This window comes from Bombina bombina, chromosome 11, assembly GCF_027579735.1.
Source record: "Bombina bombina isolate aBomBom1 chromosome 11, aBomBom1.pri, whole genome shotgun sequence".
NCBI classification, from domain to species: domain Eukaryota; kingdom Metazoa; phylum Chordata; class Amphibia; order Anura; family Bombinatoridae; genus Bombina; species Bombina bombina.
In genome coordinates this window covers 15,235,976-15,308,064 of record NC_069509.1, presented here as the reverse complement: position 1 = coordinate 15,308,064, position 72,089 = coordinate 15,235,976, and the positions used below count along the sequence as shown (strand labels likewise).

At 39.5% G+C, this 72,089-nt stretch overlaps 1 protein-coding gene across 1 annotated transcript; it reads right to left on the bottom strand.

The window, feature by feature from the left end:
- Positions 1-25,648: 25,648 nt before the first annotated feature.
- On the bottom strand, positions 25,649-61,603 carry LOC128641580 (mas-related G-protein coupled receptor member H-like). Its single transcript, XM_053694118.1, has 2 exons — positions 61,494-61,603; positions 25,649-26,606 (listed from the first exon to the last, which is right to left on the bottom strand). Exons 1-2 carry the CDS (start codon positions 61,601-61,603, stop codon positions 25,649-25,651), a joined length of 1,068 nt encoding a protein of 355 aa, XP_053550093.1.
- Between the last annotated feature and the right edge of the window lie 10,486 nt (positions 61,604-72,089).

Sequence of the window (72,089 nt, the reverse complement as noted above, 5' to 3'; positions counted from 1 at the left end):
AGCCTGAGAGTGCATCATCTTTGCTTCTATATATATAAATACAAAAGGGAATGGCGAACGTCTGAGTCCAAACTGATAATTAATCCAGACTTATACGGACCTATCTATCAAGCTCCGAAAGGAGCTTGATGGCCCCTGATTCTGGCGAGTCTTCAGACTCGCCAGAAACAAAAGTTATGGAGCAGCGGTCACAAAGATCGCTGCTCCATAACCCTGTCCGTCTGCTCTGAGCAGGCGGACAGGAATCACAACAATTCAACCCGATCAAGTATGATCGGGTTGATTGACACCCCCTTCTGGTGGCCCATTGGCAGCCAGTCTGCAGGGGGCAGCGTTGCACCAGCAGCTCACAAGAGCTGCTGGTGCAATGCTGAATACGGAGAGCGTATTGCTCTCCGCATTTAGCGATGTCTTGCGGACCTGATCTGCGCTGTTGGATCAGGTCCGCAAGACATTTCTTAAATAGGCCTCCTTGTCTTAAATTACCCCAGCAGCTATTACCCAAAGATAAACTGCGTGTAGAGTGTAAAAGTTTGTAAATACACTAAGTGCATCTACACAATCTGTGCCTTTATATTTGAAGTGAGGACAAAACATTTGCAGGTATAATTGTCCTGCAAGCAATGATTCCCCTAGGGGATGGAATAATGATAATAAGACACTACCAGTATGGGTGCTAAACAGCATGTATATACACAACTTTAAAGTCGCTCTGTGACCTCACCCACTTACCGGTCCTGGTGTCCTGTGTTGTCATCCCTGCTGAATGTGATAAACAACATCTTGCCGCTGCCAACATCTTGCCGGGAACAACCTCTCCTTGATCCTCTGTGTGGTACTGCCGCGTCTATCCGGGCACTTTGTTTTGAGTGACCACATGATCCTATTGCCCAATCAGATGGTGGATCTTGCTCCAGCGGCTCCAACAAACTGTAGGCTTCCTCCGACCTCAATACACAGTATCTAGGCTGTCTAAAGCTGTACTGGGGTAAAGTAGCGATCCAAAAGGCTGTCTCTGATAATCCAGGATGCAAAAATATGAATATCGAAAAAAAGGGGGTACAGAAGCAGTCTTCAATTTAAAAGTCCCAAATTTATTATTACAAAGTAAAAGTAAAAACATGCGAGGGTACCAACTGTGAAAAGCAAAAAGTATCACAGCAATGAAATCGCTAACATGTTTCGGTTCTAGGCTGTAATCATAGCTAGAGAATATATCAGTCACATGATTTAAATACTCTACATTAACCTCTCATTGGTTAAAAATCAACACATGCTGCTAACATTTGATAAACACTATTTTAAAGGTATATAAACACTTTTGAAAAACTCAAAAACACCCCTGCCTCTATGTATTGAAGATCTCTATTCATAACATACATCTGATACTTAGTATGCGCTTAACGTCTAATACATACATATGGACATTTAGAATTTGCATACAGAATAATCTACTGCATGATAATTATCTTGAATCAAATCAGTATATTGGAAAGTCTCTTAATAATGTAAGTGCATATACACCCATGTGAAATAGAAAGTTAATATTTAATTATTATTTAGGCACTTATCTATATCGTGTGTAAGGTTATGGAGTAAGAGAAAAAAACATATTGTAAGATGTTAAAAGAAACAAAATAGGGGGCGGAGCCAGCCTGGGAACTGAACGGTCGCATCTCTCTTCAGCTCTGCTAAAATAGCCCATAATTTTGTTTAAATTGACCGTTCATCCCAGCTTTAATCTACACTATAGGCATTTTTGGATCTTTTAGAAGAACTAGAATTACTTGGGAAGGTGAACAGCGATCTTGCGGAGGAGATAGTGGCTGTTTTCCAAATCAGCTAATGATTAGACTGTTCAGGAGCGGCCATCTTTTCAGCGGCCATCTTTTCCCCCATGTGAAAGATCCGTAATGTAGTAACTAGCCTAGAGAAGATTTGAGCCGCTCATACTGGCTAAGAGTGAAACAATTTGTCCCTAAACTCGGCTGAAGATATAAAGAATATGGCCTTTGGTTGGGATGAAGATATTCGACATTTGCTGCGTTGTCACTTCCAGAGTCTGGAGGAAGTGTTAGCCCGGGCTTTTTCATCTACGAGCAGCAATATACCCCTCAAGGACACTCAGCCACACTCACAGCTTTGCAGGACTCCCATGTCAAATTAAATAGCGCTGTAAACAGGTCAGTGTTCTCGGCGAAATCCACTGCAATCTCTGGCTGGCCTCCTGAGGATACCCACAATTATATGGATGACTTAAGCTCTGTACAGAATGTTCCGGTCCCCCTTTCAACAGTGCAATGTGGAGCTAAGCTGGTACGATTCCAGTCTCCCTATTCTAAAAGACGCAAAGTCTTTGTCTGCTTACCTGACGATGGCAAAGTCACGGTCCTAAGTCTATCTGGAAAGCCGGCTATGTTGCTCTCATCTGATATGGTGGATGCGGCAGGTCGAACCCTGAGAAGGCGCCCTCGGGGTGAGACATCTTTAGTTCCTGGAAGCCTGGGGCATGAGCGGGCTGCTTCGCTAGTCACTGACAACGCAGCCTCTCAGGTTCAGCTGCAGCTTTTTGGATCCAGTATGTGTGTGCGGCAAATGAGCCCTAAGCGAGGCATAGGCTGAACTTATGATAGCATTGATCTCTTCCACCTTGTAGTAAGGTGGTCTGCTTGCTATCATACTTGGCGTTGGCATGAACATTTATCTCCTGGATTTATTTAGGTTTGTGGACGGCCCTGCATGTTTTTGTTTTTATATGTTTTTTGGACATGTCACTGATTCAAACTAACTATTAGGACATTGGCCGCTCTTCTTTTATTATTATTGTTTTATTGTTTTTTTTGTTTTGTTAAGTGCTTGCTTACAGTTTCATAGTTATGGACTTCTATATATATATATTTTTTTTTTTTTTCAACCCTTCAGAGAACCAGATATGTTGTGGGGACCAAACCTGCATTATTACCTCTGTCCATATGTTTTAGGCTCATTTTAATTGACAAGCCTTATTTCTTAGATTGCAGATTTCTTCCATGTGATTTTATTGCCACTTTGTCTGAGATTACTATTTATGTAAGGATAGGGGTGCATATCACCTTTATATACTACTCCATTCTATATTGGATATAAGACTGTTACTATGGGAGACTTCATATGTGTCATATATCTTAAAGGGACACTGTACCCAAAAATTTTCTTTCATGATTCAGATAGAGCATGCAATTTTAAGCAATTTTCTAATTTACTCCTATTATCAAATTGTCTTCATTCTCTTGGTATCTTTATTTGAAATGCAAGAATGTAAGTTTAAATGCCGGCCCATTTTTTGTGAACAACCTGGGTTGTCCTTGCTGATTGGTGGATAAATTCATCCACCAATAAAAAAGTGCTGTCCAGAGTACTGAAACCAAAAAAAAGCTTAGATGTCTTCTTTTTCAAATAATGATAGCAAGAGAACGAAGAAAAATTGATAATAGGAGTAAATTAGAAAGTTGCTTAAAATTTCATGCTCAATCTGAATCACGAAAGAAATATTTTGGGTACAGTGTCCCTTTAAGATTGCTTGCTCATATGGGATACACCTAACTACATATGTCACTAGATAAGGCGTTTTCCATAATACTATGTTAATGTGCCTCACTCTAATATTAATAACCTCTCACAGGATCTAAATTTCCTCTCTGACACAAACTACACTAACACATTGCTTATTATATGTGTATTTATGTGTATTATATCCAACAGGAGGTCCTATTATTTGTGTTCTGTTTATATCATAGCAGATTGATTGTGGATGCGACATTTTCAGTTGCAGCTTTAGGGGTAATTCAACCGCTAAAATATGATAATGTGGCTGGCGCAACACAATGTAGTCGCTCTCTGTTACTGGTCTATTAGGGTAAACTATGCGCGACCAGAAACCCAGCAAGGGGTTACATTATTTTAACCATAAATAGTATATTGGAAGTCTGCTGTGCATTACTTTCTACATAATGTAAACAACAAGTTGCTTGGGTATAGGGCCCATACCCAAGTGATAAGACCTGGTGACGACTTAATATTCATACCTGACGGGTTTCCCACAATTTAAATATACCCTATGTTTAATATTCAACACTGAGAATTTCTCTCAAAAGTTGTGTAATATATTTGGTGACAAAGTGTAGCTTTTTAGTTTCGCCACTAGAGGGGTAAACAAGTTTGGTTATGGCTAAACTTCTGCTGCAGAATTAATTTAACAATATGTACCTATAGGCTTTATACTTTGAGTTACCTCCTGTTCTCCCTGATTTATATACTGTTCAGGGTATAGGGGGTGACAGAATGAGAATACCTATGCACTTAGTAATAATAGACATATGCGCCAAGATAGTAGTTATATTAGTTACCTCTCTACCCAATAAACAGAGTTTATGGTGTTATCGACTCCCATAACATTTCTCAGCCGACTGTATCTCCCCTCACCCTTTCCCGCTTAGCATTTGTGAGCGGGTCATATCCACTTCCCTTTACCCGTCTGTGACCAGTGGTGACAATAACCTCTGAGGGGAGTTACTATAATACTATTATATAAGTCCTTTTACCAGATGGTTCCGATGGTGATGTATCCCCTTACCAATCCGATCTTAAACTTACATTCTTGATTTTTCAATACAGCCTCACTCTATCGGATTTCCTGCTTGCTCCGCCCCCCCCCTCCTACCCCCACCAATATTCCTAATAAACATTTATTTCTGATCATTTTCCACCCTTATTTTTTTATAACTCCCTCCTCCCCACCAATACACTCTGGCATCCGAAATTATGCCCGAGGTGTTTGAATGCGGTTTCCCTAGATAAACACCGCTAATGTAATCATATTTCATTATTATACTTCCTTTGCATACATATTTTTTCATATATTGAAGTCAGATCCTTATGTCCTTGTTTCATATTAAAATCCTGTGCATTTTCTAACACGGAATCTATGTTTATAAACTTTAAATCACATGGTAGTTCTACTTCTGCTTAATTATTTATTTTCCCCCATTATAATTGACTTATATGTTATTCTCCTTTTTCAATGCGGGAAGGTACTCTTTTACACAGTTTTGGTATGATATCACTTATATTCATTAAGTCAACAACCTGTTAAGCCATTCACAAATTGTGATATCCACGTGATGTTTCTTTATCCCTAAACTAACTGGTTGTTTATGTTCAGTCTTTAGTTTTCACTGTTGTTTACTTTGTTTTTGCATTTCCCTATGTTATGTTTATATAAAGAATTAGGCCCAAGAGGTCTCAAATGCTCGTTTAGGGAACTATTTCCAAGAAAAACGTGAAAATATGAGGTTCCTTCTTTGAATGTTTAAACATTTGTCTACAGCAGCAAAATAGATTGTAAACATATATTAGGATATTTGGTATGTTCCTGCACTACATGGTCAAGGTACCATTGGAACAGTTGCAGCTCTTATGTGTTTATTTTGGATACATATTGTAAAATGTTGTTGTGATATAATTTCTACCTTAATAATGATATCTGTCTGTATACCTATATGAGAACCTCAATAAAAATTATAAAAAAAAAAAAAAAAGAAACAAAATAATGATAAAATCGTAGTGGTTGACGTAATATAAAGCAATACAAATTACATCAATTAGCTCAAAGGCATATTGAGGCATTATTTAAATATATGCTCAAAAAATAGTTTGGTTTCTATGTATACTCAGTATATATTGAACAGTAACACTCAATGTCCTAAGTGAGGATTCTATCACTTACAATAATTGATGAGGTCATATTCTGAATTCATGCCATGCGGGACTCTTGTGCCAAGTATAAAAATCCAGAACATCTCCCTCTTGCCCAGCAGCTTGTCCCTATCTCCACCCCTAGATGGTGTAGTTACTTTCTCAATAGCTTGCCATCGAAAGCTAGCTAGAGATTTATTGTGTCTCCGGGCAAAATGCAGGACAAGAGGGGTAGTGGCCTCACCTGCTCCTATTGTTGACAAATAATTTCTAATACGGGTATTCGCATCATTAGTCGTCAACCCTACGTATTGAATTTTACAATCCAGACAAGTTATGATATAAATAATATATGTTGAGGTGCAATTCAAACATGATTCTATCTTGAATTTTTCTCCTGTAGTCATTGAGCAAACATGATCTGCTACTATGATATAGTCGCATGGTCTGCACCTTCTCCTACCACATTTATACATCCCTTTATGTTGAAGCCAAGAACTCTGTGTCTGACCAACAGGTTATATATATATTAGTCCTAAAGCCCGTGTACACGGGCCAATTTTTTAAGTACCGCGGTTCCAACCCTTGCTCCCTCTCTCTCCCCCTCTCTTTTGCACTCTCTCTCTCCCCCCTCTTTTGCTCTCTCTCCCGCATCTTTTGCTCTCTCTCTCCCCCCTCTTTTGTTCTATCTCTCCCCCCTCTTTTGCTCTCTCTCTCCCCCCCTCTTTTGTTCTCTCTCTCCCCCTCTTTTTTTCTCTCTCCCCTCTTTTGCTTACTTTCTCTCCCCTCCTTCTTCTGCTCTCTCCCCCCCACTTTTGCTCTCTCTCTCTTCCCCTCTTTTGCTCTCTCCCCCTCTTTTGCTCTCTCTCTCTCCCCTCTTTTGCTCTCTCTATCCCCTATTTTGTTCTCTCTATCCCCTCTTTTGCTCTCTCTCCCCCTCTTTTGCTCTCTCTCCCCCCTCTTTTGCTCTCTCTCTCCCCTCTTTTACTCTCTCTCTCCCCCCTCTTTTGCTCTCTCTCTCCCCCTCTTTTGCACTCTCCCCCTCTTTTGCTCTCTCTCTCTCCCCTCTTTTGCTCTCTCTATCCCTTATTTTGTTCTCTCTATCCCCTATTTTGCTCTCTCTCCCCCTCTTTTGCTCTCTCTCCCCCCTCTTTTGCTCTCTCTCTCCCCTCTTTTACTCTCTCTCTCCCCCCTCTTTTGCTCTCTCTCTCCCCCTCTTTTGCACTCTCTCTCTCCCCCCTCTTCTGCTCTCTCCCCCCTCTCTTTTGTGCTCTCTCCCTCTCTCCCCCCTCTCTTTTGATCTCTCTCTCTTTTGTGCTCTCTCTCTCCCCTCTCTTTTGAGCTCTCTCTCTCCCCCTCTCTTTCTCTCCCCTCCTTCTTCTGCTCTCTCCCCCCACTTTTGCTCTCTCTCTCTTCCCCTCTTTTGCTCTCTCCCCCTCTTTTGCTCTCTCTCTCTCCCCTCTTTTGCTCTCTCTATCCCCTATTTTGTTCTCTCTATCCCCTATTTTGCTCTCTCTCCCCCTCTTTTGCTCTCTCTCCCCCCTCTTTTGCTCTCTCTCTCCCCTCTTTTACTCTCTCTCTCCCCCCTCTTTTGCTCTCTCTCTCCCCCTCTTTTGCACTCTCTCTCTCCCCCCTCTTTTGCTCTCTCCCCCCTCTCTTTTGTGCTCTCTCCCTCTCTCTTTTGTGCTCTCTCTCTCTCCCCCCTCTCTTTTGAGCTCTCTCTCTCCCCACTCTCTTTTGAGCTCTCTCTCTCCCCCCTCTCTTTTGCGCTCTCTCTCTCCCCTCTCTTTTGAGCTCTCTCTCTCCCCCTCTTTTGTGCTCTCTCTCCCCCTCTTTTGCTCTCTCTCTCCCCCTCTTTTGCGCTCTCTCCCTCCCCCCTCTCTTTTGAGCGCTCTCTTCCCCCTCTCTTTTGAGCTCTCTCTCTCCCCCCTCTCTTTTGATCTCTCTTTCTTTTGTGCTCTCTCTCTCCCCTCTCTTTTGAGCTCTCTCTCTCCCCCTCTCTTTTGTGCTCTCTCTCCCTCTCTTTTGAGCTCTCTCTCTCCCTCTCTTTTGAGCTCTCTCTCCCTCTCTTTTGAGCTCATTTCCTCTCTTTTGCACACTCTCTCCCCCCCTCTATTTTGAGCTCTCTCTCCACCCTCTTTTGCTCTCTCTCTCCCCCTCTTTTGCACTCTCTCTCTCTCTCCCCCTCTTTTGCTCTCTCCCCCCTCTCTTTTGCGCTCTCTCCCTCTCTCTTTTGTGCTCTCTCCCTCCCTCTTTTGCGCTCTCTCTCCCCCTTCTCTTTTGTGCTCTCTCTCTCTCCCCCCTCTCTTTTGAGCTCTCTCTCTCTCACCCTTCTCTTTTAAGCTCTCTCTCTCCCCTCTCTTTTGAGATCTCTCTCTCCCCCTCTTTTGTGCTCTCTCTCCCCCTCTTTTGCGCTCTCTCACCCCCTCTTTTGCGCTCTTTCCCTCCCCCCTCTCTTTTGATCTCTCTCTCTCCTCCCTCTCTTTTGATTTCTCTCTCTCTCTTTTGTGCTCTCTCTCTCCCCTCTCTTTTGAGCTCCCTCTCTCCCCCTCTCTTTTGTGCTCTCTCTCTCCCTCTCTTTTGAGCTCTCTCTCTCCCTCTCTTTTGATCTCTCTCTCCCTCTCTTTTGAGCTCTCTCCCTCTCTTTTGCGCTCTCTTTCCCCCCCCTCTCTTTTGAGCTCTCTCCCTCTCTTTTGCGCTCTCTTTCCCCCCCTCTCTTTTGAGCTCTCTCCCCCCTCTATTTTGAGCTCTCTCCCCCTCTCTTTTGAGCTCTCTCCATCTCTTTTGTGCTCTCTCTCTCTCTCTCTCCCTCTCTTTTGTGCTCTCTCTCTTCCCCTCTATTTTGAGCTCTCTCCCCCTCTCTTTTGAGCTCTCTTTCTCCCCCCTCTCTTTTGAGCTCTCTCTCTCCCCCTCTCTTTTGAGCTCTCTCCCTCTCTTTTGTGCTCTCTCTCTCCCTCTCTTTTGAGCTCTCTCTCTCTCTCTCTCTCTCTCTCTCTCTCTCTCTCTCCCCCCTCTTTTTTGAGCTCACTCTCCCCCCTCTATTTTGAGCTCTCTCCCCCCTCATTTTTGAGCTCTCTCTCCCCCCTCTCTTTTGAGCTGTCTCTCTCCCCCCTCTCTTTTGATCTCTCTCTCTTTTGTGCTCTCTCTCTCCCCTCTCTTTTGAGCTCTCTCTCTCCCCCCTCTCTTTTGCACTCTCTCTCTCCCCCCTCTCTTTTGAGCTCTCTCCCCCTCTTTTGTGCTCTCTCTCCCCCTCTTTTGTGCACTCTCTCCCCCTCTTTTGTGCTCTCTCCCCCACTTTTGCGCTCTCTCTCTCTCTCCCTCTTTTGCGCTCTCTCTCCCCCTTCTCTTTTGAGCTCTCTCTCCCCCTCTCTGTTGAGCTCTCTCCCCCTCTCTTTTGAGCTCTCTCTCTCCCTCTCTTTTGTGCTCTCTCTCTCCCCCCTCTCTTTTGAGCTCTCTCTCTCCCTCTCTCTTTTTGCTCTCCCTCTCTTTTGAGCTCTCTCTCTCCCTCTCTTTTGAGCTCTCTCTCCCTCTCTTTTGAGCTCTCTCCCTCTCTTTTGCACTCTCTCCCCCCTCTCTTTTGAGCTCTCTTTCCCCCTCTTTTGCGCTCTCTCTCTCTCCACCTCTTTTGCACTCTCTCTCTCCTCCTCTTTTGCACTCTCTCTCTCCCCCTCTTTTGCGCTCTCTCTCCCCCTTTTTTGCGCTCTCCTCCCCCTTCTCTTTTGAGCTCTCTCTCTTTCCCCTCTCTTTTGAGCTCTCTCTCTCCCCCCTCTCTTTTGAACTATCTTCCTCTCTTTTGTGCTCTCTCTCTCCCTCTCTTTTGTACTCTCTCTCTCGCCCCTTCTATTTTGAGCTCTCTCTCCCCTTCTATTTTGAGATCTCTCTCTCCCCCTCTCTTTTGTGCTCTATCTCTCCCCCTCTTTTGCGCTCTCTCTCTCCCTCTCTTTTGCTCTCTCTCTTTCTCTCTCCCCCCTCTTTTGCTCTCTCTCTCCCCCCCCTCTCTTGCTCGCTCTCTCTCTCTTCCTACTCTTTTGCTCGCTTTCTATATTTCCCTCCTCTCTTTTGGTCTCTCTCACCTCTTTTGGCCTCTCCCACCTCTCTGCTGTTGACCACGCCCCTTCATGCCCGCTCCTGCGAGGCCACGCCCACGCCCCATGTCACACCCACAAAGTCATGCCCCTTGCCACTCCTGTGAGGCCACGCCCCTTGTCATGTCTGCCGGCCACGCCCCCACCAGGCAGCTTCCGCAGTGCTTACTCCTCTGCTGACCAGGTATGTTTGTCCTTCGGGTGGGTTTTAGAGTAGGGATGTGTGGGTGGTGGGTTGTAATGTTGGGGGGGTATTGTATTGCTTTTTTTTTACAGGTAAAAGAGCTGATTACTTTGGGGCCATGTCCCGCAAAAAGCCCTTTTAAGGGCTGGTAAAAGAGCTGATTACTTTTGTAATGTAGTTTAGGGTAGGGAATTTTATTTTTTGGGGGGGCTTTTTATTTTATTAGGGGGCTTAGATTAGGTGTAATTAGATTAAAATTCTTGTAATATTTTTTTATTTTTTGTAATTTAGTGTTTGTTTGTTTTTTGTAATATAGTTAGTTTATTTAATTGTATTTTATTTTAGATCATTGTAGTTTATTAATTTAATTAATTTATTGATAGTGTAGTGTTAGGTTTATTTGTAACTTAGGTTAGGATTTATTTTACAGGTAATTTTGTAATTATTTTAAATAGGTAGCTATTAAATAGTTATTAACTATTTAATAGCTATTGTACCTAGTTAAAATAAATACAAAGTTGCTTGTAAAATAAAAATAAACCCTAAAATAGCTACAATGTAATTGTAATATTTTTATAGATAAATTTAAATAATATTTAAGTTAGGGGGGGTGTTAGGGTTAGACTTAGGTTTTGGGGTTAATTCATTTAATATAGTAGCGGCGGTGTAGGGGGGTAGATTAGGAGTTAATAAATGTACTGTGGCGTTGGTGTAGGGGGGGGCAGGATAGGGGTTAATAAATGTAATGTAAGTGGCGGCGGGATCCAGGAGTGGCGGTTTAGGGGTTAAAATATTTATTATATTTGCGGCGGGGTCCGGGAGCGGAGGTTTAGGGGTTAATAAGTTTATTATAGTGGCGGCGGGGTCCGGGAGCGGCGGTTTAGGGGGTAATACATTTATTTAGGTGCGGCGGGGTCTGGGGGGCAGATTAGGGGTGTTTAGACTCGGGGTACATGTTAGGGTGTTAGGTGCAGACACTTCCCAGAGGAATCAATGGGATATCGGGCAGCAGCGAACATGAGCTTTCGCTGCTGTCAGACTCCCATTGATTCCTATGAGATCCCCCGCATCCAGGGCGGCGGATTGAAAACCAGGTGCGCTGGCCTGGAATAGTGGAGAGCGTACCTGGTAGGTATTTGATAACTACCAAAAGTAGTCAGAGACGTAACCATCGATCTGTGTCGGAGTCCGGCAGATCGTATGCTACGTCACTAGATTCTACTTTTGCCGGGCTGTAGGGCTTGATAACTATGGCGAATCAGCCTTGCCAAAAATACGCTGCGGAATTCCAGCCTACTACATATCTGTTTTGAGCTAAACCTACACATTTACAGAAAGATAGACAATTAAATGGTTAAACATTATTCTATATTTGCACATTTTGCACATAACACAATCACAACTGTTTGAGAACATTTCAGTGGCAATTGTCTAAACTATTAACCAAGGTAAGCATGCTGTGCACGAGTACTCACCAACGAGCCACTCGTGAGGAAACTGCCTGTCCTCAAACTGCTGCCAGACTGACGACTGCCTGAGAATATGGGAGTCATGAGTGGCGCCCCTGAAATTCGGACACACATTCATAATTTGTATCCGTGCATCACAAATGAACTGCACGTTCAAAGAATTCAAGTATTTGCGATTTTGGTAATGAACCTCTGCTGCTGGAGCCCTCAGAGCAACACGAGTGCAATCTATTGCTCCCAAAACATTATGCATTTCAGCTATATTATAGAACTCACTCTTGAGGTGTCTCCGATTGTACTCATTTTGAGGGAATCCTATAAAAAGCTGACAATTTCTTTTCATGGCATTCAAAAACTTGTTAAAAACCAAAGAGAAGGTGCCTTGAGCCAAGCCGGACAAGTAACCCTCTGTGGATTGAAAGTTTATGGAGGCCATAGCATGTATGCAGCAAAGCATCTTGAACATGCCAGGTATTGCAGTGTGCATACGCTTCCGTGGCTCCAAATAAGGTTTTAGTACATCATAAATACTCAATAGCTGCTGCCTATTGAGCCGATACATGTCATAAACCTGGGCATCGCTCATGTTGTCCAATGTGAGCCTTACCCTAATCCTCAGATGTTCCACATGCCCCTCTTCGAAACGCCGGGCCCGCCTGAGTCTGTTGTACATAAGTTGTCTAACAGCACCAACACAATCTAATTGAGGGTTGTCCATATTTGCAAGCCAAGTAGCACTAGCCAAATAGCAAAGCAAACACACAATGATAAACAATGTAATCAAACACACAAGAGCAAGCTTATACATTGTCGGTCATAAGGGACGTATTGGCTATGGTGTTTGCACCAATGGTAGCGTTTCAGTAATGATTGCTGAGTGTATACACCTGATTTGGTCTGTTTGTTGAAATTATGTATTTCAGAAATAAATCATAATGTGAAAGTGTTAAAGTCTAACATATGAAATATACATTGTATCTTCCTAATGTTTCTTCATACGCATAACAAATGCTTTTTAAACGTGATTTTCTATTAAATAACACCAGTTCGTACTCAAATGATTGAAAGTGCATACTTGTCTATAATGTGTGCATAGACATGGCATAGAATCTGTGAGGGTGCCGGCTCTACAGCTGATCCTTTCTTTTTTTTGTTAGATGAATCAGGAAATTGAACTTTAAACAGGCAGGATATTCTAAATAAGCAGAATGGCAAGGGATTACCTTAGAGAGCTTAGAGTTCAATTTCCTGATTCATCTAACAAAAAAAAGAAAGGATCAGCTGTAGAGCCGGCACCCCACAGCTCAAACCAGACACTCCCACACTACCAAACCAATCAGCACCCTGACCGGAGTAGGCGCGAATTCAGGAGGAGACAGAAGTGTTTGTAGCTGGGGATTATAGCGAGGCTTCAAGATCAGCTGTAGCAGAGACATCGGTCTGCTTATTTGGAGGCATTTACCTTTACACAGAGGCATCGGTCCTAACAAGGAAGACAGCTTACTTCACATAGAAGCTGAACTTTTAAAGGATCATCAAACAGGTACCTGTAGTATCTAGTGTATTCGTAAGAGCACTACCACCAAAAGTACTGTGCTGCACTAAAGAAATTACGGACATTACACACTACCTTGTATATACATCTGAACTTTTGTGGATATTTTTATTCTTATGCTTATCTAGCTCTATTTAACGGAAGACAATACTATATTCTTTCATATGTGGACTAAGCTAACACACTCTTAGCATTATAGTAGAGCCCTATATTGTGACAGATATTGTGATATACCATATATTGTTTTAGTTGCTAACATTATCATGTGAAAAGTTAGTCTGACAAATTGCTTTTTAAGAATACTAACATTACATATTAGATATTGGCCAACCATATATTTTTACACTCTGAATTCTTGTATAAGGTATAACTTTTTAATCAATGCGATCACTATTGCTATTTTTTTTACATATGTATAGTTATATTTTTAGGATCTCTTTTAACATTTGTTGAAGAATAAAATTCTTTATAGTATTATATTTGTTTGCTCTCTTTTTCTTGGGTATTTGTTCCTGAATTGGCGCTTTCAGATTTTATATAACGTTTCCATAGAATCTGTTGCTGCAATATTGTTCCGAAATGATAAAGTAATGTCTGAAATATATAAGTGATTGGCGATATTTCAATATTTTCCTGTTTACTATTGAAATCGCAAGTGTATAGAAAATATTCCAAACCTCTCGTCTGCGTATATGTAAGATTGAGTAAGAAACTGATTAAAGGGGCAGTAAAGTCCTAATGATAGAATCTCTATGGCCCCTACTTATCAAGCCGTCGACTTTCTAGCATTTGCCGGCACCAATACGCTCGCCTAAGATCGCCTAACATTGCTGCCGTGGACCTGAATACGTTCGCCAAAATTATCAAGAAAGCTGTCAAAAAGCTGTGCACCAAGTACTGGGCGATTAGCAGCGGACTGTTGTTAACTAACAGTCATCGATCTCTCTGCTCATCGGCTTATTCGCAGCTTTCTTGCTACCCTTTCACTAAGCACCCACACTAAACTATACTGTTTTACCCCCTAAACCGCCGCTCCTGGAGCCCCCTGCACCTAAATAAAGTTATTAACCCCTAAACCGCCGCTCCCGGAGCCGACCACAACTCTAATAAAGTGTTTAACCCCTAAACCGCCGCTCCCAGACCCCGCCGCAACTAAATAAAATGTTTAACCCCTAAACTGCCACTCACGGACCCCGCCGCCACCTACCTTAAAATTATTAACCCCTAATCTGACCCCCTACACCGCCGCCACCTACATTGAATTTATTAACCCATAATCTGACCCCCCAACGTTGACACCACCTACATTAAATTTATTAACCCCTAATCTCCCGCCCCCAATGTCACCGCCACTATATTACATTTATTAACCCCTAAACCTAAGTCTAACCCTAACACCCACTAATTTAAATATAATTTTAAAATAATCTAAATAAATTATTCCTATTTAAAACTAAATACTTACCTATAAAATAAACCCTAAGATAGCTACAATATAACTAATAGTTACATTGTAGCTATTTTAGGGTTTATTTTTATTTTACAGGCAACTTTGTATTTATTTTAACTAGGTACAATAGTAATTAAATAGTTATTAACTATTTAATAACTACCTAGCTAAATAAATACAAATATACCTGTAAAATAAAACCTAACCTACGTTACAATTACACCTAACACTACACTATAATTAAATAAATTAAATAAATTAATTACAATTAACTACAATTAATTAAAATAAAATAAAATGAACTAAAGTACAACATAAAACAAACACTAAATTACAGAAAATAAAAAATAATTACAAGAATTTTAAACTAATTACACCTAATCTAATCCCCCTAATAAAATAAAAAAGCCCCCCAAAATAATAAAAATCCCTACCCTATACAAAATTACAAATAGCCCTTAAAAGGGCTTTTGCGGGGCATTGCCCCAAAGTAATCAGTTCTATTACCTGTAAAATAAAATACAATACCCCCCAACATTAAAACCCACCACCCAGACACCCAACCCTACTCTAAAACCCACCCAATCCCCCCTTAATAAAACCTAACACTACCCCCTGAAGATCACCCTACCTTGAGACGTCTTCACCCAACTGGGCCTAAGTCCTCAAAAAAGCTGGGCGAAGTCTTCATCCAACCAGGCAGAAGAGGTCCTCCAGATGGGCAGAAGTCTTCATCCAGGCGGCATCTTCTATCTTCATCCATCGCCGCTGGAAAATGAAGCTTCCCTTTAAGTGACGTCATCCACGATGGAGTCCCTTACATTCCAATTGGCTGATAGAATTCTATCAGCCAAAAGGAATTAAAGGGGAAAAAATCCTATTGGCTGTTGGAATAATAATAATATTGCGTCCCTTACATTCCAATTGGCTGATAGAATTCTATTAGCCAATAGGAAATAAAGGGGAAAAAATCCCATTGGCTGTTCCAATCAGCCAATAGGATAAAAGCTCAATCCTATTGGCTGATTGCAACAGCCAATGGGATTTTTTCCCCTTTATTTCCTATTGGCTAATAGAATTCTATCAGCCAATTGGAATGTAAGGGACGCAATCTTGGATGACGTCACTTAAAGGGAAACTTCATTTTCCATTGGCGATCATAAGAAGAGGATGCTCCGCGCCGGATGTTTGAAGATGGACCCGCTCCACACTGTATGGATGAAGATAGAAGATGCCGTCTGGATGAAGACTTCTTCCAGCTTTGATGAGGACTTCTGTCCCCTTGGATGAAGACTTCTGCTGCTTGGATGAGGATGGATGTCCGGTCTTTGAACACTGTATGTGGATCGCCGGGGATTAGTGTTAGGTTTTTTTAAGGGTTTACTGGGTGGATTTTATTTTTAGCTTAGGGTTTGGGCAATGTAAAAAGAGCTAAATGCCCATCCAAATGCCCTTTTCCGGGGAATAGTTAGCTTAGGTTTATTTAGATAGTTTTTTGGGGGGGTTTGGTTGGGTGGGTGGTGGGTTTTACTGTTGGGGGCTGTTTATATTTTTTTTACAGGTAAAAGAGCTGATTTATTTGGGGCAATGCCCCGCAAAAGGTCCTTTTAAGGGCCATTGGCAGTTTAGTGTAGGCTAGGGTTTATTTATTTATTTTGGGTGGGATTTTTTATTTTTATAGGGCTATTAGATTAGGAGTAATTCGTTTTTATTTTTGATAATTTCGTTTTTTATTTTGTGTAATTTAGTGTTTATTTTTTTTTTGTAATTTAGATAATTGTATTTTATTAATTTAATTTATTTTATTTTATTGTAATGTTAGGTTTTAGTGTAAGGCAGGTTAGGTTTTATTTTACAGGTAACTTTGTATTTAAAATAAATACAAAGTTAGCTGTGAAATAAAAATAAAACCTAAGATAGCTACAATATAACTGTTAGTTATATTGTAGCTATCTTAGGTTTTTTATTGCAGGTAAGTATTTAGTTTTAAAAAGGAATTATTTAGGTAATAATTGTTAGTTTAATTTAGATTTATTTTAATTATATTTAAGTTAGGGGGGTTAGGTTTAGATTTAGGCTTAGGGTTACGTTAGGGTTAGGTTTAGGGGTTAATATATTTTTTTAGTGTTAGTGATTTGGGAGGCCAGAGGTTTAGGGGTTAATAACTTTAGTATAGTGGTGGTGACATTGGGGCGGAAGATTAGGGGTTAATAACTGTAATGTAGGTGGCGACAATATCAGGAGCTGCAGATTAGGGGTTGATAGTTTTATTTAGGTGGTGGCAGTTAGGGGCAGCAGATAAGGGGTTAATAACATTATGTAGGTTGCGGTGATATTAGGTGCAGCGGATTAGGGGTGTTTAAATGTGGTTTTTATGTTAGGGTGTTAGGTTTAAACATAACTTTTTCTTTCCCCATAGACATAAATGAGGCTGCATTACGGAGCTTTTGTTTCCGTGATCGCTGGTGTTAGAAATTTTTTTACCCGACTCTCCATATTGATGTCTATGGGGAAATCATGCACGTCAAAACACTGCTTGTATTTGGGTGAGGTATGGATCTCAATGCAACCATATTGCCCGTGCAAGCCAGGTTTTACAAAACCTGTAATAGCAGCTCTATAGGGAGCTTAAGTACCGCCGCTTTTGTGGCGGTTGTTAATTTCCCTATAGCGCTCAAAAGGCAGAAACCTTTGCTTTGGAAGCACCTAAATATGTAGTTACTCTGGTTGGAAAAAGTATTTTTTTTTAAGATTGTAAAACACACAAAAATAATCTTATTAAACAACTCAAAATTAAATGGGAGATTAGCAGTTTGAAAAGATATATTTATAATGACATGATCCCACGTGGTCTTAGATTAAGAAAGAAACCAGGGATTAACCTTAATCAACCAACTACCACTGATTTTAAAGAGGAATGTGAAAAATGTCTTACTGAGTGTTCAATGAAACTTATGCGTTTAATTATAAAAGAAACTGAAAATAATCAGGACAAAATAGATAAAGTACAGGAATCAAATGATAATTTTAAGAAATGGTAGACTAATCAACAATACAATAATTTAAGTGAAGAGATTAGAATCAAATTTAGGAAATTACAGGACAAAATTAAATCAAGGAAAAGAAGGAAATTTCTGAGGGATTTGTTGGACTATAAGGAAGTGGTTGTATATGATTATGCAGGTCAAAAATCAGGTACATCTGAATCAGATAGATCCGGTTCAGAGACGGATACAAGTAGATCACCTAGGAGAAATAGAGGTAGTAGAAGGGGTAATTTTTTTAGACAACAGGGGGACACTAGACAAAAGAAGAGAAGATGAGGAGGCAGAAAACACAGGAAAAACTGGTCAAAAACAAACGAGATATGCCCTGAGAAGTCAGCAGAGCAACAAGACCCCAAAATAAGTGATAGCAATAAACAAGGACTAGAGGTAGTAAATTTGTAAAAAAAAAAAAGAACTTAATCAATCCCATATTGAAGTATTAAGCAAAGGACTAACTTTTTGTCCTAATAATAATTTGGACAAATTTAATTCATCGAAAGACCTTCATTTTTTTGCTAGGAAGGTAGTTCTGAGGTAATTAATAATGGGTAAAATGGCTGTTGAACGGTTGGATATGCATGAGAAAATTGCATTAGAAAATTTAGAAATATTGTCTGAGGAAAGAACCTAAGCTGATAATACTGGTAGTATTGGTTTTAGTAATTTAAAACCAAAATCCTCTTATATGCCATCACTATCTATGGTGCCAAGCCTTATGACATTTGTTAAACTAGTCGAAAGAGTTTTCAATGGGTTGACTACTAATAAAAACAAAAAAGACAATTTGAGTAAGGAACAACGCTTGACACTAAATGATTTGATTATGGATAAAACTATTGTGGTAAAACTATGGAATAAGGGGGGCAACGTAGTTATTCTCAATACGCTGGATTACAAAACAGAGTGCTTAAGACAACTTAATAATACAGCCCAGTATGAAAAATAGAAATGTAATTCAATGCTACAGTATAAAGAGGAGCTGGATAGTATTTTAACTAAAGCCCTAGCAGATGGGCTGATAAACAAAAAATAATTATCCTTCATTCAGGTCAAATTTCCAGTCACCCCAACATTTTATACAACACCCAAATACACAAACATAAGATCCCCCCAGGAAGGCCAATAGTGTCAGGGATGGGGGGACTAACAGAAGTTGTAACTAAATATTTGGACTGGTGTTTATGGCCCTATCTCACCTTACTACCCACCTATGTCAAATATACCACAGAGGTTCTGAGAAAACTTGATGATGTTGTACTCACCCCAGGAACAATTTTGGTAGCTATTGACGTGGAAGCGTTATACTCCTCCATCCCTTATACAAAAGGCATTGAAACTATTAAGGACATTTTAAAACAGAGAGGCCAAAAATGTGATGGACATTCTGAATCTGTTACATTTTGTGCTAAATAGGAATTATTTATTTAAATTTGATGGTAAATATTATAGACAAACGATGGGCACAGCAATGGGTGCATGCTGTGCACCAACCTATGCTTGTATTTATCTAGGTAGATGGGAAAATGAAAACATTTTGGATGCTGCAACAGAATTTGAGAATGCAATAACATTATGGATTTGTTTTGTCGATGATGTCCTTCTATTGTGGGAGGGCACATCTGATGATCTGTCAAAATTCATGCAGCAACTGAACTGTAATGATTGGAACCTTAAATTCACTTTTGAATGGAGTTATGAATCATTGTCTTTCTTAGATCAAAACATTTTGAGACATCAAGATAGGCTAGTGACAGAAACTTTTAGAAAAAGTACCTCTGCAAATGCCTTAATTGAAGCATCTAGTCACCACCCCTGACACCAAATCAATGCCATTCCAATTGGTCAATATCTTAGACAGAAGAGAAACTGTTCATTAGATTTAACATACAAAAAATATGCAAATGATTGAGGGAGAGTTTTGTAGCCAGAGGTTATTCTAAAAAAGTAATCTAACAGGGATACCAAAGAGCCAGGGAAACTCCATGTGACAAATTATTATATAATACAGTGGATAAACAAACTAGGTCAGAAGTAAGGTTTATCAGTACTTTTAACTCTGAGTGGGAAGAATTGAGAAATATATTGCAAAGATATTGGAATATCCTAACCACAGATACTGACATCCGAAAAATAGTAGGGGAGTACCAATTAATGAGAGCCAGACGTGCTCCTTCTCTTAAGGATACATTAGTACACAATCACTACAAAGGGAGCAATGATTGGCTTGGTAAACATCAAAAGAAGGATGGCTGCTACAGATGTGGTAAATGTAAAATGTACAAACATCTATTAAAAGGCCAATACATGATTGACATTATTGGGTATTCACATAGAAGTCTATTTATCATAGGTCTTGCAGACCTGATCTGACAGTGCGGTGCAACGCCACCCCCTGCAGACTCGCGGCTAATCGGCCGCCAGCAGGGGGTGTCAATCAACCCGATCGTGCTCGATCGGGTTGAATTCCGGCGATTCCTATCCGCCTCATCAGAGCAGGCAGACAGGGTTATGGAGCAGCGGTCTTTAGACCACTGCTTCATAACTGGTGTTTCTGGTGAGTCTGCAAGCTCGCCAGAAACACAGGCCCTCAGGCTCCGTACGGAGCTTGATAGATAGGAGCCATAGAGTCAAGGGCCATATAACATGTTGCAGTGACGAGGTAGTATATGTAGCCCATTGTTCGTGTCCCTGGTTTTATGTGGGTAAAACAAATAGAAAATGTAGGGAACGAATGGAGGAGCACAGAAGGGATATTCTTAATGAAATAATTAAGGACAGTGGAGTATCCAGACATTTTTATGAGGTGCACCAAAGCAGTGTTCAAGATTTCTAATTCATGGGTCTTGAACTAATAGACGTTAGAGAAAGAGGGGGAGACTGGGACAATCTACTCCTTAAAGGGACACTCAAGTCAAAATTAAACTCATGATTCAGATAGGGCATGCAATTTTAAACAACTTTCCAATTTACTTCTATTATCTAATTTGCTCAATTCTTTAGATATCCTTTGTTGAAGAAATAGCAATGCAAATGTGTGAGCCAATCACACACGGCCTTTATGTGCAGCAACCAAGCAGCAGCTACTGAGCATATCAAGATATGCTTTTCAGCAAGTGATATCAAGAGAATGAAGCAAATTAGATAATAGAAGTAAATTAGAAAGTTGTTTAAAATGACATGCTCTTGCTAAATCACAAAAGAAAAAAATTGGGTTTCATATCCCTTTAAGTCTAAATGCAGGTGGATCTACATTTTAAACTTACTTCAACCTAAAGGGCTAAGTGAAAAATTAAATTATGGCCCTTTCCTTATAAATTGAGGTGATCTTTGTGTTATTCAAATTAAGGGTTTCTGGTTATCAGAAAAGTGTATTGATAGATACATTATGTATATATATAACATGCCTCTACTGTTAAGAGATTTTCTATATCTATGTACACAAGGATTTGGTAGTGTTAAAAACAAGAATGCAACACTAGAAAATTTGCCATATTTTGCATAAACACATTCAAAGTTATGTAAAATGGTGTATTTATTTGGATGTACTGTTATCAAGGATATTTATATGCATTATGATCATGGCGTGTAGCATATACTAGAAAGTGTGCTGATCATGAATGCTGGTTAGATTATATAAATCATTTTGTTTATTAAGTTTCATTTGGATTACATTTCTGTTTCTTTGTGCAATAAGTAATTAAGTTTCAATTCACCTGTTGGTAGCATGGTAAATAGAATAGAATCCATACAGCAGATATCGATTGATTGTGCCTGAGGAACCCAAAGTGACGTAGGGTGAAACACGTGTAGCGGTTGTTACATCAGCTGGAGCCGACTTCCACGCTGTTTGAAATTACAGCATTCTAATTATTTCAAACCCAGAAGCATTCTTTGGAAATCTCCCTATGCGAGCACAAGATATTTACTGCCAATACCGGAGATCGGTGAGTGGTGCATATAAGTGACACGGGGTGAAATCACTAAAGTATCCAGAACATAGGTAACACTAAGGAGATGCTGAGTGAGAAGCGCATTGTATTTTCTACCTGTCTGACATGGAGGAGGTCGCTGTATGAGAAGCGTTATTGTCAATCTCCTGTTGAACTGTATTATTTGTCCCATTGGCATATGTTCAGCTTGCTTTATTGTTGGAGTGAGTGGTTGGGATGAAACGCAGGTTGAGTATTAATTTCTATGCCCCCTACAGTGTTAATGTGTTAGCCCGCTTGAACAAATTTTACCTTGCCACATAGGGAGCAAAGGTATTCACCAGGAGGACCCAGCCTGTTTGGCTTTTTGTATTTACAACTGTTGTCCATATACTTATACTTTGGAAATATCCTATTATTAGTCAGTGGACTTACTGGCCATTTATATTATTGGGGAATGGGGATCCCTGTTTTGTCTCTTGGGTTATGAATGATTGGCATATGCTATTTACCTTAGACCATTAATTATGTGGTTATGTTTTTCTTTTTCTCGCACATTGCTTAACACTATAATAAATTAGTGTATTAAATATCTAGCATCAGTGATTGTGTGTTATTGAGACTCTGGTAGTTCTTATAATGTTTTTTTTATTAAGGCTTAATATGGAGTTGCTGGATAAGGTTTACTATTTGTTTTCTTCTTTTATATATATTATCTTCTAAACCTCCGTGCACCTTGGTACCCACGTCAGCATTGGAGTACTGTGGGTCCTTGATCATATCCATCATTTCCATTATTATCTGGTACAAATATATATATATATACACTATATATATCTATATATCTATGTATATATATATATATATATATATATATATATATACTGTATATACACACACTTGATACAGGAGAAAATTAGTTTTCAACAGGCCCAGAGCAATGAATTTGAGAATTAAATAAAATATATCAAGGAATAATGGTACCAGATTGTGACTATGCAAAGAATATGTTTTTTTTCTGCATTTGATAAGCATTAGATAAACTGAGGTTTTGGAAATGTGTCAGAACTAAAAAAAAACTTGGGAAATCTTCCTAATGTATTTATTGTAGTCCATTATACATAAAATCAAAGTTCACCTTTCCATGCTATATTAACAATTCATGGTTTCACACAAAATAAATTGAATCTTCTCTGAATTATATTTTTCATCTCCTTTTTCTCAGGACAAAGTGGCACACTGAATGTAGAATAGGAATAAAAACGTTATTACTATAACATGTAAAAAGTAATACTGCCTGCTGATAGGCCCAGTAGCTACCATTAAAAAAATTGCTGTTGTATGTTTATTAATAAATAAATAGTGTGCCTTGGGTATATTATATACATATATAACTTAGGACACCTTGCCATCCCCCCAAAACACTGCAGCAGTTACTTATGTATGCAAGCCAGTTCCCTATCAACCCGGTATTACTCACAGAGTCACAAAGCAAGCTGACAACTTTGCCAAGGAAGAAGGAATGAGGAGCGCGGTGACACACTATCTTGAAGCCCCAATAACCCAAGTACCAGACTGTACACACACAACACTGCTCTAATGTATATAGGCGCTGGCTGCTTCAGCCTGGTCAACTTCCGTCAATTGATGCCATATTACATAATTCTATCAGGATGGAATGTCATTGAGTATGCCTGCAGTCTGCTCCGGCCTCCTCAGAGTCAGAAACCCCCACCATTCCTACCTCCTTACTTGTCGCTTCACTCAGTTGTCTGCGGGCTGGGCTGGGCCGGCCTTCTCTGGGCAGCATCAATCACTTGACTGCTCACGTGGCTCTTAGATAAAGTCAGGCGGCTGCTCATCCCACTTCCCACACCATTTCTCCCTCTCTGTCGAGTGAGTCATAGTCTGATGACATAAACAGGCAGCGGCAGGCAGCACAGCTGCGCAAGTAAGCTCCACCTCCTCCACTCACTGACACAGTCAGCACACACATGCATGGAGCGTTCTAATAAGCTATACCATAGCCGGACCAGCCCGAAGGAATCGGCGATAAAAATTAAACTGGGCAACAATCATTTCATAAATAATACATTTAATTAAATTATTAACAACATATTTATTACATTCATGTCTGTCCCTCACTGTCTCATGATCCATCACTGCGCTTCAGGGCTGCAGATTATCCTCGGCAGTCAGCACCGCTCTCAGTGCCCCCCTGCTGGTGTACTCTAAGGTGGCTGCCTATAATGCCGAATACAAATGCCGGCCCTATATATGTGTATATATGTATTTATATGCACTCATAACTATTCACACATAAAAACACATAAATACACATATTTACACATTATCTTTTTAATACAAGTATGTATATTTAAGTATAATACTTTTTAAATATGTTTTAGATGTGTCTTTTGAAAAAAAAATTAAACCCTACACTTATCTTCAGGTCTTAAGTTGCACTAATTCTTCTAATGCTATTTGGGCTTTTGCTAATGCGCATCCCGTAACCTTAAAGTTAAAAGCCGGCATTTATCAACTGCCTGAAGGATAGTTGCTCCATGGAACCTTTCTACCCAGGATTGTAGAAGGCTGGCAGCGTATTGCAGCAATGGCGTGTGTGTAGGGGTTTTTCAATCACCCCAGGGCAAACGTACCCAGTGTGATTTAATCCTCCAACTAATAGCTGGCATACTGGTTTGGAGCCGGGGTCCTAACTTTGCGAGCCTGCAAAAATTGTCCCTCAAAGTAATTGGTGTGCTAAAATGATGTCAGCTGCACTAAACTTTCTCTGGTAAATGTGATTTACCTTAGACTTGAATTATCAAGTTGTACGCTAATATTAGCATTGTCCTGCGATAATGGTTATAGCTTCTTGTGCTAGCAGTAGAACGCTACTTGTAATCTGGAACAATATTCAGAATCTCCATTTATGATTACAATGTGTTTTTATATTTTAAATATTTTAATTAAAAACTAAGCAAAATTATATTAAAGTTTTAATACCATTAATATCTTACCTTATTTATAATTAAAGAAAAATAAGTTAATCTCACATACAATAGGCGGTCAATATTAATGAAAAGAAATAGTTGTGATTTTCTTTTATATTGGTAATGTATATTTTCAGCTATGTAGCTTTATAGTATTTTCTGCAGACACCCATGTGCCTATTCCCGATGTATGTGGCCTATCAGAGAGAAAGAAAATCACATGATCCAATAATTGTGTATGTACATATATTTTATTCAAACCACAACACATCTGATGACTTGCAATACTATAGAAAAGGAAACAGAACACAGAGCACAAAACAAAAACATAAAAAAGGAAGTTTTATTTTTGCTAAAATAAATCTAATCTTAGGTTGGGTGCAAAGGATTCCATTAATTTATTTGTATTAAAGGGACATGAAACACATTTTTTTCTTTTGTGATTCAAATAGAGAATACAATTTAAAACAACTTTCCAATTGACATATCTAATTTGCTTTATTCTCTTGGTATTCTTTGCGGAAGAATCAGCAATTCACTAATGGGAGCTAGCTGAACACATCTGTTTAGCTAATAACATGAGGCATATATGTGCAGCCACCAATTAGTAGATCATGAGCCTACCCAGGTATCCTTTTCAACAAAGGATACCAAGAGAGCAAAAGACATATGTATAAAAGAAGAAAATTGGAAAGTTGTTTAAAGGGACAGTTTACTCCAGAATTTTTATTGTTTAAAAAGATAGATAATTCCTTTATTACCCATTCCTCAGTAAAACCTTATATCAAAGCCTCTGCATAAAGCCCCCTTATCTCAGTTCTTTTGACAGACATGCATTTTAGCCAATCAGTGCACTCGTGTAAGTAACTCCAGGTGCGTGAGCACAATGTTATCTTTATGGCACACATGAACTAATGCCATCTAGCTGTAAAACTCTGTCAAATGCATTCAGATTGAAGGCAGCCTTCAAGGTTTTAAAAATTAGCATATGAGCCCTCTTAGGTTTAGCTTTCAACAAAGAATGCCAAAGCAAAATTGATGATAAAAGTAAATTGGAAAGTCGTTTAAAATGACATGCCCTAATTGAATCATAAAAGTTTAACTTTGACTAGACTACCCCTTTAAAATCACATGCTCTTTCTGAATCATAAAAGAAAAAAATAGGGTTTCATGTCCCTTTAATCTTAAAATATAATTCAACTATATTTGGCTATCAGTGCCCCCAGAGACAGTTACTATTTCAGTTGAATTTCCCTCCTCCTCTTTAAAAACCTTCTCCAGAGCCTCCTTGATGGAAGAATTCTTTCCCCAACTCCCCACCAAGATGTAGATGAATGGGTTGGCGCAGGAGTTGATAACAGCGCACAAAGAAGTCACCATATGTAATCTGATGTTAGTGAAAGGACTAACAGATCTAAAAAAAAGCAAAATATGTGCAACTTTAACAGAGACCAGTGACACAAAGAAGGAGACGATATTAGCAACAATTACAATATAGAGCTTTATCGGCCGACAAGCTTCTGATCTCTTCTGGATCTCAATAAGAAGTACAACACTGGAAAATATTGTTATAGCGGATACTGTAATGTACACGGCTGATGTTATGTAGACAAAATAGGGGCTTTTAGAGTAGAGTAATTCTTCTACAATAGATGTAACCAGAGACAGGACCCAAATTACACCACAAGTAATAGACGTCAGGTGCTGAGGACGATTACATTTGTACCAGATAGGAAAACAAACTGATAGACATCGCTCAGTGCTGAGTGCAGACAACAGGAAGAGGCTACAGTTAAACCCTAAGTTATTTAGTATTTTCATAGCTGTATAAACCTGCATATTATCAGTAAGGTTTCCTGTAATCAAAGAAATAATAATGCTGCCCAGCAAATAGATCAAATCTGCCAATGCCAGGTTGAGAGTGTAGATTGTCGCCTGGTTTGTTTTTATGCAAAAATGGAGAAGCCAAATTACTATTCCATTTCCAATAAGTCCAATGACTCCAACAGGTACTTTGAGGAAAGCAACTGCATAATGAATGTCAGTAATATCATATAATTTTGATGAATAGCTGTTGAATGACATTGTGTGAGGCTGTGAGAGATCGCACAAAGGGTTTGTCCTCTTGTTTAATCCAGGAAACCGGTGATTAAGTGATCTGCAAAAGACAAGGATCAAACATGAAATGAAATACGTATTATATTGCTTTATGGGTGAACAGAAAAATGGTTTTATGAGTATAATGTGAATGAAGCCTAATGATTGTGAGCAAAACCTTTTATCCTGATAGTAAGTTATTAGATAAGGTAAGAAACAATCACCAGCTAGACCCCAGTAATGCATACTCGTCTGAATTATTAAAGTATATTCTTGACTTTACTGTCTCTTTAATTAAATGGCTTTAAAAGAACACGAGCCCCTTTATTTTTATTTTGTGATTCAAATAGACAAAGCATTCCTATACAACCTTCCAAGCTACTTCTAGTATCCATTTGCTTTATTCTTTTGGTATCCTTTATTAAAGGAGCAGCTGTGCACTACTGTGAGCTAGCTGAGCACATCAGTAAGCCAATGACAAGAGGTATATGTGTGCAGTCACCAATTAGCAGCTAGATCCCAGCACCTGAGCCTATGTAGGTTTGCTTTTCAACAAAGGATACCAAATTAGACAGTAAAAATATATTGATAAGGGGTTTAAAATTGTATTTTCTATCTTAATCTTGACACAAAATGTTTGGGTTTTAACAATAAATAAATTGCATGATGAAATTAATTTAAGTGTTTCTATGATCTATAAAATAAATTACATTACATTTTTGTCAGGGAACCAGGAGTCAGACAGAGATGTGAAATGCTAAATTAATCCAAATGGCAAGCAAGTGTCAAAGCCAGTTTGTCAGACGAGCCAGGTACGGAACCAAAACAAGTAGTCAGACGAGCCGGGGTCATAAACATGAAGATCAGCGAAGTCAGGAACAAGCCACGGATCAGGAATCAGAAGGGACGTCAAACAAGCCAGGAAAAACACAGAGTCAGGAACACAGGAACTCACAGAGAAGTCAGAGACAACACAATGGCAAAGGCAAACAGCAATGAGGCAGTTAAAAAGGGAATGATGACATCATAATTCTGGGACTTCAACCAGTCTCTCTCTCTGATGATATTCTACAGTTTGGCCATAAGAGGGAGCCTAGAGTACTGAGCAGCGTTGAACACTCTGCTGCAAGCAAGGAGAGAAGATATGTGAGTCTAATATGGCAGCCAAGATAAAAAAGAAGCAAACAACTATCAAAGTCAGGGAGAAATGCTGACAATTTTACATAAAAGGACATCACATATTAATCGTAATAATGTAATCTGTAATAAATAGTCACTTGACTAATAAAAACATAATATGAGTTTTTGCACATAATAATATTTTTTGTTTGTGATGGTGTTGTATGTATAGTTTATGGTGCTAGTGTATTTACAGAAAATATTTAGATAAAACCTTTAATAATATGAATATTGCATCAATATGATTTTCCATGTTTTACTCTGCTTGACAGCAAAGGGCTATAATGCACTTATACTGTATAAATGATTATATGTGTGTACATATATATATATATTTATGTGTTTACATGGGTATATATGTCTGTAAATACATATAAACACAAATATATATGTACACACACATATATATATATACAGTATATTATAGCCTTCAAAGATTATTATTATTTTTTTACATTGTATTTTTCCCATAAGGCACAGTTCTCCTCCTTTTTCTTTTAATTTTTCTGTATTATTTCTTGTATCTCAGATACTGATGCCTATTTATCAAAGGTCTTGCGGACCTGATCCGAGAGGGCGGATCAGGTCTGCAAGACCTCGCTGAGTGCGGAGAGCAATACGCTCTCTGTATTCAGCATTGCACCAGCAGTTCACAGGAGCTGCTGGTGCAATGCCGCCCCCTGCAGACTCACGGCCAATCGGCCGCCAGTAGGGGGATGTCAATCAACCCAATCATACTCGATCAGGTTGAATTGTGGTTATTCCTATGAACAGGCGGACAGGGTTATGGAGCCGTATGAAGAGGATGCTCTGCGCCAGATGTCTTGAAGATGGACCTGCTCCACGCTTGATGGATGAAGATAGAAGATGCTGTCTGGATGAAGACTTCTGGCTGCCTGGATGATAACTTCTGGCCTCTTCGATGATGACTGCTGGCCGCTTGGATGAAGACTTCTTGCCGCTTGGATGAAGACTTCGCCGACTGGATGGATCCTTCAAGCAGGGACTTCAAGAACTGTAAGTGGATTGTCGGGGGTTAGTGTTAGCTTTTTTAAGTTTTTTTTTGGGTGGGTTTTATTTTGAGATTGGGGTCTTGGCAGGAAAAAGAACTAAATGCCCTTTTAAGGGCAATGCCCATACAAATGCCCTTTTCAGGGCAATGGGGAGCTTAGGTTTATTTAGTGGCAAGGGCCACTGGCAGTTTATTGTAGGCTAGGGTTTTTTTATTTTGGGGGGGGCTTTTTTAGTTTGATAGGGCTATTAGATTAGGTGTAATTCTTTTTTATTCTTGATCATTTTTTTATTTTTTTCGTAATTTAGTGTTTGTTTTTTTTTGCAATTTAGTGTTTGTTTTTTTAATAATTCTACAGGTAAGTTTACATTTATATTAAGATAGGGATGTTGTAATTTTATTTTAAAGTTAGGGGGTTGTTAGGTTTAGGGGTTAATAAGTTTATTTAGTGGCAGCGGTGTAGGGGAGCAGCAGGATAGGGGTTCATAATTTTATTAAGGTTGCAGCGGTGTAGGTGGCAGCAGATTAGGGGTTAATAATTTTATTTAGGGGGCGGCAATGTTGGGTGCAGCAGATTAGGGGTGTTTAGACTCAGGGTTTATATTAGGGTGTTAGGTGTAAACGTAACTGGTTTTCAACCATATAAATCAATGAGATATCTGGCAGCATCAAACATATGCTTTCAGTGCTTTCAGACTCCCATTGATTTCTATGGTATCCACGGCCTCTAGGGTGGCAGATTGAAAACCAGGTACACTGCGTCGGAATAGCCGCAAGCGTAACTGTTAAATGTATGATAAATGGGAAAAGGTGTAAAAAAGAGCAGAATGTGTATTCGGAACATCTGTAATGATGTAAACATCGATCTGCGTCGGATTGAGACCGGTGGATCGTATATTACGTGACAGATTTCAACATTTGCCAGTCTGAAGGCTTTGATAATTACGTCGGATCAAGATCTCAACAATTACACAGCGGAATGCCAGCATATTTGCGGTTGACAGTTTGATAAATATGCCTTTAGAGTTAATCTTTCATTTATGGAATGCTCTAATTTGATTGGTTTAAATTATGTTTATAAGCTTTGAATTTGTGTTAAGCTATTGTTATCTGTTACCTTCACATCTCAAGGTATGTATTAATCTTGTTGGGATCTTGAGAAAGCCCCGTTTGAAAGGGGTGAAATGCGTAGAAGTACTATGGATTGACATAGAACCTATACCTGGTGACATTGAAAGATTCAAGCCCGGGCGATTTTCCAACCTGCGTACGAAGTACTAAGTGCAGAGAGTGAACAGAGGACGGTCGAGGAGAAACAAATTGAATTGATATTACTTGCGCAAGTATTCAACTCTTCGTACAGGAGATCACAGCTGATCGGAACCGGTGACATCAGGCGCTTTGCTAGCAGCGCGAGGACTCCCGGGGAACTACAAGCTGCAAGCTGCAATACCAGACAGTGCTGCAGGTGAGAGCGTTGTACCTGGAAACAAGTGCTACACCAAGGCGGTAAGATTATAACAGTGATGGGCAAATAGACAATCACTCAAAATTATCTGATAATCCACAAAAAACACAGTCTGATTTCTATAGACATAATAGAACACAACAAGGCAGCAGTAACAGTCAGAACTACCATTTAAAAGACTTAGAGCAAAGAGAATTCCAAAATAACAGGAATAGAATGGGTTACTATTATGGAAATAGGGGCCATCACCAAAATAGTGGTAATTATAATAGAGGCAATTCCTCTGATCATTTCAGTAATTGGAATCAATATAACAATAGAGGTTATAGAAGGCAAGAATATAGGGGAAGGCCCAATTACTATAGACAACATGATGACAACCAATACCAATATGATAATAGGAGGTCTGAAAGAAATAAAGGGGAAGATTGGAGATATAGGCAATTTGAGGATAGAAACAATGGGTATATTAGGAATAGGGAGAATCCCCATTGGAATCAGTCTCCGGCTATAAATCTCAATAGGACTCCAGGGTATAACCAAACTTCTAATAGATTTGAAGTACTGCGGAATCACGAGATTGATTCAAATACTAATTCCCCGAAGGGTCAAAAAGCTAAAGATAAAACTAAACATTCATCTATTAAAGATACACAGATACCTTCCCCTTCCACTTCTCATTTTTTAGACTTAGGCCAAAAAAAAGACCCAAAACAGTTACCGCAAAGAGAAGGGAGAAAAAGAAGGCCTTCAGAAAGAGAGGAACTAGAGGAGGATCGAGAATGGCCAAAAAAAACAAAAAAATCATGAAAAAAGATAACAGCAGTAATAAGGGAATTTTCAACTTAAGTGGGAAAGTATTAGACAAAATGCAAGAAGATGTTCTCAGCAAGGGTCTCACTTTTGCCCCTACGGCAAAGTTGGATAAATTTGGTACATATATAGATGCTCACAGATTTATTCGAAAATTAACCATAAAACGTTGGTATTTAAGAAATGAACCTCAACTTAAACAGGATCAGGTAGCTCAGGATAATTTCAAACACACTAATTTAAGAGAAAAATCACGCTTTTATCCAAAGTACGATAAAGGCTCACAAGTGGAGACTTTTGAAAAATTAATATTAAAAGATATTGAAAATATAAATAAAAGAAAAATTGATAAAGTGAAAAATAATTTAAGTCATAAACAATTGAAGGTCATACGGGAACTTGAGAAAGATGAGGATTTAATAATAAAACCGGCGGATAAAGGGGGGGGAATTGTGATCTTAAATAGTACCCAATACATAGAGATGTGTCATAATATTTTAAAAGATGAAAAGACATATAGGAAATTGAATTTTGATCCCACAGTGCAATATATGGATTCCCTGAAGGAACTTTTAGATTTAGGTTTTAAAAAAGAAATTTTAACTGAGAAAGAAAAGAATTATTTATTAATAGACCACCCAAAAATACCCCTTCTATACAGCCTCCCCAAGATTCATAAATCTCTGGAAAAGCCACCGGGGAGGCCAATTATCTCAGGGATTAACTCAATTACATCAAATCTCTCCGAGTATATTGACCTGTTTTTGCAACAATATGTAAAAAATTTACCTTCCTATCTAAAAGACTCAAAAGATATATTGAATCTACTTAAAGTTATGGATTGGCAGGAGGGTGATTTACTTGTAACATGTGATGTTACTTCACTTTACACTTGTATATCCCATCAAGACGGTTTGGAGGCAATTAAGCATTTTTTAGAATTAGACGAGGAGATACCTATTGATCAAAAGAATTTTATTATGGATTGCATAAATTTTATTTTAAGGCACAATTATTTTTCTTTTATGGACACTTTCTATAACCAAGAACAAGGGACCGCTATGGGGACCAGGTTTGCCCCCAGTTATGCTAATTTATTTATGGGCTTATGGGAAAAGAGATTCCTAGATGATAGCCAGATGGGGGCAAGCCTGGTCACCTATAGAAGGTATATAGACGACATATTTATGATTTGGCACGGAGATGAAAAAAGTCTGGACAATTTTATCTTATCCATGAATTCAAATGATAAAAATTTAAAGTTCACTTGGGAAAAAAGCCATACCAATATACAATTTTTAGATTTAGAAATTTTTATAAGGGAAAACAAGTTAAACTCTAGAACTCACTTTAAACATGTAGATGCAAATAACTACATTCATCAACAGAGCTGTCACCACTCTCAGTGGAAAAAGAATATCCCAAAAGGACAGTTCTTGCGAATGAGAAAAAATTGTAATATTCTGACAGATTATGATGCCCAATCAACAATTTTAAAAAATAAATTTATAGAGAGAGGGTATCCTATTGATGCCTTGGAGGAAACCATAAAAAATGTACGAGATCAAGACAGGGAAGAAATTTTAGCAGGTAATAAAAACAATAAAAATAAAAATATCAGAAATACTGTAACCACAAATGATACTTCTATGTTCATACCTTTTATTACAACATATAGTGGCAATAAAAATATAATAGAAAAAATTCTGAAAAAACATTGGGATGTTCTAAAATTAGATGATAAGTTAGGCCCCTTGATTCCAAATAGACCTCAAATAGTCTATAAAAAGGCACAAAATTTAAAAATGAGACTGGCACCTTCAGATTTGAAAAAAACACAAGAAAAAAGGAAAAAAGACCTTTGGGGGAAGGACCTTAAAGGTTTTTTCCCTTGTCATAAATGTAAATCTTGTCAATACGGTTTAAAAAAGAAGGAAGTGAAGTCCAATTCAACAGGAGAAGTGTTTAAAATATCCCAAATGATTAGATGTATAGATAGAAATGTGATCTATATGATAGAATGTAGCTGTGGGGCCCAATATATAGGAGAGTCAGAAAGACCCCTACGTGACAGGATAAGGGAGCACATCCTGTCAATAGAACAACATAGTAAGGATCGCTATAAGGACCTCCCAGTACCAAAGCATTTTGCATTATGCAATAATGCAAATCTCAAACATTTTAATTATATAGGTATTGATAAAGTTTGTAAACACTGGAGAGGAGGAGATCTGCATAACGAAATCCTAAAAAGGGAACGAAAGTGGATTTTCCAGATGGGTTCCCTTACACCCCAAGGTCTAAATTTAGAATTGGACCTGAACTGTTATCTGAAATAAAATAAAATAAAAAATAAAAAATAAAAATACAAATAGAAGAAAAAAACGAAATTGAATTTTATATTTTGATTTTGACTCTAATTTTAGACAAAATTTTAGAATCCAAATTTTGGTTTTTAAAAATTCTGTATGTTGTAAATCTGATGATATTTTATTCCCAGAATTAGTTTAGAAGGACCAAATGTAAAGCAATAGGATTAAACTCTTTTCATTTTATATCTTAAATTTAAATTTTGAACTATTTGTTACATTTGATGCGCCCTATTTAGGAGTGACAACCACAGGATATTTTACTTTACACATAACCCTATGTATTCCATACAAGAAATCTACCCTTTGAGGATTGCATATATTTGCCCATCATTAAAACATCCAGTTTTCTCTACAAACCAAACCTCAGTCTTAATATATATATAGATTTTAGTACAGAGACCCTAATAGTTTATATTTATATTTATATTTAAAATTCAATTATTCCTCCAATTTACTCAATTGGCACAATAGGATCAAATATATATATTGACTTATTACAAAGTGTGTAGTTCTTTTAGGTAATTTTAACAATAGCGATTTTAAAGTACAATCATGTTTACATTATATTAAAATAGGTAGTTTATAGTGACGACCTAGTGAAATTATAAAAATGATTTAGCATTAGATGAAATTAATAACCCTTTTGTATAGAAAATAAAGTTCAAATCACCTGCAGAAGTTAAGATTACCCGTTCCCGTTCATATATTTATTTATATATTTATTCACATATTAATTTAAAAGTGTATATGAATTTTCTAATTGCTATTCTAACTGCTATTGTACCGTATGAATACCAAGATGTTTAAAGTTGTTAGTAACCTCTTTCTGTACATCCATGATCTTTCAAAAGAAAATATCCCTTTAAGAGGGAGCGTATAAGAGTTGGATTTGAGATACCGTCAGTATTGAGCTTGAGAAAGGCTGTGAATCAGCCGAAACGCGTTGCTTAGTACTTTGGACGTTTTGGGCTTCCGTAGCCTGAAGTTTATGGTTTGGCGCACAGGAGCGCCTTGCTGGTTTGAAACTCCGTCTGGCGGGCTGGTTTTCTCTGGAGGCTGGTTGATAAAACAAAAGACACATCGGACCTCTGTCTGAAAAAACCTTTGGGACATGCTGAGGAATTATTAGCGGTTCGCCGTGAGAGGAGCCCCCTGAGACAGTTCTTAAACATCTGGTGTAAGTAAAAGTGTGCACCTTATGTTTTTTTGTATCTTCATATTGTTTAAAGGATTGTGTATATCCTTCTTCTCGCCCTATTACCTAGCTTTCACGCTGGCTATTAACCCATCAGGAGCTTGCTTGACGCCCTTTCTGCTTTTTTAACACATCAACTGGCATACCAAAAGTCTTTTATTTTATGGACTATATTTGCTGAAGAGCCTATGCATTTCTTCTTTTATCTATTGTAATATTTGTTATATTTTTATATTGTTGTGATTTTATATTGTTGTGATTTTGCTGTATTACTAATGTGTTATTAATGTGTGATTTTTTTACCTATAGGGAATATTATAAGTAATTAAATATTTTTATAGTCAACCCCTTTACTATCTGGTGCTGCACTCATTCAGCTATCTGTAGAGAGAGCGCAGCAGTGGCTAATTACCTGGTTGCAGTTTTCTGCAATCAGTGTAATTAAATCTTCTTTTAGCATTTGTTAATAAGGAAAAAGGGAATCCTTAATCTTTCACTGCAGCTTTGAGTAGTCTATTCCAGCGCTTAGGTAAACTCTTATCTTTTGGTAAGATTATAACAGTTAATCCAAGATTGGGAAAATAAATGAGCGCTCCAAGCCCAGAAATATATAAAAAGTCAATTTTATTCCATACTTATTAAAACCATACAAAATAGAATAAAAAGTGGTAAGCACTATTGTGCAAAAAACAAGTTGAGGAACAGGTGCAAAAACAGCAAACGTTTCGTGCTCCACGCACTTGGTCACTGCTGATTGATAAGATTATAACAACCCAGCGAAACTACAAGCCACAAGAAATTAAATGTGCACACACGTCTAACTACTTATATGTGATTTAAACACAATTGTTTAAACTATAATCAACTCAACTGCAACATTTGATTGACTGTGGAAACCTCCTTTAAGAAAGGATTTTTTGGTGAACAAAGTATCTATATAAAGAACACCACTTGTGTATAAATCAATGCCAAAAGTTACTTTAACCCCTTAATGACCAAGGACGTACGCCACACGTCCTCAAAAAAAAGTCAGTTAATGACCGAGGACGTGTGGCGTACGTCCTTGGTCTGGAAAGCAGCTGGAAGCGATCCTGCACGCTTCCAGCTGCTTTCCGGTTATTGCAGTGATGCCTCGATATCGAGGCATCCTGCAATAACCCCCCTTGGCCATCCGATGCAGAGAGAGCCACTCTGTGGCCCTCTCTGCACCGGACATCGGTGGCCGGTATCGTTGGTGGGTGGGAGCAAGTCTGGGAGGCGGGTGGTCGGCCATCGATGTGCCGAATGGAGTGGAGGGGGGCAGGATCGGGGGCGGGAGGGGCGGGAGCGCACACGGGAGCGCGCGCGTGCACGGGGGGCGGCGGGCGGGCGCGTGCACGGGGCGGGAGCGGGAGGGAACCGCTGCACTACAGAAAAATAAACTGGGTAAAGTAATCAAAAAAAGTTATTAAAGCTGTAAATAAACAGCTAAGGGACCTGGAAGGGGTGGGGGGGTTGATCTTGGGGGGGGGGGGAAGCTACACTACAGAAAAGATCATTTAAAAAAATAAAAAGGCACATTTTTTTTTACTACACTGGGTACTGGCAGACAGCTGCCAGTACCCAAGATGGCGCCCATTAAGGCAGAGGGGGAGGGTTAGAGAGCTGTTTGGTGGGGGATCAGTGAGGCTGGGAGCTAAGGGGGGATCCTACACAGCAGCATATGTAAATATGCTTAAAAAACACAAAAAAGGCCCAAATATAGCTTTTATTTTAGTACTGGCAGAGTTTCTGCCAGTACTTAAGATGGCGGGGACAATTGTGGGGTGGGGGAGGGAAGAGAGCTGTTTGGGAGGGATCAGGTGGTCTCATGTTTCAGGTGGGAGGCTGAGCTCTACACTAAAGCTAAAATTAACCCTGCAAGCTCCCTACAAGCTACATAATTAACCCCTTCACTGCTAGCCATAATACACGTGTGAAATGCAGCGGCATTTGGCGGCCTTCTAATTACCAAAAAGCAACGCCAAAGCCATATATGTCTGCTATTTCTGAACAAAGGGGATCCCAGAGAAGCATTTACAACCATTTGTGCCATAATTGCACAAGCTGTTTGTAAATGATTTCAGTGAGAAACCTAAAATTGTGAAAAATTTAACGTTTTTTTTTAATTTGATCGCATTTGGCGGTGAAATGGTGGCATGAAATATACCAAAATTGGCCTAGATCAATACTAGGGGTTGTCTACTACACTACACTAAAGCTAAAATTATCCCTAAAGGCTCCCTACATGCTCCATAATTAACCCCTTCACTGCTGGGCATAATACACGTGTAGTGCGCAGTGGCATTTAGCAGCCTTCTAATTACTAAAAAGCAACGCCAAAGCCATATATGTCTGCTATTTCTGAACAAAGGGGATCCCAGAGAAGAATTTACAACCATTTAAGCCATAATTACACAAGCTGTTTGTAAATAATTTCAGTGAGAAACCAAAAGTTTGTGAAAAAATTAGTAAAAAAGTGAACGATTTTTTGTATTTAATCGCATTTGGCGGTGAAATGGTGGCATGAAATATACCAAAATGGGCCTAGATGAATACTTTGGGATGTCTACTAAAAAAAAATATATACATGTCAATGGATATTCAGAGATTCCTGAAAGATATTAGTGTTCTAATGTAACTAGCGCTAATTTTGAAAAATAATGGTTTGGAAATAGCAAAGTGCTAATTGTATTTATGGCCCTATAACTTACAAAAAAAGCAAAGAACATGTAAACATTGGGTATTTCTAAACTCAGGACAAAATTTAGAAACTATTTAGCATGGGTGTTTTTTGGTAGTTGTAGATGTGTAACAGATTTTGGGGGTCATAGTTAGAAAAAGTGTGTTTTTTTCAATTTTTTCCTCATATTTTATATTTTTTTTTATAGTAAATGATAAGATATGATGAAAATAATGGTATCTTTAGAAAGTCCATTTAATGGCGAGAAAAACGGTATATAATATGTGTGGGTACAGTAAATGAGTAAGAAGAAAATTACAGCTAAACACAAACACCGCAAAAATGTAAAAATAGCCTTGGTCCCAAACGGACAGAAAATGGAAAAGTGCTCTGGTCACTAAGGGGTTAAAAGGAGATTAATTTTAGGAAACGATCCTTTACTCTCAGTTCCATCTGGAGACGTACTTGCTTCAAAAGACTTTTTATCGATTTATTTATTTATTTGTTTAAAAGGGTCTCTGAATCAAATCTAGAATTAGAATTAATTGTTTTATTAAATATTTGAATTTTTGAATGAATGCGAGTTATGAATGAGGTGTGATGAAATTTAATTGGATTTTATAGAATTCTTTGAAGTTGTGTCTGTATTAATTTTAAGAATTTATGAATCTTAATAAATTGTTTTGAATTCTCATTTTTAAGCGAATTGTTGAAAATTAATTTATTAGTAAAGATTATTAAAATCTAACTTATGATATAAGTATTAATATATCCTACCTCTCCCATAGCTTATAGCGCCATCTACATATTTTTACTTTTAACTATTGTTATCTGTTACCTTCAGATCTCAAGGTATGTATTAATCTTGTTGTGATTAATAAATGATTTATGTCAACTAATATTTGATAGATATGAGTATTAATTTAATCTGTTACATAAACCAGATTGAATATTTGTCTATATTTAGTTTTTTTTTGTCTAAACAAGGCATATAATAGTAATATTAAAGAATAATTCTTACAATATCTCTTTTTTTAATCCTCTTGTGAGAATCATCATACATCTGTTGCTAAACACTCATTTAGTGACAACCCTAGACTGAGGTATATGGCAGCATATATATTGGTTAGCTACCTCTCACAAACCTAATTGCTACTCAATGGAAGCAAGCCCATATACTGTAATTATTACTTTGTATACTTTGCCTGTAGGTCATCACTCTCATATTGTTATATCCATTGATTGTAATCAGTTATTTTCCTTTTGCTGAGCTATGGTACTTGTAACTTTTGACTTATTGCTATTATAATTAGGCCTATTACCTTCTTTGATTATGCATTGGTTTGCAATTAACATACATTTAACTGTGTACTGTTCTATATTGGCCTGCAAAGAGCTTGTATACCTGATGTGACTGTAAACGTCTTATATGTTGCAATTTATAAAAAACCTAAACAAAAAATTATGAATTAAAAAAAAAAAAAAATTGCTCGCCCTCTCTGAATCATGAAAGTTTAAGAGATGCATTTCCCTTCTCCACATGGAGTTTGTATAGGCCGCTCTCTCTTTTCTTGTCCCTATTTTCTGATGAACTATGTTTTATTTTAAAATCTTTGTCACTTCACTGACCCACCTCACAAAAATACACTCTTGCTCCTTCCCAACTGTGTAAAACCCCAAGTTGTCGGATTCATCTCTTCATCCACTCTTAGAAAACGCGCTACTTGCAAAAATGCTCCCGCACTGCTGAGCGTGCCTGGTGGAAATCTCACTGTGAACCTGATTTCATACACTATCAGTTCATGCTTCAATAATACTGGACATATGCGTTTAGTTTCTGACAAATTCGGAATTCGGACAAATTTTGGTCAATTCAGTGATTCAAATTTTTGAATCGGCACATCCCGAAAAATTCCAAAAAATTCCGAAATTAATAAATTTGTTTCTGAATTTTCGGATTCCATTATTCATATTCAGAATTTTTCATTGTTCCCAAACCGCAGTTCCCTGACACTAACTCTAAGAGAATAAAAAATGGAGATAAGGGAGCCATTTACCAATATTTTAGCTCTGTGTAGTAATATCAAACTAGAGGTGCAGACCCTTTATAAGTATTGCAAACTATTATAAATAGGGAGAAAATAAGGAGAAGTAGTCCTTATAAAAAGATAGGGAATTCAGCACTCTCATATACACATTTAAAGAGACAGAGATATAAATATCTCAAGGTATCAACCTAAGTATTAAGATAAATAGAGCAGAGTGTGGAGCCAGGTGGAAACTCAGACCATAAAGATAATTTGAAACAAATCAAAAAGCTAAGTGAGACATCTCATAGGAAAATAAAGTGGCTAAATATAATAGTGACAATGCAACACCTCTATTAGAGGACAGCCCCAAAAGAAAGAGTAATATGAGGGTAATGTTGTCATAATAATATAATGAGGATCTATGCAGTTCACTTAAAAATTGAGCCAGAATAATACAATCACAAGACTTTCTTTTGGGGTTGTCCTCTAATAGAGGTGTTGCATTGTCACTATTATATTTAGCCACTTTATTTTCCTATGAGACGTCTCACTTAGCTTTTTAGCTCATATTTTTGATTACATTTTGTTTCAAATTACCTTTATGGTCACATGACCTTTACTAAGAATTTTGTTGCTTTTTGTAAATAATAAAATTATGAGTGCCTTGCAAGCATGCTAGTTGTCAAGTCTTTATTCTGGGTTTCCACCTGACTCCACACTTAGCACTATTTATCTTAATACTTAGGTTGATACCTTGAGATATTTATATCTCTGTCTCTTTAAATGTGTATATGAGAGTGCTGAATCATTATAAGGACTACTTCTCCTTATTTTCTCCCTATTTATAATAGTTTGCACTAACTCTAAGTGCGGATCAGGTCCGACAGACCTCGCTGAATGCGGAGAGCAATACGCTCTCCGTATTCAGCATTGCACCAGCAGCTCTAGTAAGCAGCTGGTGCAAAGCTGCCCCCTGCAGATTAGACTGCAGGCTCACCAGAAACACTGGCCCTAAAGCTCCATTCAGAGCTTGATAGATAGGCCCCTAAGTCTATAATAAAGGTATTAACCCCTAAACCACCGTTCCCAAGCATCACTGACACTAACTAAACCTATTAACCCCTAAACCGCTGCCAGAAACATCTCTGACATGAACTAAACCTATTAACCCCTAAACCGCACCCCCCACATCGCTGACACGCACTAAACCTATTAACACCTAAACCGCACCCCCACACACATTGCCAACACTAACTAAACCGTTCCGAAACATCTCTGACACAAATTAAACCTATTTCCCCTAAACTACAACCCCTCCACATCGCCGCCACTAAATAAAGCTATTAACCCCTAAACCACACACATTCCCAACTCGCCAACACTAACTAAACCTATTAACCCCTAAACCACCATTCCAAAACATTACCAACACTAACTACAGCTATTAACCCCTAAACCATCATTCCCAAACATCGCCAATACTAACTAAACCTATTAACCCCTAAACTGCTGGCCCCCACATTGCAATAACCTAAATTAAACTATATTAACCCCTAAACCTAACATCCCCTAACTTTGAACCTAACCGTAACCCTAACCCTAAACCTAACACCCCCTAACCCTAAACCTAACCCTAAACCTAACACCCCCTAACTATAACCCTAAACCTAACCCTAAACCTAACACCCCCTAACCCTAAACCTAAACCTTACACCCCCTATCCCTAACACCACCTAATCATATCCCTAACCCTAAACCTAGCACCCCCTAACTGTAACATAATTAAAATATAACTAAATTAGTTACAATTATTAACAAAATAATACCTATTTAAATCTAAATACCAGCGGCTAGATTACGAGTTTTGCGTTTTATTTAACACAGTCAAAAAAGTGTTGTTTTTTTTTTTAAATCTACACTACTGTTACACCACATATGAGTTGCACTGGGGTGACACTGTGCCCTGGCAGGCAGGCACTTAAACGCACACGTGTGAAGGAAACTGACTGCTATTATTTAACACAGTCAAAAAAGTGTTTTTTTTTTTTTTAAATCTACACTACTGTTACACCAGATATGAGTGGTGGCACTGGGCAAGTGGGCACAGTATACACTGTGAGCCTGACACACACGCTGGCAGGCAGGCAACTGCAATTAGATTACACAGGAAAAAAAAAAAAAGCAGACTGATGTTCTAGCCCTAAAAAGGGCTTTTTGGGGTGCTGTCCTTAAAGCAGAGATCAGACGAGTCCTTCAGGACTGTAGTGGACACTGAATACACTACAGCCTAGTTATCGATTTCCCTATTAAATCAGCAGCAGCTACACTGTCCCTCCTCTCACTATCAATGCAGCTTCCGAATAAATCTGAAATGGATGCTGTCCAGGAGGTAGGAGGGTCTGGGAGGGAGGGTCTGCTGCTGATTGGCTGGAATGTGCCTGCTGACTGTGAGGTACAGGGTCAAAGTATTACTCAATGATGACGAATAGGGGGTGGATCGAACATCGCATATGTTCGCCCACCGTGGCAAACGCGAACATGCTATGTTCTCCGGGAACTATTCGCCAGCGAACAATTCGCGACATCACTAGTTAAGAGTTTTATGGTACAACGCGTAACATAAAACTCATAACTATAGTGCTAAAAAGTACACTAGCACCCATAAACTACCTATTAACCCTAAACCGAGGTCCTCCTGCATCGCAAACACTAAAATAAATTTTTTAATCCCTAATCTGCCGCTCCGGACATCGCAGCAACTATAATAAACATATTAACCCCTAAACCGCTGCACTCCCACCTCGCAAACATTAGTTAAATATTATTAACCCCTAATCTGCTGTCCCTAACATCGCCGCCACCTACCTACATTTATTAACCCTTAATCTGCCCCCTCCAACGTCGCTGCCACTATACTAAATGTATTAACCCCTAAACATAAGTCTAACCCTAACACCCCCTAACTTAAATATAATTACAATAAATCTAAATAAAAATTACTAAAAAATACTATCATTAACTAAGTTAATCCTATTTAAAACTAAATCCTTACCTGTAAAATAAACCCTAAGCTAGTTACAATACATTGTAGCTATCTTAGGGTTTATTTTTATTTTACAGGCAAGTTTTTTTATTTATTTTAACTAGGTAGAATAGTTATTAAATAGTTATTAATTATTTACTAGCTACCTAGCTAAAATAAATACAAAAGTACCTGTAAAATAAAACTTAACCTAAGTTTCAAAAACACATAACACTACACTATAATTAAATACATTAACTAAATTAACAGCAATTAAATAAATTAAATTAAATTAACTAAAGTGCAACCCCCCCCACTAAATTACAGAAAATAATAAACAAATTACAAGATATTTAAACTAATTACACCTAATCTAATAGCCCACCAAAATAAAAAAAAAACCTAGCCTAAACTAAACTATCAATAGCCCTTCAAAGGGCCTTTTGCGGGGCATTGCCCCAAAGTAATCAGCTCTTTTACCTGTAAAAAAAATACAAACAACCCCCAAACAGTAAAACCCACCACCCACACAACCAACCCCCCCAAAAAATACTATCTAAAAAACCTAAGCTCCCCATTGCCCTGAAAAGGGCATTTGGATGGGCATTGCCCTTAAAAGGGCAGTTAGCTCTTTTGTGGTCCAAACCCTAATCTAAAAAATAAAACCCACCCAATACACCCTTAAAAAAACCTAACACTAACCCCCTGAAGATCGATTACTGTTCTGAAGACCAGACATCCATCCTCAACGAAGCAGCAGAAGTCTTCATCCAATCAGGACGAAGTCCTCAATGAAGCCGGGAGAAGTCTTCATCCAAGCCGGGTGAAGTGGTCCTCCAGACGGGCAGAAGTCTTCATCCAGACAGCATCTTCTATTTTCATCCATCCGACGCGGAGCGGGTCCATCTTCAAGACATCCGACGCGGAGCAACCTCTTCAAACAAAGTCTTATTACTGAATGACGGTTCCTTTAAGTGACGTCATCCAAGATGGCGTCCCGTAGATTACGATTGGCAGATAGAATTCTATCAGCCAATCGGAATTAAGGTATAAAAAATCCTATTGGCTTTTTACTGCCCTTAAAAACCCCACCCCAAAAAACTTAAAAAACCCAACACTAACCCCTCTTTAGGTACTCGCAGTTGTTGAAGTCTCGCTTGAATGATCTTCATCCCGGCAGCTCCATCTTCATCCAGGTGGCATCTTCATCCAGGCGGCTCAACCTTCATCCATCGCGGGACCGACATCTTCTTCATCATGCGCGGAGGATCATTTTTGGATCATTTCGTTTGTTATTTTTTGTAATTGGATTTTTTTATTTTATTTTTATTTTAGTGTTTTTTATTTTTTGTAATGGTAGTTTTTTTTATTTTGTAATGGTAGGTTTTAGTGTAAGGCAGCTTAGGTTTTATTTTTATATCACAGGTAAGTTTGTATTTATTTTAACTAGGTAGTTAGTAAATATTTAATATTTATTTACCAACTAGTCTACCTAGTTAAAATAAATAAATTACCTGTGAAATAAAAATAAAACCAAAGCTTGCTACAATATAACTATTAGTTATATTGTAGCTAGCTTAGGTTTTATTTGACAGGTAAGTTACTTTCAGCTAGATATAGAGTTTGGCGGTAGCCGTCAAAACCAGCGTTAGAGGCTCCTAACGCTGGTTTTTACCGCCCGCTGGTATTTGGAGTCAGTCATTAAAGGGTCTAACGCTCACTTTGCAGCCGCGACTTTTCCATACCGCAGATCCCCTTATGCCATTTGCGTATCCTATCTTTTCAATGGGATCTTTCTAACGCCGGTATTTAGAGTCGTGGCTGAAGTGAGCGTTAGAAATCTAACAACAAGACTCCAGCCGCAGAAAAAAAACAGGAGTTAAGAGCTTTTTGGACTAACGCCGGTTCATAAAGCTCTTAACTACTGTGCTCTAAAGTACACTAACACCCATAAACTACCTATGTACCCCTAAACTGAGGTTTCCCCACATCGCCGCCACTCGATTACATTTTTTTAACCCCTAATCTGCCGACCGCACACCGCCGCCACCTACGTTATACTTATGTACCCCTAATCTGCTGCCCCTAACACCGCCGACCCCTATATTATATTTATTAACCCCTAATCTGCCGCCCCCGCTATTGCTGACCCCTGCATATTATTATTAACCCCTAATCTGCCACTCCATACACCGCCGCAACCTACGTTATCCCTATGTACCCCTAATCTGCTGCCCCTAACACCGCCGACCCCTATATTATATTTATTAACCCCTAATCTGCCGCCCCCAACGTCGCCTCCACCTACCTACAATAATTAACCCCTAATCTGCCAACCGGACCTCACCGCTACTCTAATAAATGTATTAACCCCTAAAGCTAAGTCTAACCCTAACACTAACACCCCCCTAAGTTAAATATAATTTAAATCTAACAAAATAAATTAACTCTTATTAAATAAATTATTCCTATTTAAAGCTAAATACTTACCTGTAAAATAAACCCTAATATAGCTACAATATAAATTATAATTATGTTGTAGCTATTTTAGGATTAATATTTATTTTACAGGCAACTTTGTAATTATTTTAACCAGGTACAATAGCTATTAAATAGTTAATAACTATTTAATAGTTACCTAGTTAAAATAATTACAAAATTACCTGTAAAATAAATCCTAACCTAAGTTACAATTAAACCTAACACTACACTATCAATAAATAAATTAAACTACCTACAATTATCTACAATTAAACCTAACACTACACTATCAATAAATTAATTACATAAAATACCTACAATTACCTACAATTAAACCTAACACTACACTATCAATAAATTAATTAAATACAATACCTACAAATAAATACAATGAAATAAACTAACTAAAGTACAAAAAATAAAAAAGAACTAAGTTACAAAAAATAAAAAAATATTTACAAACATTAGAAAAATATTACAACAATTTTAAACTAATTACACCTACTCTAAGCCCCCTAATAAAATAACAAAGCCCCCCAAAATAAAAAAATGCCCTACCCTATTCTTAAATTAAAATAGAAAAGCTCTTTTACCTTACCAGCCCTTAAAAGGGCCCTTTGCGGGGCATGCCCCAAAGAATTCAGCTCTTTTGCCTGTAAAAAAAAACATACAATACCCCCCCCCAACATTACAACCCACCACCCACATACCCCTAATCTAACCCAAACCCCCCTTAAATAAACCTAAAACTAAGTCCTTGAAGATCTCCCTACCTTGTCTTCACCACACCGGGTCCCGATCTGTCCAGAAGAGCCTCCGAAATCTTCATCCAAGCCCAAGCGGGGGCTGAAGAGTGACGTCCATCCTCCGGCTGAAGTCTGGATCCAAGCGGCGGCTAAAGAATTCCATCTTCGGGCAGAAGTCTTCATCTATCCGGGCAGAAGAGTCGATCCGGACCTGCAAACATCTTCATCCAAGCCGCATCTTCTATGTTTTTCCATCCGATGATGACCGGCTCCATCTTGAAGACCTCCGGCGCGGATCCATTCTCTTCTTGCGACGTCCTAAGTCCGAATGAAGGTTCCTTTAAATGACGTCATCCAAGATGGCGTCCCTCAAATTCCGATTGGCTGATAGGATTCTATCAGCCAATCGGAATTAAGGTAGGACAATTCTGATTGGCTGATGGAATCAGCCAATCAGATTCAAGTTCAATCCGATTGGCTGATCCGAAAGTAAGTATTTAGCTTTAAATAGGAATAATTTATTTAATAAGAGTTAATTTATTTCGTTAGATTTAAATTATATTTAAATTAGGGGGGTGTTAGTGTTAGGGTTAGACTTAGCTTTAGGGGTTAATACATTTATTATAGTAGCGGTGTTGTCCGGTTGGCAGATTAGGGGTTAATAATTGTAGGTAGGTGGAGGTGACGTTGGGGGCGGCAGATTAGGGGTTAATAAATATAATATAGGGGTCAGCTGTGTTAGGGGCATCAGATTAGGGGTACATAGGTATAATGTAGGTTGCGGCGGTGTACGGAGTGGCAGATTAGGGGTTAAAAAAATATGCAGGTGTCAGCGATAGCGGGGGCGGCAGATTAGGGGTTAATAAGTGTAAGGTTAGGGGTGTTTAGACTCGGGGTACATGTTAGAGTGTTAGGTGCAGACTTAGGAAGTGTTTCCCCATTGGAAACAATGGGGCTGCGTTAGGAGCTTAACGCTGCTTTTTTGCAGGTGTTAGGTTTTTTTTCAGCTCAAACTGCCCCATTGTTTCCTATGGGGATATCGTGCATGAGCACGTTTTTGAAGCTGGCCGCGTCCGTAAGCACCGCTGGTATCGAGAGTTGCAGTGGCGGTAAATTATGCTCTACGCTCCCTTTTTGGAGCGTAACGCACTGAAAACCCAGCCATTCTGTGAACTCTAAATTCCAGCGGTATTTAAAAAGTGCGGCCAAAAAAAAGCCAGCGTTAGCTACGCGGGTCTTTACCGACAAAACTCTAAATCTAGCCGTTATTTTTTTTATTTTTGTACTTTGGTTAGTTTATTTCATTGCATTTAATTGTAGTTATTTGTGGTTAATTTATTTAATTAATTTTATGATAGTGTAGTGTTAGGTTTAATTGTAACTTAGGTTAGGATTTATTTTACAGGTAATTTTGTATTTCTTTTAGCTAGGTAGTTATTAAATAGTTAATAACTATTTTATAACTATTCTAACTAGCTAAAATAAATACAAAGTAACCTGTAAAATAAATATAAATCCTAAAATAGCTACAATGTAATTATTAATTACATTGTAGCTATCTTAGGGTTTATTTTACAGGTAAGTATTTAGTTTTAAATAGGAATAATTTAGTTAATGATAGTGTAGTGTTAGGTGTAATTGTAACTTAGGTTAGGATTCATTTTACAGGTAAATTTGTCTTTATTTTAACTAGGTAGCTATTAAATAGTTAATAACTATTTAATAGCTATTGTACCTAGTTAAAATAAATTGAAATTTGCCTGTAAAATAAAAATAAATCCTAAGATAGCTACAATATAATTATTATTTATATTGTAGCTATATTAGGGTTTATTTTAAAGGTAAGTATTTAGTTTTAAATAGGATTAATTTAGTTAATAAGAGTTAAATATTTAGATGTATTTCATTAATATTTAAGTTAGGGGGGTGTTAGGGTTAGGTTTAGACTTAGGTTTAGGGGTTAATAATTTTATTATAGTGGCGGCGGTGTAGGGGGGCAGGATAGGGGTTAATAAATTTATTATAGGTGGCAACGGTGTAGGGGGGGCAGGATAGGGGTTAATAAGTTTAATATAGGTGGTGGCGGGGTCTGGGAGCTGCAGTTTAGGGGTTAAACAATTTATTTAGTTGCAACGGGGTCTGGGATCATCAGGATAGGGGTTAATAAATTTATTATAGGTGGCGGCGGTATAGGGGGGGCAGGATAGGGGTTACTAGGTATTAGGGGTTAAACAATTTATTTAGTTGCAACGGGGTCTGGGATCATCAGGATAGGGGTTAATACATTTATTATAGTTGCGGCGGGTTCCGGGAGCGGCGGTTTAGGGGTTACCGTATTTATTATAGTGGCGGCGGGGTTTGGGAGCGGCGGTTTAGGGGTTAATCAGATTATTAGAGTGGCGGTGGGCTCCGGGAGCGGCGGTTTAGGGGGTAATACATTTATTTAGTTGCGGCGGTGTAGGGGGGGGACAGATTAGGGGTGTTTAGACTCGGGGTACATGTTAGGGTGTTAGGTGCAGACATCTTCCATAGGAATCTATGGGATGTCGGGCAGCAGCGAACATGAACTTTCGCTATGGTCAGACTCCGATTAATTCCTATGGGATCCGCCTCCTCCAAGGCGGCGGATTGAAAACCAGGTACGCTGGGCCGGAAAAGTGCTGAGCATACCTGCTAGTCATTTGATAACTAGCAAAAGTAGTCAGATTGTGCCGAACTTGCGTTCGGAACATCTGGAGTGACGTAAGAATCGATCGGTGTCAGACTGGGTCCGGGGATTGAAGCTTACTTCACTATATTCTACTTTTGCCGGTGTGTAGGGCTTGATAACTAAGGCGAATCAGCCTCGCCACAAATACGCTGCGGAATTCCAGCATATTTGCGGTTGACGGCTTGATAACTAGGGGCCTTGGTATACTCACTGAAGTTTTCGAGAAATAAACAGGTAGCTTCAAGGCCCTTATCATGTGGTATACAAGAGTAAAGAGAGACTGCATCCACAGTCAGCCACTTGGATTCAGAAGTCCAGCATACTTCATTAGTTAATTGTAAGACATGCTTAGTGTCACGTAAATATGATGGTAAAGAAATGACAAGTGGCTGAAGGATGCAGTCTATCCACTCCGAGAGATTACACAATAATGAATCTACCCCACTTACTATGGGGTGTCCTTTCACGTTTATCAGTGACTTGTGGACTTTAGGGAAGTGATGGAAAAGGGGTATCTTGGGATGATCCAGTAACAGGTATGATGAGGTGGCTGGATTCAAGAACCCCTGTTCCATATCTTCATCCACAATGTCTCTTAGCTCCCCAGCAAAAATAGATGTCCTTTCAAAATAGAATATTCGTTGCTATTACTAACATATCGTTGCAGGGTAATTTTTATTGATTCTAGTAAATAGTGAACATGTCCCTCCCATATCATGTCATGGTAATAACCTCTCTTGTTTTTCATTGTAGTCAACTTGTCAATAAGTGTGCTATTAGTTACATTATGCTATGTTGATTATATAGCAACTTTCCATCTTCTATACTGCAATCTCCATCATGATTTACTTTTGCTATTTTTAGTCAGAATAGGTTTAGCTGAAATGTCAGATGGGTTATAATGGGTTAATTATTTTTTGCACTAAGGAGAATGGGTGTGTTGTTTTATATTTTAATAGTCCAATGGGATAATGAGTGTGATTACATAAACCGGTGTGACACTATGCACTACAGGCTATGATTACGGATCCATGCCGAAACGCCTAAGCCATTAGTGCCACACCAGCTTTCTGTGTGCATCTTGCTGCTATTTCTCCTGTTTTAACCGTTATGCAATAAAGATGTGTTTTTAAGAAGATTCCGCGGATGTTGTTCTCTTGTTATTCATTATTATGCCAGCTTGACCGTGGATACCGGCTTTGGGAGGTGTGAGCCGCAACCAGGTAATTCATAGGAGGAACAGAGTTGTTGACTTGGTAAGGGGTGTGACCCAGTGATGTCGGAGATATGCAGCTGATCCACGAGGACACCGAGCCACGCCGGTGAAGACAGACGACCACTTGGAGAGGTATGAAGACATACCCGTGCATCGTGAAGCTTGTTGAAGTTTACTGAAGTCCGATAAGACTGGCTATTGTGATAAGTGGACTGTATTTGCTGTTTATGCTGCTGCTACATTACCCCATGGGCACCCTGTGTATTACCTAAGACCCTCAGACTTTACTCCCTAGTTGTTAATTTGTGTTATCTGTACATGGGCTCTTGAACTGAAAGTGATCCTGAGTATTCCTGGTGTGAATTTACACACATATATACACACATATAAACACATGCACACAGATTTACACACATATAGACCCATTCACACACATATATACACACATATAACACATGCACACATATTTACACACATATAACACATGCACACATATTTACACACATATAAACACATGCACACACATATATACACACATATAAACACATGCACACAGATTTACACACATATAAACACTTGCACACACATATATATACACATATAAACACATGCACACAGATTTACACACATATAAACACATGAACACACATATATACACACATATAAACACATGCACACAGATTTACACACATATAAACACATGCACACACATATATACACACATATAAACACATGCACACAGATTTACACACATATAAACACATGCACACACATATATACACACATATAAACACATGCACACAGATTTATACACATGTAAACACATGCACACACATATATACACACATATAAGCACAAACAGATTCTTAACATACCTCTAAAATTCAATCTAAATCCAATCCAGTGGCAGTGGCTAAAGTCCACCTGGAACTCCCTGCTGATGACCAGATGAGTGTATTTTTAAAGCACTATTTTTATATTATTTCTATAAATATAAAATAAACGATCTACTTTCAACGTTTTTTTCCTTTTAGTAGTGCGTGTAAAATAAAATTATATTCCGCACCACTTGTAATCGTTCTCATAATTTGTGAGTTTATTAATAAGACAACATCTAATTTTAGATAAATAGAGATATAGGAGCATGAGACTCATTTTATCTATATACAATTCTTGGCTTTATCTGACTTCAGTTGAGTTTAGTATCAGGATGTTTGTTGGTCTCTGAAGAGCTATATATATATTTTTAGACATATATAGAGTTACGGATTTGTCATTTAACAGTAGAAATATATTTTCCAGATCCTAGTGTCACATTTATATTCCCTCCCTAAGGCAATTTTAACCTTGGAAATATCTATGATTTTATTTTTATTATTTGGAAAAAGACTCTGGGGCCTATTTATAAAAGGCCTGTCAGACCTGATCCAACATTGCTGATCAGGTCCGACAGACCTTGCTGAATGCGGAGAGCAATACGCTCTCTGCATTCAGCATTGCACAAGCAGCTCTTGTGAACTTCTAGTGCAACGCCGCCCCCTGCAGATTTGCGGCCAATCGGTCACTAGCAGGGGGATGTCAATCAACCCGATCGCATGGCGATGTCTGTACGCCTCCTCAGAGTATAATTTATTACATTATCTAAAAGTGATAGTTCCCCTTTAATAAAAAAAAATTGCCACTGAATTGTTACACTTACCAAGAGTTGGTCACTGAGCTGGTGTCAGTACATAGCAGACTCAGCAGCTAAAGCTACAAGAACAGTATATGCAGCAATATTATTCAATTAAATATTTATAATAACATTGGCCTAGATTACGAGTTTTGTGGTAGCTGAAAAAGCAGCGTTAACCGGTGCTAACGCTGCTTTTTCATGCCCGCTGGTATTACGAGTCTTGCAGGTTTAGGGTCACCGCACACTTTTTTGGCCTTACCGCAAAACGACTTACGTAAACTTTGTAAAGTCTTTTTTCTATGGGACTTTTCATACCACTGGTATTACGAGTCTGTTCTGGGAGGCCAATAAGTAAGCAGTAAACCTTAAAACTTCAAGTTTTCTACCGCGTTTGAAAGTCAGTAGTTATGAGTTTTATGGTACAACGCAGTAACATAAAACTCATAACTAAAGTGCTAAAAAGTACATTAACACCCATAAACTACCTATTATACCCTAAACCGAGGCCCTCCCGCATTGCAAACACTAAAATAAAATTGTTAACCCCTAATCTGCCGCTCCTGACATCGCCGCCACCTACATTATACTTATGAACCCCTAATCTGCTGCCCCCAACATCGCCGACACCTACATTATATTTATTAACCCCTAATCTGCCGTCCCCAATGTCCCGCAACCTACCTACACTTATTAACTCCTAATCTGCCGACCGGACCTCACTGCACTTAAAGGGGCCTTTTGCGGGGCATTGCCCCAAAGTAATCAGCTCTTTTACCTGGAAAAAAAAATACAAACAACCCCCCCAACAGTAAAACCCACCACCCACACAACCAACCCCCCACATAAAATACTAACTAAAAAAACCTAAGCTCCCCATTGCCCTGAATAGGGCATTTGGATGGGCATTGCCCTTAAAAGGGCAGTTAGCTCTTTTGCAGCCCAAACCCTAAACTAAAAATAAAACCCACCCCATACATCCTTAAAAAAACCTAACACTAACCCCCAGCTGAAGATCTTCATTCAAGCCGGGTAGAAGTGGTCCCCCAGACGGGCAGAAGTCTTCATCCAGATGGCATCTTAACTATTATTATTATTCCTATTTAAAACTAAATATGTACCTATAAAATAAACCCTAAGCTAGCTACAATATAACTAATAGTTACATTTTATCTAGCTTAGGATTTATTTTTATTTTACAGGAAACTTTGTATTTATTTTAACTAGGTAGAATAGTTACTAAATAGTTATTAACTATTTAATAGCTACCTAGTTAAAATAAATAAAAATGTACCTGTAAAATAAATCCTGACCTAAGTTACAATTACACCTAACACTACACTATAATTAAATTAATTCCCTAAACTAACTACAATTAAATAGAATTAAATACAATTATCTAAATTACAAAAAAAAAACCCACTAAATTACAGAAAATAATAAAATAATTACAAGTTTTTTAAACTAATTACACCTACTCTAATCCCCCTAACAAAATAAAAAAGTCCCCCAAAATAATAAAAAGCCGTACCCTATACGAAATTACAAATAGCCCTTAAAAGGGCATTTTGTGTGGCATTGCCCCAAAGTAATCAGCTCTTTTATCTGTAAAAAAGTACAATGCCCCCAACATTAAAACCCACCACCCACAAACCGAACCCTACTTTAAAACCCACCCAATACCCCCTTAATAAAACCTAACACTAACCCAATCGGAATTAAGGTAGAAAAAATCCTATTGGCTGATTGATCTACCTTAGAATGCCAGCTCAATCCTATTGGCTGATTGATCTACCTTAATTCCAATTGTCTGATAGAATTCTATCAGCCAATCAGAATTCAAGGGACGCCATCTTGGATGACATAATTTAAAGGAACCTTCTTTCTTCAGTTGGACTTCGTTTGAAGAGGATGCTCCGCATCGCATGTCTTGAAGATGGACCCGCTCCATGCCGGATGGATGAAGATAGAAGATGCCGCCTGGATGAAGACTTCTGCCCATCTGGAGGACCTCTTCTGGCCGGCTTGGATGAAGACTTCTGCCCGTCTGGAGGACCACTTCGCCCGGCTTCGTTGAGAACTTCGGCCCGGTTGGGTGAAGACTTCTTAAGGTAGGGTGATCTTCAAGGGGTTAGTGTTAGGTTTTATTAAGGGGGTATTGGGTGGGTTTTAGAGTAGGTTGGGTGTGTGGGTGGTGGGTTTTAATGTTGGGGAGGTATTGTATTTTTTTTTTACAGGTAAAAGAGCTGATTACTTTGGGGCAATGCCCCGCAAAAGGCCCTTTTAAGGGCTATTTGTAATTTAGTATAGGGTAGGGCTTTTTATTATTTTGGGGGGGGGCTTTTTTATTTTATTAGGGGGATTATAGTGTGTGTAAGTAGTTTAAAAACTTGTAATTATTTTATTATTTTCTGTAATTTAGTGGTTTTTTTTTTCGTACTTTAGATAATTGTATTAAATTGTATTTAATTGTAGTTAGTTTAGGGAAATAATTTAATTGTAGTGTAGTGTTAGGTGTAATTGTAACTTAGGTTAGGTTTTATTTTACATGTATATTTGTCTTTATTTTAACTAGGTAGCTATTAAATAGTTAATAACTATTTAATAACTATTCTACCTAGTTAAAATAAATACAAAGTTGCCTGTTAAATAAAAATAAACTCTAAACTATCTACAATGTAACTATTAGTTATATTGTAGCTAGCTTAGGGTTTATTTTATAGGTAAGTATTTAGTTTTAAATAGGATTACTTTAGTTAATGATAGGAATTTTATTTAGATTTATTAAAATTATATTTCCGTTAGGGGGTTAGGGTTAGGGTTAGAGTTAGATTTAGGGGTTAATACACTTAATATAGTTGCAGCGACGTTGGGGGCGGCAGATTAGGGGTTAATAAATGTAGGTAGGTGGCAGCGATGTTAGGGACAGCAGATTAGGGGCTAATAAAATTTAACTAGTGTTTGTGATGCGGGAGAACAGCGATTTAAGGGTTAATATATTTATTATAGTGACGGCAATCTCCGGTTTGGCAGATTAGGGGTTAAAAAATGTATTATAGTGTTTGCGATATGGGCGGCCTTGGTTTAGGGGTTAATAGGTAATTTATGGGTGTTAGTGTACTTTTTACAACTTTAGTTAAGAGTTTTATGTTACGGCGTTGTACCGCTCACTTTTGGTCAGACTCGTAATACTGGAGTTATGCAAATCCCATTGAAAATATAGGATACGCATATATGAGCTCACATACTATTGGCTGATCGGAACAGCCAATAGAATGCGAGCTCAATCTGATTGGCTGATTGAATTAGCCAATCCGATTGAACTTGAATCTGATTGGCTGATTGAATCAGCCAATCAGATTTTTCCTACCTTAATTCCGATTGGCTGATAGAATCCTATCAGCCAATCGGAATTCGAGGGACGCCATCTTGGATGACGTCATTTAAAGGAACCTTCATTCAGACTTAGGACGTCATTAGAAGAGGATGGATCCGCGTTGGCTGCTTCAAGATGGTCCCGCTCCACGCCGGATGGAAGAAGATAGAAGATGCCGCCTGGATGAAGATGTCTACCGGTCCGGATGCCCTCTTCTTGCCGGATAGGATGAAGACTTTGGACCCTCTTCTGGACCTCTTCTTGCCGGATAGGATGAAGACTTCGGACCCTCTTCTGGACGGATCGGTGATACCCGGCGTGGTGAAGATAAGGTAGGAAGATCTTCAGGGGCTTAGTGTTAGATTTTTTAAGGGGGGTTTGGGTTAGATTAGGGGTATGTGGGTGGTGGGTTGTAATGTTGGGGGGGGGTATTGTATGTTTTTTTACAGGCAAAAGAGCAGAATTCTTTGGGGCATGCCCCGCAAAAGGCCCTTTTAAGGGCTGGTAAGGTAAAAGAGCTGTAAATTTTTTTATTTTAGAATAGGATAGGGCATTTTTTTATTTTGGGGGGCTTTGTTATTTTTTTAGGGGGCTTAGAGTAGGTGTAATTAGTTTAAAATTCTTGTAATCTTTTTTATTTTTTGTAATTTAGTGTTTGTTTTTTTTGTAATTTAGTTTAATTGATTTAATTGTAGATAATTGTAGATAGTTTATTTAATTAATTTATTGATAGTGTAGTGTTAGGTTTAATTGTAACTTAGGTTAGGATTTATTTTACAGGTAATTTTGTAATTATTTTAACTAGGTAAATATTAAATAGTTATTAACTATTTAATAGCTATTGTACCTGGTTAAAATAAATACAAAGTTGCCTGTAAAATAAATATTAATCCTAAAATAGCTACAATATAATTATTATTTATATTGTAGCTATATTAGGGTTTATTTTACAGGTAAGTATTTAGCTTTAAATAGGAATAATTTATTTAATAAGATTTATTTTATTTTGTTAGATTTAAATTAAATTTAACTTAGGGGGGTGTTAGGGTTAGGGTTAGACTTAGCTTTATGGGTTAATACATTTATTAGAGTAGCGGCGAGGTCCGGTCGGCAGATTAGGGGTTAATACTTGAAGTTAGGTGTCGGCGATATTAGGGAGGGCAGTTTAGGGGTCAATACTATTTATTATAGGGTTTTTGAGGCGGGAGTGAGGCGGATTAGGGGTTAATACATTTATTATAGTGGCGTGAGGTCCGATCGGCAGATTAGGGGTTAATAATTGTAGGTAGGTGGCGGCGACGTTGTGGGGGCAGATTAGGGGGTTAATAAATATTATGTAGGGGTCGGCAATGTTAGGGGCAGCAGATTAGGGGTACATAGGGATAATGTAGGTTGAGGCGGTGTGCGGTCGGCAGATTAGGGGTTAAAAATTTTTAATAGAGTGGCAGCGATGTGGGGGGGCCTCGGTTTAGGAGTACATAGGTAGTTTATGGGTGTTAGTGTACTTTAGAGCACAGTAGTTAAGAGCTTTATGAACCGGCGTTAGCCCAGAAAGCTCTTAACTCCTGGATTTTTTCTGCGGCTGGAGTCTTGTCGTTAGATTTCTAACGCTCACTTCAGCCAAGACTCTAAATACCGGCGTTAGAAAGATCCCATTGAAAAGATAGAATACGCAATTGACGTAAGGGGATCTGCGGTATGGAAAAGTCGCGGCTGGAAAGTGAGCGTTAGACCCTTTCCTGACTGACTCTAAATACCAGCGGGCGGCCAAAACCAGCATTAGGACCCCATAACGCTGGTTTGGACTGCTAACGCAGAACTCAAAATCTAGGTGTTAGCTTTTTTATCCAAAAGATTTTTTAAAAAGCTATACAAAAGCCTGCTAATATTTATTTTTTAAAGCTTATTTTAAAGCTTTATTTGTCATTCAAGAAAAGTTTGGACATTTTATCTCAAAAGCTTTTTTAAAAGCTATACAAAAGTAAGCTAACGCCTAGATTTAGAGTTCTGCGGCCAAAGGGGTGCGTTAGCTATGCATGCATTTTTTCCACTGCACCTTTTAAACAACGCTGGTATTGAGAGTTCTCTGAAGGGCTGCGTTAGGCTCCAAAAAGGGAGCGTAGAGGCATATTTACTGCCACTTCAACTCTCAATACCAACAGTGCTTACGGACGCGGCCAGCTTCAAAAACGTGCTCGTGCACGATTCCCCCATAGGAAACAATGGGGCAGTTTGAGCTTAAAAAAAACCTAACACCTGCAAAAAAGCAGCGTTCAGCTCCTAACGCAGCCCCATTGTTTCCTATGGGGAAACACTTCCTAAGTTTACACCTAACACCCTAACATGTACCCCGAGTCTAAACACCCCTAACCTTACACTTTTTAACCCCTAATCTGCCGCCCCCACTATCGCTGACCCCTGCATATTATTTTTAACCCCTAATCTGCCACTCCGTACACCGCCGCAACCTACGTTATCCCTATGTACCCCTAATCTGCTGCCCCTAACACCGCCGACCCCTATATTATATTTATTAACCCCTAATCTGCCGCCCCCAACGTCGCCGCCACATACCTACAATTATTAACCCCTAATATGCCGACCGGACCTCACCGCTACTCTAATAAATGTATTAACATTTAAAGCTAAGTCTAACCCTAACCCTAACACCCCCCTAAATTAAATATAATTTAAATCTAACGAAATAAAATAAATCTTATTAACTAAAGTATTCTTATTTAAAAATAAATAATTACCTGTAAAATAAACCCTAATAAAGCTACAATATAAATAATAATTATATTGTAGCTATTTTAGGATTAATATTTATTTTACAGGCAACTTTGTATTTATTTTAACCAGGTACAATAGCTATTAAATAGTTAATAACTATGTAATAGTTACCTAGTTAAAATAATTACAAAATTACCTGTAAAATAAATCCTAACCTAAGTTACAATTAAACCTAACACTACACTATCAATAAATTAATTAAATAAACTATCTACAATTATCTACAATTAAATCAATTAAACTAAATTACAAAAAAAACAAACACTAAATTACAAAAAATAAAAAAGATTACAAGAATTTTAAACTAATTACACCTACTCTAAGCCCCCTAAAAAATAACAAAGCCCCCAAAATAAAAAAAATGCCCTATCCTATTCTAAAATAAATATTTTACATCTATTTTACCTTACCAGCCCTTAAAAGGGCCTTTTGCGGGGCATGCCCCAAAGAATTCTGCTCTTTTGCCTGTAAAAAAACACAATACCGCCCCTAACATTACAACCCACCACCCACATACCCTAATCTAACACAAACCCCCCTTAAAAAACCTAACACTAAGCCCCTGAAGATCTTCCTACCTTGTCTTCACCACGCCGGGTATCACCGATCCGTCCAGAAGAGGGTCCGAAGTCTTCATCCTATCAGGCAAGAAGAGGTCCAGAAGAGGGTCTGAAGTCTTCATCCTATCCGGCAAGAAGATTGGATCAGCCAATCGGATTGAACTTGAATCTGATTGGCTGATTCAATCAGCCAATCAGATTTTTCCTACCTTAATTCCGATTGGCTGATAGAATCCTATCAGCCATTTGGAATTCGAGGGACGCCATCTTGGATGACGTCCCTTAAAGGAACCGTCATTCATCGGGAAGTCGTCGGCCAGGATGGATGTTCCACGTCGGCAGGATGAAGATGGATCCGGAAGAAAGAAGATTGAAGATGCCGCTTGATAGAAGACTTCAGCCGGATGATGGATCTCTTCAGCCCGCGCTTGGATCAAGACTTCAGCCCGATGATGGACCTCTTCAGCCCGCGCTTGGATCAAGACTTCAGCCCGATGATGGACCTCTTCAGCACGCGCTTGGATCAAGACTTCAGCCCGATGATGGACTTCTTCAGCCCCAGCTTGGGCTTGGATGAAGACTTCGGAGCCTCTTGTGGACAGATCAGTGATACCCGGCGTGGTGAAGATAAGGTAGGAAGATCTTCAGGGGCTTAGTGTTAGGTTTATTTAAGGGGAGTTTGGGTTAGATTAGGGGTATGTGGGTGGTGGGTTGTAATGTTGGGGGGGTATTGTATGTTTTTTTTTACAGGCAAAAGAGCAGAATTCTTTGGGGCATGCCCCGCAAAAGGCCCTTTTAAGGGCTGGTAAGGTAAAAGAGCTTTTCTATTTGTATTTTAGAATAGGGTAGGGCATTTTTTTTATTTTGGGGGGCTTTGTTATTTTATTAGGGGGCTTAGAGTAGGTGTAATTAGCTTAAAATTGTAATATTTTTATAATGTTTGTAAATAATTTTTTTATTTTTTGTAACTTAGCTTTTTTTATTTTTTGTACTTTAGTTAATTTATTTAATTGTATTTATTTGTAGGTATTTGTATGTAATTAATTTATTGATAGTGTAGTGTTAGGTTTAATTGCAGATAATTGTAGGTATTTTCTTTAATTAATTTATTGATAGTGTAGTGTTGGGTTTAATTGTAACTTAGTTTAGGATTTATTTTACAGGTAATTTTGTAATTATTTTAACTAGGTAGCTATTAAATAGTTATTAACTATTTAATAGCTATTGTACCTGGTTAAAATAAATACAAAGTTACCTGTAAAATAAATATAAATCCTAAAATAGCTACAATATAATTATTTGTTATATTGTAGGTATATTAGGGTTTATTTTACAGGTAAGTATTTAGCTTTAAATAGGATTAATTTATTTAATAAGAGTTAATTTATTTAGTTAGATAAAAATTACATTTAACTTAGGGGGGTGTTAGTGTTAGGGTTAGACTTAGCTTTAGGGGTTAATAAATTTATTACAGTAGCGGTGAGGTCCGGTCGGCAGATTAAGGGTTAATACTTGAAGTTAGGTGTCGGTGATGTTAGGGAGGGCAGATTAGGGGTTAATACTATTTATTATAGGGTTATTGAGGCGAGAGTGAGGCGGATTAGGGGTTAATAACTTTATTATAGTAGCAGTGAGGTCCGGTCGGCAGATTAGGGGTCAATAAGTGTAGGTAGGTGGCGGCGACATTGGGGGCGGCAGATTAGGGGTTAATAAATATAATATAGGGGCCGGCGGTGTTAAGGGAAGCAGATTAGGGGTACATAGGGATAATGTAGGTTGCGGCGGTGTACGGAGCGGTAGATTAGGGGTTAATAATATAATGCAGGTGTCAGCGATAGTGGGGGCAGCAGATTAGGGGTTAATAAGTGTAAGGTTAGGGGTGTTTAGACTCGGGATTCATGTTAGGGTGTTAGGTGCAGACTTAGGAAGTGTTTCCCCATAGGAAACAATGGGGCTGCGTTAGGAGCTGAACGCTGCTTTTTTGCAGGTGTTAGGTTTATTTTCAGCTCAAACTGCCCCATTGTTTCCTATGGGGGAATCGTGCACGAGCTGGCCGCGTCCGTAAGCACCGCTGGTATTGAGAGTTGCAGTGGCAGTAAATCATGCTCTACGCTCCCTTTTTGGAGCCTAACGCAGCCATTCTGTGAACTCTAAATTCCAGCGGTATTTAAAATGTGCGGGGAAAAAAAAGTATGCGTAGCTAACGCACCCCTTCTAACGCAAAACTCTAAATCTTGCCGTTAGATTTCCTTTTTGATAACTGAGGGGGGTTAGTTTAGCGGAGGGTAAGGTGTTAGGTTGGGTATATGGGGCATAGGGGTTAAAAGTTAGATATTTGCTGCAGCATAGGAATTAATAAATACTTGCGGTAGGTATGTGATGGCATAGGTGTTAATAGTTAGATACTTGCAGTGGGTATGTGGCGGCATAGGGGTTAATAGTTAGACACTTGCAGTGGGTATGTGGCGGCATAGGGGTTAATAGCTAGATACTTGCAGTGAGTATGTGGCGACATAGGGGTTAATTGTTTGCGACTTGCGGTGGGTATGTGGTGGCATAGGGGTTAGGAGTTAGTGACTAACGGTGGGTATTTGGCATCATAGGGGTTAATAATTACTTGCAAAGGCTACATGGTGGTGGTATGTGGTGGTTTAGATCTTTACTAGTTTACTATTAGTTTGCAATCATGGGGTACTTTGATATTAGGATTAGTGGTTAGGCACAGCAGTTATATTCAAGGGAGCATTTTACTATACATCGACAATATAGTCGGCATTGTCTATAGCCAGCATCGCCAACCCGTGGCATGTATAGTAAACACCTCTCAGCGATGCTGCTATGTCGGGAGCTTGGAATATTTCAACAAGCTTGCTCCACATAGTGGAGAATCCCTTTGAATATTTTGCTGCCTCATAGCACTTTCCTTCATCCGGGCCTATGTGCTATAGGAAATTTAAGGCAAATTGCCTGGAATGCACATAAGGGTTAAGGCCAAGACGGAGGAGTGGGAGTGTTCTGGTTTGTGTGTGTGTGAAACAATGTTGCAGATATAGAGGAGGGGTTCTAGCTTACCTTTTTAAGCCCTGTACAGGAAGTACAAGTCCTCTTTCTGCTGGTTTCCTCAAAGTTTTTACATGAAGCTTTCAAAGAGACCTAAGGTGCCTCCAAAACGAATCATGGAGGCTAGGGAGGAACCTACAGAAAGAGAAGTCATAGAGGAGAGTGATGAAGCTGAGGAATGGATCGCACCATCCCCTGCTTACTCCTTCCCATGTCCCTCCCCAGAGTGAGCTTAGTGAGAGTGGTAGCTCTACAACTATGCCTGATCTCTGTTAGAGGCCATTAAGCAGGAGGGTGGATGGGGAGACAATGTAGGCCCCTCAGATATGGCGTCTGAGCCTGTGGGCTCCTTGATTGATTGATTGATTGATGCTGGGCCTTCTCATGGCGATGCAGTGGTCGGCCCTTCTAATTTATCCTCTGGTCCCTCCCAAGTCCTTCCCGGCCATCCATCACTTTTCCCGGCCCTTCCCAGGTCACTCCCAGTCCCTCGTGGCCCCATAATTTCCCTGGTATAGTTGGTGTGCATAGTGGGGCCTTACCTTAGCCTTCCGCAGCCTTGTCCCATGAATCCATTGCGGCGGCAGTGTCCCTCTTCCATATGCTGGTGTTGGCAATGTCCGGGGCTCCGGGTGGGTCCCACGTGGTCCATGGTATGACAATCTGAGTTGTGCATGCTACTCCAGTGGTTTCGGCCTTCTCTGGGTCCTTCCGGTGACGTCACTTCCGGTTCTGCCATTCGACGCCCGGCCATGAAGAGAAGCGCATCGAGTTCCCCACATGGCTCTGCAGGTAAAAAAGGAGTGCCACATGGGGGAACTTTGGCTCCGGGGGATATGCCTACAGGGGCTATGGGTGCTCAGGGTGCACGGGGGCATAATGCGGTTGAGAAAGGGGGCAACAGAGCTCCTACGAAGCAATATGCAAATTCTAAGGGGCAATATGGAACTGAAATTGGTTCAGGTGCTCGGGATAACGGGGCTAAGGAAAGCACTAGTGCGCGGTCAGGGGCAAAGGCCTCAGCGGGCAAAAATAAAGGTGCTGCAACACCTATTAGGCCCAGTACGAGCAGGATGGAGGGTGATAATGTGGATTCTGATTCTACGGGCATGGTGATTGGCACGGATGATGGCAGCATGGGTGGGATTGAATGTGATGATAGGGATGATAGGCCTCAGCATGCGGCCGCAGTTCCTACCACCGCTAGGAAGGTAGTTACTAGGTCGGATGCTAGGCAGGGTACCCCATCAGAATTCCATAGTCTATATATGGAATTAGTGCCAACTAGAAGTCCCAAGAAGGCCCCTTCCCAGGCCCCTAAGACTGTACACTTCAGTGAGGATATTGAGGATTTTTCTGAGGAAGAGCAAAGTGTGCATGTTGGAGAGTGGCCCAGAGTGCCTGAGGGGGGAGTGCAATGTGCGAGCAGGGTGAAAGGGAGGGCTGAACTTCCCCTGCATGGTACTCCTCTCTTGCATTCTGTTTTTCAGGATAGTGATGTGGCAACTACTGGCGATTCCAGAAGTGGCATGGAGAGATGAACAGAGAGCGGTGCAGAATCCCTGGTGTTGGAGGATGAGTGACCATCAACATGAGTCATGGTGGTGATACCGCCTAGGATGGGGTTGTAAACCAGTGAGTCCTCAGTTTTAGTGGGGTACAGTGGTTTCATGTCATCTTTGGATGATTCTGGTTCAGAGAATGACAAGGAGTTGGGTTTAAATGATAAGGGTCATAAGTGAATGTATAAAATGCTTAGGTGACTGACAGAGGAAAGAAAAGCTGCTAGGCAGGGTTTGCACAGATCTTCAGAACCTGTTACCTCTGAGAAGTCTGATAGGGCATCCCAACCCAGATCCAGAGTTGGTGAGGTTCATGAACCTGCTAACCACAAGGTGGCACTCCACGGTGATTCCCGCTCCTGGTCCTCTTATGATCTACACGAACATCTTAAAACTAAGACGGTTCAGTGCATTCAGGAGGGGAAATATGTCAATATCTTTGAGCTCTCTGTGAAAGCCTTGAGGCAGAAGGAGAGAGCCGAAGATGGGACTAGGCCACAGAAATTCCAGTGCCCTGACATGTTCCAGGAGTGGCGACGCTGTTTCAGGATATACTCTTCTTGCTTTTTGGAGAAAAGGCCTGATCAGTGTTTAGCCATATTAAAATATATGGAAAACATGGAAATTATTGCAGAAAATTTTCGTGACAGAGCCTGGCGGGATTATGATGAAGAATTTCGCAGGAAGATGGTAGGTAGCCTCTTCTGGACTTTGGATATGTGGAGATGCAGCTTTGGGCCCGGTTGGGTCCTGAGAAAGTCCCAGTCACTGCTGCTCCTCCAGCGGGATCACACCAGGTACGTTCTGCTAGTAGGTTTCGCAGACGCCATGCCGGGGTCTGTTGGAAATTTCAGAATAAGCACTGCACACTGGGAACTGCGTGTTCCTTTCAGCATGTGTGCCACAACTGTGGGGGACCTAACCAGGCCACAGATTGTGTCAAGAAAAGTGAGAAGCAAGATAGGGTTGGACCAAGTGGCCCTGTTGTTCGTAAGAGAGGACACCCCGCTGAGGGTGGCCGCAATTAGACCTTGGCTCGCGCTGTACCCTAAAAGGGATGCGGCTGCCTTGCTGGGGTTAGGCCCCCAGGAAGGTTTCATTATTCCGGTACAAGGTAAGGTTAAAGGTTCTGCGGACTGCAGGAATCTGAAATCAGCTTACCAGTTTCCAGATGCATTGAAGGAGAAATTGGGTAAGGAAGTTTTGTTGGGTCAGATGGCTGAACCATTTTGGGTAAAGCTGATACGGGGATTGGTTATTTCCCCTTTGGGGGTCATGCCAAAGAAAGACCCAGGTAAGTTCAGGATCATTCAACATATTTCCTACCCAAAAGGCAGGTCAGGAATGACACCATCCTGCCGGAATTGAGCATGGTTCATTATCAGTCATTTGATGATGCACTAATGGTGGTCTGGTCAAGGTGCCTTGCTGGCAAAACTTGATGTGGAATCTGCCTTCCGTCTGCTGCCGATTCACCCATCTTCTTTTTATCTAATGGGTTGTTTTTTCAACGGATCTTACTACTATGTTGTTTACCCATGGGGTATTCAATTTCCTGCGCCTATTTTGAGGCCTTAAGCTCCTTCTTGCATTGGGCTGTTGCAGAGGTGCCGGGGGATGATTGAAAGGCTCATTATCTGGATGATTTTTTTATTGATGGGCAGACAGGGCTCCAGGGAATGTGAGTTACTGCTGCACACCATGAGAATGTCAATGACTAAATTTGGTGTTCCCTTGGCAGAGGACAATACTGAGGGCCCTTGTACATGTCTTACATTCTTGGGGATAGAAATTGACACTGTAGCCGAGGAATGCAGGCTCCCAGCAGATAAAGTCTGGAAGATGCTTGAGGAAGTGAGAAGGATTGCTTTGGCGACTTTTTGCATGTTAAAAGAGCTGCAATCGGGGGGGCGGGGTTACCTGCCGACTAGAGCAGTCGCACACAAACAGAGCTCTGCAGAAAGAAAGGATAAAAATATGTTTAAAATAATGAAGGAGTCCAGATTTTAGCTAATTGTGGCTACCAAAACAAGAAGCAAGGTAACAGGGTTCGCTGGTAAGAGGAGGCTAACAGAAAACCTTTGTTTCCCCACACACCGTTTACCCCCGCATGCAGAGAGAGAGTGGCCATCCTCGGACCCACATGGCGCTCTACATAAGCTATGACAATGAGTGCTGAGGTGAAGCGGAGCTAAGTTATCTAGTCTGCTAAAGGGCTTAGTTCTGGGAAGTAGTAAACAGCGTGCTTGGCTCCCTCATAAGCGGTAACATTAGAGACTTGTCGTCAGCAGTATTTTTGTTTTTTTTTAAAAATGGAGATTTGCATAGCCATGCAGAATCTCTTAAGGGAACAGGAGCTAAAGATGGCTGCCAGATGCGATCGGCTCCAAGCTCTTATGGAGTCTGTGAATAAAAGAAACCAGAAAGCTGCTCCTGAGGATTGCCTATATGAGGAAGCTGCCACTGTGGAGCCGTCACAACATAACTCAGAGATGGTGGAGCGGTCCCATACCACGGGGGCCTCGGTTTCTCCACTATTAGAGAAATACATAGATCTGGAATGCCGGAACCTGCCCGAGGGACGGACTGGCCAGTTTGACATACCCGATCAGAACGGAACAGGAGTAATTCCGCATGGCTCCAGAGCAAGGTCAGAGACACTTCAAGCTGGTCTCATAGACAGTGTCCCATCTCTCCATTTGCCGGATGCCCCTGGGTTGGGTGCTTCCCTCGCCCGTGAGGGTCTGGCAGTGGTGAGGCTGTCAGATTATCTAAATTTATGGAACCAGCAGATGGATACTTCAGGGTTGCTTAACCTACACAATGTAGACTACTGGGTATGGAAGATACCTGTCCCTTTATCTGATTTACAGAGGCACTGTCCCCATAGATCTGGAGTAGGGTAAACGTGTTTTTGATGAAGTGCACTACTATTATGCGCTAACAACACATAATCTAATGACGGCCTGTCAGCCTGAGACACTTGCTATGGGAATTATGGAAGTAGATTGCTTATTTGCCTGTTTTTTTTTTTTTTTTGTTTTTTTTTATATTATTTAGTAATTACTGGCTCCTTGTTACAGAAACTAACCTTATTTTTTTTTTCTGCTGTTTATCTTTCTGGTGCTTCGCAATTTTCTTATCAAGGCACAACCACTTCCAGCCTAGTTACTTTATTTCTCACTGTAGTGCTGGGGGAGCTGTGCGGGATATGGGTAGACTTTGTTATCTTGCAATAATATGCTACTCTAGAAATTATGCTTGTACATTTTATTAGCTATGTTTTACTTGGAACTGCCACTATCCGACAAATAGACAAAGCGTCTGTTTCAATATGCACTTCTTGCTCAGCACTGCATCCTGTGTGTTATAGATGGAGGTTAGAGGGTAAATTAATAGTGCTTTGCTTCTACCTATATGACACTTTCTAGTATGCTACAAAGCTGCTCTCCTGCTGTCTGCGGCCGGGATAGTGGGTATGAGTGGGCTTATTTATTATAGCACATGTTAATGAGAACGAAGCTATAGGTATATGTTGTGCCCTTTGGACCTCCTAACAGATAAGAGCACATCAGTTCTAAGGTATTGCCACTAGGCTTGGTTAACCAAATAACAGATAACATTATAGTGGGTTTCGCTGTATTGGGCTGCCCATGGGCAAGGGGTTTCAGTATTTTTAGAAACCCTGTAGTGGCCGCTGGAATCTAATTATTCCCACTTATGAGAGTGCTATCAAGAGTAGTTGGCAGTCGAAGCAAGAAACACAGGTTACATAATTTTTGATACTCAGTTTTACATTAGCAGCGAATTATATACTTTATTATTGTATGCATAGAATAATCTACCTATTTTAGAAACATAGTTCTGCAAAAAAAAAAAGAAAAAAGAAAAAAAAGAAAAAAAAAAGTGAGTATATGAAACGACCTGATCAACAATATTGGATGCTTAGATTTAAACTGGCAGGGCACTATACATCCCTCCTTATATATAACCCAACAGAAGCTGGTGGTAGGGTAAGGGACTTTCCTTATTTCTCGTTTATTAAAGGAGCTGACTTAAAATGGGCCATTTAGTTGGCTCTCATGTGTAGTTTAGTATAAAATGTCCCTTTATTTATTTTATTGTGGCATAAGATGGGAGGGGCCCTCCCCTATATAATTGGACAAAGGAGTTGGCAAAGCTGACCAGATTGTTGTAATCCAGAAGGGGTGATGTCTATCGTAACATCGAACTATTGCCCTGCTAGGTCCCCCCCCCCCACCACCGAGACTAAATTAGTTTTAACTGTTGCTATGATAGCAGATAATTATAGGTCAAAGATGGACCTAAATCTTTGTCAATATATATATAACCTCCTATGCCTTGTAAGCAGATGTCTAAGGCCCAAGAGAGGCCTTTCTGTAGTCCGGAGGTCAGAACAAAGAACATTTTATTTAATCCCTCACACTGTGTACTTGGGCAACGTGAGATCCAATAGTGGACTATGCTATCTTAGAGGGCAAATTATATGTTTGTCAAAACTAGTGAGGTTTCTATTTCTTTTTATGCACTTACTAGTAGGTTTTAGTATTTTACTTAATTTTTTCACAATTTGAGGCTTACACAAGCCTATAGCAACCTTAAGGGTATACCGAGAAACTATACTTAACACCCTCTCACAGTCAATATAGTCCTCACCACTTATCCCTTTAATGGGGTTTGTGCCCTTTATATATCTAAGAGGGATGTTTTCTATAATATCTGAAGTTAAAGGACGTGGACCCATAAGGACCTACATGTTCTTGTTCAAAATCTCTCTACAAAATCCAGGTCTCAGAATTCACATGTATTAAGATATTTTTTGACTTGTCCAAGCTAACATGTTTATACATAAAATGGGGTACTGTACGTGGTTTTGTGCATATTCTCCTGTTGAGAATCTACTGTTGTTTAAGGTTTCTAAGACATGCCTATGTATTGTATTTATGAGTTCTGCTGTATGTCTATAGGCGTGTTGCCACGATTAATAACTGACTTTGTTTGTGTATGCTCTGAATACCTCAATAAAAATTATTTAAAAAAAAAAAAAAAAAAAAAAAAGAGCTGCAATCCCTTTTGGGTCTGCTCAACTTTGCAGGGTGAGTCATCCCTATGGGGAGAATTTTTCTGAAAAGAATTGTTGCTGGGGGTGACCTCCCCAAGGCAAGAATTAAGGTTAACAAAGACATGAGGGACGATCTCCAGATTTAGGATCAGTTTCTTAGGGACTTCAGTGGGGTTTGCATTTGGCGCCAACCTCAGGCGTCCATTCATCTATTCACTGCGGGATTCTTCACACTGGAGCTTACCTAAATGGTAGATGGAGCACTGAGCCATGGCTGGTGGAATGGACCATTACAGGGCTTACCAGGAACATGTGCCTCCTGGAGCTCTTCCCCATTCTGGTGGTGTTGGAGATCTGGGGGGACAAACTTAAAAACAGTTCCGTGGTTTTTTGGACGGACAATATGAGTGTGGTCTTTGCCATCAATAGACTCTCCTCATCATCCCCAGGAGTGGTAAGATATTTTAGGATTCTGGCCTTGGGGCGCCTTAGGCAGAATATTGAGTTTCAGACTAGACATGTCTCTGGGGTTGCTAATTTTATAGCTGATGCGCTTTCCCATTTCTAATGGGAACATTTTAGGAAGTTTGCGCCTAATGCCATGACTCATGGTTTTCTCTGTCCTCCTTTCCTTTGGCAGGTGGCACTGGATGGCAGTCTCTGATTCCACTACTGAAGGCGTCCCTGGCACCTTCCACTTGGAAGTCTTATGTGATGTTCAGGGATTTCCTTCCTGCGCAGGTGAGCAAGAATGGTTGCTGCAATGGATTGTGGAGCTTAGAACTAAGCAGATGAAAAAGGGGGCGGTGACAGTGTGGTTAGCAGCGGTATCCTTTTTATGTACATTTTTCACTCTGATGGACTCTTCTAAGTCGTTTTTGTTTCTCCAAATTCTCTGGGGCTGGGGGAGGTCGGTGGTGCGACGAATGGACATTCGAGAACCCATAACTGCTGATTGGTTACTCCGTTTGCTTCAGGTACTACCCGACGTCTGTTCCTCAGAAAATGAGATTCAACTTTTTTTCCGTGGCATTCACCATTGCATTTCATGGTGCCCTTTGAGTGGGGGAATTAGTACCACAGTCAAAGATGGTGAAAGTGGGAGGGGTGTAGTGTGAACACGTTCGATTCGCCGAAAATGGGGTATTGCTATTTATTCCCAGATCCAAGGTGAATCAGGAGAGTAGGGGTGCTTGGCTGTCGCTCCCTGTGAATCAGGGTTCTGCCAGTTGCCCTTACATCCTGTTGAAGGCCTTCTCGGATGTGCATCTAGTGGGTCCACAGAGGTTTTTAATTCACCGTGATGGTACCCCTCTTACAAGTTTACAATTCCGGAGGTTCCTGGGATGGGCTGTGAAAAAAGCTGGATTAAATCCCAATAACATAGCCCCTCATTCATTTAGGGTTGGGGCTGCTATGACAGCGGCAGCTTTAGGTTGGTCTGCTGACCGTATCATGGCATTGGGGAGGTGGAAATCTAGGAGATATCAGTTATATGTGAGATCCCTTTTATCTCACTGCTAAGTAATACGGTGTGTTTCTGTTGTGATGTTTTCACTGTTGTGGTATGGAATTAACACTTGTTTATTTTGCAGGGCATAGCAGCGTTCCAATCTGTGTCTGGATTGTGGGGCACTCGTTCGTGCACTGGGCAGCCATACGAGCATCTACTCGACCTGGAGGACAGCAACTGGAGTTCTCGTCATCTAGGGTGGTGATTATGGAGTTGGGAAGGATAGGCCTTTGCTGGGCAGGTCTGCCTGGATTGCTGCAAGATGCTATGAAACGTTGGGAGAAACCCCATGTTTTGATCCTTCATTTGGGAGGAAATGATCTTTGTTCAATTCCCGGACGGGATTTGAGTGCGGTGATCCAGTCGGACCTGCGCACCTTCAAAGTTTGGATGCCTGGTGTGAGAATGGGAGGGTCCATAATTATTCCCAAGTTGACATGGCATCATATGGCCAGCCACAGGGCTGCTTTTCAGGTCAGGAAAAAGCTCAACCAGGACGTAAGGAAATTGATGTTTGAGCTTAGGGGCTTTGTTGTGGAGCACAAAACCATTACAGCAGCTGACGGGAGCCTCTACCAAGGTGATGGGGTACATCTTTCTAACCATGGCATGGACCTGTTTATTGAAGACAGTCCCTACTCCTATTTTTGTGAGTTTTGGGTGGTGGCAAGAGTTGCCCTGAATATGTGGGTGATCTCATGGCAGTTGGACTGTGTCCAGGGGCAGGATGTGATAGAGGTAGAGTGACAGCCATTTTTTCCAGCCAGGGGGAAGTCCTCAGACACGCGTCTGAGGTGTTTTCTGCGCATGTTATTCAAAGCTGAGAACTCTCTAAGAAATTCAGTATTGAGCTACGCTCTGTTTCATCTCCTGCTGCCCTGGTACTGCCCATCTTGTTAGCATGGGTTACTACGCATTAGCTAGTACCTGATTGCCACCCCCCCTGGTCCATGTTTATTCATACTGGTTGTTCCTGTGTTGCCACACTAAAAACGAGACCTATGGGTTTTATAACCAAGAAATTGTTTGTATGATTATTTCTATGTTAGAAATTAAGTTAAAGGTTTAATTTAAACGTTATGATGTAAATAGTTAAGTTATGATAATTCTTCCAACAGAGGAGTATATGGCATTTAATCCCTTAAGGAAATGTAAGGCAAATTGCCTGGAATGCACATAAGGGTTAAGGCCAAGACAGAGGAGTGGGAGTGTTCTGGTTTGTGTGTGTAAAACAATGTTGCAGATAGAGAGGAGGGGTTTTAGCTTACCTTTTAAGCCCTGTACAGGAAGTACAAGTCCTCTTTCTGCTGGTTTCTTCAAAGTTTTCCCCACCCTGTCCCTCCCTTTTTTATTATTTTAGGCGGCAATCGTTAGGGGGATTCATCACTATGGTGGTGCCTAGGATTAGGGGTGTCCAAGGCATGATGAGGGCTAGCCAGCCCATTTCTAAAAGTCCAAGGACGTTAAGTTTAAGCTCCCCAGGTGTTCAATGTGGTTTGCACCTTGTTGACCTTGGTTCTAATGGTCTGGAGTGGTGGGTTTGCACCCTGGGCTTGCGGGTGGACAGTGTCCGGGGGCAGGATTTGATAGAGGTAGAGTGACAGCCATTTTTTCCGGCCAGGGGTGAAGTCCTCAGACGCGCGTCTGAGGTGTTTTCTGCGCGTGTTATTCAAAGCCGAGAACTCCCTAAGACATTCAGTATTGAGCTACTCTCTGCTTCCTCTCTTGCTGCACTGGTACTGCCCATCTTGTTAGCATGGGTTACTATGCATTAGCTAGTACCTGATTGCCGCCCCCCTGGTCCATGTTTATTTGTGCTGGTCATTTGGTTCCTGTGTTACCACACTAAACGTGACCTGCAGGTTTTATAACCAAGAAGTTGTTTGTGTGATTATTTCTATGTTAGAAATGAAGATAAAGGTTTACATTAAACGTTATAATGTAAATAGCTGTTATGATAATTCTTCCCACATAGGAGTATATGGCATTTATTCCATTATGTATTATCTTTTCATCATACATGTGTTGAATAGGCACATCTACTGTATTTACTGGTCCTTAAATTATCCTATAAATCTTTTAAAGTGGTAATCTATCTTCACCTTTTGGTACAAAATCTGTGACATTTTTAATACTTTTTTTTGGAAGTGCAGCATACCCGAATAGAGAGGTTAAGTATTTACCTCCAAGTTAGAACAATGATTACATGGAAAAAATAGAGGGTACTATGTGAAACTGGATTTGTTCTTGGTGATACAATCTAATAGGAAAAGATCATGGATAGTCCAAGAAATTAAAGGGCTCTGTTTGAGTGCTCTACCAATTGCCTGTAGATATAATAGACAAAACCTATTTTCCACTCATGAATCAATGACTGCTTCTATCATTACAGTTTAATTTAGCCACTAGTAGGAAATATGAGCTACCAAGATATATAAATCTGTATTAAAAAATACCATAGAAGGCTCTTTTATGTCTGCTGGATTTGACTTGAATTTTGCAAGATCTAAATTGATGTCCTGATTTTATAAAACACAGGCATGAATTGACAGATTTTGTCTCCAAATACTATTGTAAAGTTCAGATTTTATTCTGAACAATCAGGGTACTAGTAATAATTATGGGATTATATTAATATTATCATGTGCAGTAATACAAGACATGAGTGCCTGTGTAACATTTTCTGTGGCTGGGGGAAATATAATTTTTCAGACAATTTTTTTCCTGTTGGCCCTCATCAATATATGAAGATAATTTAAATAATATTCAATGGAAGGCAGAAAGGAGGGTAAGATAAATGGAACAATAAGAGGGTGAAATTGAAAGGAAAAAAAGGAAGGGAGAGAGTCAGGCAGAAGGGAGGAGAAACTGGACTAAGGGATCTAGGAGAAAAGGAACTAGAAGGATAGATGGAGAGAGAAGAGAAAGCTGAGACAATAGACAGGGAAGAGAATGGGTGAACTGCTGGTGCAATTACGTC

Bases quoted from the DNA above. Each gene is read 5' to 3' on its own strand.
- LOC128641580 (XM_053694118.1), bottom strand. From the start codon at position 61,603: ATGGACCACGTGGGACCCACCCGGAGCCCCGGACATTGCCAACACCAG. The intron at 26,607-61,493 runs GTAAGGCCCCAC...TGTCTTTTGCAG, and splicing joins CAAGGCTGCGGAAGGCTAAG to ATCACTTAATCACCGGTTTC.